Source organism: Dipteris shenzhenensis, chromosome 15, assembly GCF_047967505.1.
Source record: "Dipteris shenzhenensis isolate YYH24624 ecotype China chromosome 15, Dip_SZ_1.0, whole genome shotgun sequence".
Taxonomy (NCBI): Eukaryota; Viridiplantae; Streptophyta; class Polypodiopsida; order Gleicheniales; family Dipteridaceae; genus Dipteris; species Dipteris shenzhenensis.
The window spans coordinates 16748732-16820820 of record NC_141610.1 but is presented as its reverse complement, the minus strand read 5'-3'; the positions used below and the strand labels follow the sequence as shown (position 1 = coordinate 16820820).

Below are 72089 nucleotides of genomic sequence, written 5' to 3'. Positions count from 1 at the left end.
TTCTTTTCCTTGCTCGTGTTGGGGTTAGATGTGTTGGTAAAGTTGCTTCAATTTGGAAAGAAGTGGTTCTAAGTTAAAGCACAAACTATCAGATGCAAGTGTTGAAACTTTCTTGTGGTGCAACAAGCACATGGAGCTCAAAAAATGGTTGATTTAACGTTTTTGACCACCCTCATATTCTTCCTAGATTGAGATAAGACTTGATCAAGAAGAGGGGTCAAAATGGTGATGTGGCAATCGGGTACACATCTAGTGTGTGCTTATAAAGAGGTGAGCTTATGGAGCATTGTAGTGATGTGGTAGGTGTGTGTACATGTAGGATGCACTGTGGTGCTGTGAAGTGGTAAGTGTGCCTGTGAAGAGGTGGGTGTGACTAGCAAGGGATGTGCAATGTGGTAGAGAGGACATGGTGGTGTTGAGGTGGCAAGATGGCAAGGGATGCCACATGGTAGTGATGACATGGTAATGATGAAGTGGCAATGGATGTGTGCATAGAAAGGGATGTGTTCCACATGGTAGTGATGAGGTGGCAAGGTGATGTGGCTCATTACAATGGAAATGGTGACATGAGAGTACTGATGTGGCACTATGAGGTGGTAGATAAGGTGCCATCTGTCAAATCTATGACTACTATTTATTGTGGTTGGAAAAAATGTGGCATGTCAGAAGCTTGATTGTGGAGAGACTGGTGACATGGGAGATAAGTCTACCATGTGTCAATCTAAAAAACCAGAGAAAATTTTTGTCGGCGTACGTCTATAAATGAAGATTTCCATTGCTCTTTCTTTTGTTCTTCTTTCTTCTTTTCTGTGTCTTGTATCTATCCTTTTGTTGGCTAGTTCTATTGCTTCATTGTTTTTTGTTGTAGCTTACGTGATCCTGCATTTTTTGGCTTGCTAGGCTTGTACTACTTTACAAAGTGATGCTAGCAAACAAAGCAACGTTGGGCAACTAAGGTTTAGGAAGGAACAAACACAATCAAGCAGTGGATACTCAAGTAGCAATAGAGGTGTCAAGTTGTCCCAGTCTTTTTTGAAGATTCATTCATCATTGATTTGACCTTATCTAGTTTGTGTTGTTATCAAAGTGCACATAGTGTTGATAGTGGTTTTCTATTGCTAGTGGTTTGGTGTTGTTATCAAAGTCTGCTTGAGTGTTGCTTATGGTTTTTCTTGCCTGTTGATGCACTAACTTGTGGTATATGAGTTGTTGAATTGTGTTTTCTTTGTGTGATTTGTTGGAGCATTGTTCCATAGCTGCTCCATCTATTTGTTGCTTGCTGCTATCCTACACTACGCATCAAAGCTATTATTTTTTTTGCTTTTATAGGTTTGAGTCTTGCATTCCCTAACTATGTTGGTGCTATGCCTACTTAGTCATAGGAGTTTATTGACTAGCTTGAGTTTGTTGCCCATTTTAGCTCTGGTCATGGTTAGTCATTAAGATTGCATCTGTCAGCTGGTCCATTAGCTATAGTTATACAAGATAGATCTACCTATGCTCCTTTCCTATCATAGCTAACTATGATAGGAGGCTTGGTTGTTGAGTGCGATTGCTATCGGTTGAGAACTTGCTTGAAACTTTGCTTGAGAGTTGTTGTATGCAAGTTGACAAAGCTGTTATGTAGTAGAGAGCTATGTTTCTTCTCTTCTCACAATAGGATAGGTATCTCTTAGCCTCTCTACCTCTATCTTTAAATCTCTCATAGGATAATAGGATATTAAAGGAACACACACATTCTCACAAGGATTAATGAAAACTCAAAAGTAATGAAATGTAGGAGAAACTCTCTCATGTAGTAGGAGACTATGTCTCTACTCTTTCTCACTCAATAGAGGTAAACGAAAGAAAACCTTTCTCAAATGAATGGACAAAATTTTCTCTCACCGAGGAACAAAAGAAGAAACACTCAATCTCTCTCATGAAGGAATGAAACCTCACAAGAAGTCTCACTTTCTCAACAAGGATGTTGCCTCCTAGAAGGCAAACCATGCCCTGATGCCTTGAGCAAATATGAAGAGGGGGAGGAGAAGAGAGAAAGGGCACAACGAGATAGCACACCACAAAGGACTAACTATACACTATATTAGTTGAAAAGAATGTAATACATACCCTTTAGGAGTAGGGTTAGTATTTCTAACCTTGTGCCTTTTTAGCACTCTTTGTGTTAGTGTATGCACATTATGAACACAGGATCTTGAGATGAATCTCAATAGTTTATTCTATTCTTTTGTTCCCCCATATTTCCCCTCTACTCCCCTGATGCATTTTGCACGCATAAGGATTTTACCTATTTCTTTTCTTTTTCCCCTCTAGAGTCCATACCATAAGCTCCTTAGTGGAGAGTGAAATATTAAAGGTTAGGGGGAGAGAAGATGGGGAACTACCCTACATTGCCATCCCCTTCATCTTCAACTTCACCTAATACTTGGATACACATTTTCTCCTCATCACCTCGCCCCTCTTGAAACCCCCCCCCCTGTCACCTCACCCTCTCCTTACCTCCTTATTTTTGCCTTATTTGATGTTCCTTCCCTTGCCCCTTGAATCTCTCTCTCTCCCTGAACCCCTCCTCGTTAGCCTCTTGTCATCCTCCTTGTCTTCATGTGTGCCTCCACATCTTGCTATTTGTCTCCTTCCCTCTCTTTTACTCGGGTCTTTCTCCTCTCCCTTTCTAGTTAATATCAGGCTTGGGTGTAATACAAAACTAGCCATGTAATCCATCAAAGAGATGGACCTTGCTAAAAATGTTGGTCAAGTTAACCAAAGGATTGTATTATATACACACTAGAATTTGAGACATGTTTTCATACTTAATAATTTTGTACCAAAAAAAGTGATCATGCAATATAATCCATATTTTGGCCTCACAAGTCACTTCCAAATGCATCATAGCATGTGTAAAAAGTTGAAATTAAAACATATGTTCAAATTTAAAACTTGAAATGTAATATTCTTCATGAATTGAGATTAAATCCCCGATCATTTGGAATGGGGCTCCCATGATGGTGTGGCTACTCTATCCAATCATTGGATTGGGTGAGGTGGGAAACCACCATCATCATGGTGGCCTATTAAATGTTGATGTGTAGATATTTTAGCTATTCAGAGGTGTAGTTGTGGAGCCATTTCTTTGTCTTGTCTTTCGATAGTTTGTGGTATTGAATTAATTTAATTTGATGAATGCATGAATGTTTGAATTGATTTATTTTATTTTAATATAATTAGATCAAAACATGCATAAATTAAATATTTAATTTTTATGTTAAATGTTTGCATGTATATGATTGTGACATTCAGTGATGATTGATTGCAATTTGCTTCCATTCAAGTTGCATGGATGATGAATGATTAATGTTATATATTTTTTGTGTTCATGTTTCTTAGGTTTTAGGGTTTAGGTAAAACGTAGAAGTAGAAACATATAAACTTACATATGATCAAATCAATGTAAATGATCTTTCATGAATCAAATTGTTGCACTAAATATGTGATTAATGAGAAATTATGAAAGATAGTACATGCATGAATGATTTATGATAGGTGAACCTTGCATTTTGTGACAATCAATACGCCCCAGCTTAGACTTATGAAAGTTGAACCTTGCATTTTATGACAATCAATACGCTCAAACTTAGACCACCAAAATCTTGAGGTTAGAGCAGTCATATCATGGATATTTTGTTGCACCCAAGTCTTGATTCATGGTATGATAGGATATGCATAGTTTTCATGAATCATGAATAGAGTGACAGTTTGATAGAAAATAACCAATTATTAATTACATGAATTTGAATGAGTGTACACCCTAATTTAAAGGCTTCTATTGTGACATCATTGCTCTGATCGATCCTTGAATTTGATGGGGCAAGGGAGCATCAATATGGAAACACTATTGTGTTTCTGCTCTTTTTGGTTTTTGTACTTCAAACAAGAAGAAATATGTAGTTCATTGTGGGTATTCCTTTCCTTTCTATTAGGAGAAAGAGGAAGTCATAGGCCTGAGGATTCTATTGTAGCATTTATACTCTATCTAATCTTTGGATTGGGTGGGGTAAGGAAGGTGTCATGAGGCTATGGCAATACGGCTCTTGCTAGTCTTCAGAAGAGGTGTTGAATATTCATCATTGATGATCGATTTCCTCACATAGGATGAGAAATTACAACCTACGTCATGTATGAAATGAATTTAGAATGAATTTAGAATGGTTTAGTATGAAATGAACTTACATGTATGAAATGAATTTAGAATGGTTGACATGAATTTACAAATTAGTTCTTTGGCAATCACGTGCTATCCCTACTAGATCAACCAATTTAGACGAATTTTTGTCCCATGGATGATAGCATCATTAGGACATTAATTTAATGATTGTATCATTAGACATGCAATTTATTATAATTTATTAGGCAATTGTAGGATGAAAATCACTTTCCTCCATAATATTATATTTTCAAAAACATTCATCTGGCATGATTATTTGCATAATTTGATTGATTGCGTTACATACAATAGTTCTTGACATATGCTTTCTTGAAATGTAGGTAATACCTTTCATAATTTCACTTGCTTCAGCCTTCATCCTTCAAGCCTAGTCTTCAACCGGTAAGTTTGTCTTACCGATCGATAGGTGGCCAGATAGAACATTATTTGTAAGAATGGATCTTGTGGGAACCATAGCTGAGATAAAGAAGAAAAGGGTCAAGATTGAGGAACTTAATGAAAGAATATAGAGCTTTGTTGAACAAGGTGATTAGGGATTGCATGTCAATCTTCATAAGTGTTTTGTCTCATTGTGAGATGGAGAGGATCACACAAATTAGTGTGGTTATCTTTAAGTGCAAGCAAGATATGGCCTTTCAAATTCAAAAGAGGATAAATGACATGCAAAGTTGGGATCTTTAGGTAGCTTTAAGTTGGGATAGAGATGGACAAGAGAAATTAATTGACTACATTGGTGGGCTTCTAGATGTCTATAAGTATAATCTTCCACTGTCTTCCTGGCAACAAGTAGACTTGCCACAGTTACAATACTAAAATTATTTATGGCAAGAAAGAAGGATGTGAGTACATAGGACGCCTACTAGGGAGACCAAAATAGGCAAGGTAATGAATAAGGCCTACAGATCCTTTGCCCAAACTGCCCTAGTCACTATACATCCTGCACACCAATTTCTAAAGGAGTTGAGTTCAATGGTTGAGTAGGTTGTGCACATCATTGAAACTTGTCATATCCATTGGTTAACATATTTTGATAGGTTTAGTGACGATGAGCTGTTATAGATAGGTGAAAATTTTGCTAGTGGGGCAAATGGCACTACATTTAAGGTGGGGTTAAAAGGATTTCTAGGCTTGCATGAGCATTTGTGGTTCAAGGGTTAGCATTTTCACAGAGGGAATGATAAAGTAGGGCATGACATGCTTCAGGTTAGTGTAGTTGCATTTAAGCATCCAATGTTGGTGTGTGCAGGTAGGTGAAAAGATTGCTAGTGGGGCATATGGCACTACATTTAAGGTGGGGATAAAAGGAGTATAAAAGGATTTCCAGGCTTGCATGAGCATTTGTGGTTCAAGGGCGAGCATTTTCACAAAGGGGATGATAAAGTAGGGCATGACATGCTTCAGGTTAGTGTAGTTGCATTTAAGCATCCAGTGTTGGTGTGCATTCTGGCTGAAACCAATAGGAAACCCTATGAGGTTATCACACCATTTTTTACTAGTTTTACATTAGATACCTTTTTGAAGTAGCTTCCAAAGAGTAAGAGAGATATTCACTACACATGGACAAGTAGTTTGGAGGCTGAAAATGCAATTGGGCCATAAAGAAGGGGGTAGAGAAAATGGAGCCAATGGTTGATATGCTCGAAAAAATAGTTTTTTTCACCTACATTACTGTTGATGTGGATCATGCTTTTGTTTTGGGACTTATGTCAATGTATGAACATTGTTGGATTGATTGCAACTTGCATGCTTCTAGTGTTGTTTTGGATTGTGCTCCCAAAGGGCAACCAAGAAACAGGTAGAGTTAGAAGCTGACTACCAAGCTCATGTTGCAAAGAATAAAATTCACTTTTATCCTTTCAAGTAGCTCGCATCAGTACATGCCTTCTACTTATTCAATTTCCTTGGATTTATATGCACTTGGCTAGGTTTTCAAAGAGTTGGCATCTGGAGGATGCCCTTTTCAGCAGAGGATGCACTAGAAGTTCCAAGAATTGCATGGATAATTTCATATGGTAGAAGAGCCATGACAACACACCTAACCACCATGAGTGAACTTGTGATGTCAGAAAATCCTAATGAAATAAAAATAGCTTCTAACATGGCGGAATGCTTAAGTTGACTTGGGTGTAAGAGGAAGTTGCCATGAGTCCCATGGCTAAGATGGAGTTGAAAATTTTCATGTAAGAAGTAAACTATGATCCAACTCTTGTACCGAATATTTATTTTGAATGTATGTATTCTTCTATGTATATCTATAGATCATGTGAGTAAATATTGCCTTTTTATGTTACCAAAGCATCCTTGAATGCCTACAAATGTTATCGATGAGTGTATGGCGAGGAGTTTGGGTAGCATTGGAGGACGTAAGTGGGGTGAAGCTACAAGAAGGCTAGAGAACCATCCTTTCAACGAAGAGGAGTCTCATGAGAATTACAGAGTCACACAAGCATGTAGAGAGTATGAGGCTTTGCTAAACATATGCAAATCAACTGCGCAAAAGCTCCACATGATAGTATCGGAAGCTATAAAGTGGACTAGTAAGTGGGTAGAAACAAGTGGTTGAAATGGAAAGCTATGAGGTGAGCTAGGGTTATGTTGATCCTTTTATTTACCTTTTGAGTTGATAGGCATGGAAGGTGTATGACCCAATGCTATACTAATGGAAATATGCAGCATCATGCATAAATAATATTTTCACAAATGAATGGACGAATGCCATATCATAGTGATCTGCCTCTATTCTTTTGCCCAGAAAGAATTCTATATGCGATTTGTGAGGGGGGAAATAGTGGATTTTTCCTCGCATTGGTCAAATGTCACTGGAGCCAAAGTGCAAGAGAGGCAAGGAAATATTCTTAGAGGTTTTATAACCCATTATACATTATGAGAGGGTTGAATAGGTGCACGAATAGTAGCCAAGCACAAACATAGCTACAAGAGGAAATGCATGCATAGAAAATGATTTGAGCAAGGCTTGGGAGGATAGAGATGTTGCAAATGCTTTGCTCATTGGGTATTTGAGTCGAGTAACCAAGGTCATGATAATGCACTAGAAGGTAGATTGGTTGCCTTGGAAGTAGCTCATTGAATGCAAGATCAATTAGACTTTTGCCTAGTAAGGAGTCAAATGAAAGACCAAAACTAATATCTAGTGATGCACCGGGAGACTTAGAGAGTATTATTGTTAGGTGGCCAAGATTGATTTCAAATAGCATTGATGAATTTCCACCAAATGTTGCATTAGGTGGTCAATGTTAATTTGTGTGGTGCATCTCGACATGTCTATGAGAGCCTTTGTGACACCTTATGGTCATTGCTATCATTTGATTTGTCTTTTCAAGAGCCTTCCAATATGTTATCCCTATAAAGCATATTTAATTAGAAAAATACTCATAAATGATGCATATGTTATTCGCTATTCAAAATAGAATAGCTCTCAAATTATAGCATATCCACAATTCAATCTAGTTGCTCCTCAAAGTCATCCACAATCTTGGTCATAGGGGGTGGCAAGTAGGCTAGCCCTTAGTCATCATCATTGAAAACCTCCTCTTGACTTGCACACATGGAATAAGGACCACCGTATAAATATGCATCCTAGAATTATGTCCCTTGTATCTCTTCTTGCTCATTGCATGCTTGCATTGACTTCTCAAACTCCTCATCCTCAAGATTGTACAATAACCTATTTCAATGCAAATACACCAATTTCTCTACTCTACCTACCAACAATATGAACATATTTATACATGCTCACTGCTTGAATTGGTAGTAGTTGGAGCAAAAATGTTCATTGTAAGAGGCTGTAACTTCTTCAAACTAGACCCTTTTATATACCACCACTTGTATGCAACATGTTCCTTGGCCATTGTCCTCACATAATCAGAGTTGAACGATCCTTCTTTTTTTGCGATAATTACCGAAGTCTTGCATGAACTTACTGAAATCATGAGTACACTACGTCGTGAAAGTTTTCCATTACCTTTGATATTAAATGATTTTGCACATTTTACTCAAGTTCTAATAGCAAACCTATGCTATGTAGAGAAGTATGCACCCCTGTCCAATGATATCACTGATTTTGCACATTCTACCACTTAAGATCCAATAGCAACCCTATAAGATGTAGAGAAGTATGCACCCCCTACAAATGATTTCTCGGATAAGAATGCAATGTCATTCGTAAGATACGCTAAAGGGTGTATCAATTCTATCATGCCAATCAAAGATTAATCATAATGCCACCATATCATGTGAGCTTTTCCCAAAGTAGGCACCTTTGTGTCAAAATTTCTTAGTGCTTATATGACAGGTCAACTCACAACACTCGAACCTTCCACTCCTTTCTAGAATACTATTTTTGTAATTAGTGCATTCACATACCTTGCTCTCTTTCTCGTCTTGTGAGGTCAAAGCTCTTGTAGCTAGTGCCTTCAGATCTCTTGCTCTCTTTCTCTTGTTCTTTCCAAGCCAGACAACCTTGTGAGTAAATTGTCTCTATGATAGCATTTCAAGTATCTGAGACGGATTCCATTGAATAGAAATGAGTATAAAATCTTGTGTCAGGATGTCTCTTAAGAACTTTCTGGATTTTTGTCTATATATGCCAAGGACCCAGAACCCATTGATGTGTCATTACGAATATCACTCGGCTGAAATTGAGAGTAGCTCACCAAATAGCCATAAAATTGAAAGTGTGTGAGAGTCCCACGCTCTCCCACCATTTGTTGCGGTGGGGAACTCTTTTCTAACTTCTTTCGCCAAATATGAGAGTTGTTTGCACACATGATCTTTCCTCCACGAGATGCATTCCCAATAGAGGTAAACAAACTCTACTATAAGGTAATGTGCTTAAATACCAATCATTGACGTTTGTTATTGAAAGGCATGTATTATGAAAAGAAGGATTGTAGCTACACACCATTGAGAATGCCCAATTCTCAACATATGCATTAGTGTGTGTAAAATTTGTAGATTCCTCCTTCCTCCCACTAGATACAGTAGTGCCAGTCATTGCCATACCTGCATCCTTCTTCTTTTCCTTCTCAATCCATTTCTTGCACTTGAGGATGTAATATCCAAGATTCCTACACTAATTACACTTACATTTTTCTTTTTCTCACTGCCTTAGCACCCTTTCCAAAAGTACTAGCGAAAGCAGATTTGTCTCTATTACCCCCAAGGGGTTACCCTTTGCTTTTATGGCTTGTAGGAGCAAAAGCCAAATCTGTAGCCATCAACCACTATGGTTTTGCCTAGATTGCTCCTCTTGTAGGAGTAAATTGACAAGCTTGTCAAATGTAAGCATGCATCATGACTTCTAGCCATAAACACACGCATAATCGTGGCACAATCTTAATATGAATCCGGCACGGCATTATCACCAATAGAAGTTGTATTTACATCAACCCTTGCGTAAATACAACTTCTATCCCAATGCACCTGAATACCCACTCTTGTAATTATATAAAAGAGAAAAATATGAAACTATGCTCACAACCGCCATCATGAGACTCTAGGCATGCAAACAATATACACGTGAGTACAAAGTAGATGAAAGGTTCCAATCCATGATGGAGATCAAATAAGTAGGCTCTCACTCTAGGTAGCACCGATGTTAAAATGTTGCCATTTGGGACTTCTCCTAAGAAAATAAAGAGTAATCTTTATTAGAATCGACTCCAGTCGAAGAATGGTGAAGTTGGTTAACCAAGAATAAGTTTTATTGTTTTTACTTTTGCCTTGCATTGGTAAAAAGAGAACTGTGGGGAAGCCCACAAGGGACTAGAACTAGTCCAAGAACTAGAATGCATGCATTTGACTAACCTCTAATGGGTTAAAGTGTTGGTATTTGTTTTGGCAATGTGTAGGACCAAGAGGAGTGCAAAAAGGCCCAAGAATAAAAGGGGAAAGTGCAAAAAGAAAGTCCTACAAAGCAAAAAGCATCTAAAGAGGACCCCACAAGGCCCAAATCAGCCAACAAATCTAGGGCAATTTCCAAGAAAATCTTCCTAAAGCTGAATTTAGGAAAGCTCAGCTTTTTGAGAAAAGTATGCCTAATTTAGGCCGAGAAAAGCTAAAAAGCTAGCCCCAGCTTATTAGAAAGCTCTTGCTTTCGGGTTGGAGGCTAAGCCTATAAAAGAAGAGCCTTTGAGCTCTAGATCACACAGATTGTACTCAGTCCATGCTCTTGTGAGAGCAAGTTGTACAAAGCCTTATTTTATTGCAATGAACACCTTGGGGGGAGTCCAGCCCTGATTTCTGGGCCCTGGTGCTGCATATTGCTCCTCTCCCTCATCTCCCAATCCTTCTCCTTGTTGGCAAGTTAGTTTCTACATGCCCTGCATGATTCCCAAGGTTGTACAAAGTTTTAGCGCCAGTTTCTAGTGCTCTAGCAAATTGTGATTGGTTCTAAGAGTCTGCTAGAGGATTGTGATTTGATTGGGAAGGTGTTTTCTTGCTGCACTTGACCTTTCTAGCCATCCATAACAGCTCTAGTTGATTGTAAATCAGGGTTTGGAGGCTGTTTCGAGGTTTAATTCCAGTTTCAGAGCAGCAAGTAAGGACTAGAAGCAAGAGCATTCGCCACAACGAAGGATGCCACAACTTAATGACCATTTGCTCTCTCTTTTGCAAACCTGAGCGTTTGGGATGAGACATATCTTAAGCACCACTTCATCTCTTGTGGCCTTATGTTGCAGTTTCTGCTCTCAAATGGATTTAACACAACAACAATTCAAGGAGTTTACCCTCATGTGTCTGCTACTAATGCAGGGAAACCGATGATCGCCATGAAGTCAAGACCAATACCACAAACCATTGTAGCTCGCGCCTGCAGAAAGTTGCAGCCAGTTATAAGGAACTGAAAGCTGAGTTGGCAGATGCTCAGTATGCATGTACTGGAATATTAGAATACTAAATTCCAATGGTTTCAATGTCGCATATGGAAAAGGGAACCTTCGAGGTGGTAATCAACTGGCCTGGATGGATTTGAAGCTGTTCTTGAATTCGTAACACTTAGTTCCAACAGAAAGGCACAAAGCCATATATATAACAAGTCGGAGCCAATAGTTACCGGAGGTTTCTTTACATATTCTTGAACGATCTTCGGATGGGTGAACAAGCTCACACCATTACAGGTGATATTTTCCAATGGCGCTCCTTCTTGTATATCCCTTAAAGTATATATTTTTGTCCATCGAATCTAGCAAGCTGCTCCATGTTACTCTCACATAGAGCTAAAAGCCGTCATAACTGAACAATAATCGGACAACTTCCTACCATCCTGGACAGCTTTTTCATATGACTTGCAACCACCGGCTGCTTCCAAATTGATGTAAAGCTTTGACGAGAATGTTTATCGCCTGCTGAGTTTTGAGTTTCACTCCTGCAACGCCATCCTCGCATTTCCTGTGGTGGTACGTCCATGCCAAACATCATCACAAATTCGTCTTTCATCCTTATGTTATAGATTCGTCCTATTTCTTTAGGCATTTGAAGAAAAATAGCCAAAATGGTTTAAGTGATGTGACGATCCACATACAGAGAGTTAAGTCTCACCTCTCCCGTTCCCATGCCGCACCGAAGTAAACCGTCCGTCCATTGGGAAAGAAGATGGAGGGTAGCTCAAAAACATCACTGCTGGGTTGATGAATGGAGGCTATCACCGTCCATCCTTCATGCCTCAGTCAATTCATGCAGTAGCACTGTCGAGTACAGCGAACAACATATGGAAAAGAAATACTCCGCAGAGAAAGCGAAAAGCAAACAACAATAGAACGTTTGATTTGGACCAAAACACCTAATTTGGTCCAAACTTTCTATGGAAGGCTGCTCTAATTTTTGCTTTGAGCTTTTCCATGAAAAAAACTAAAGAAAAATAAGAACACACATGGAAAAAGAAAAGATCAAACGTCCATTAAAGCACTCCCTCCTACGGAAGCAATGCTAACAAACTTATGATGCTTCATGTCTGATAGGGTATCGGTATGTATGTTACCAGCTTCCAAGGGGGATGCCTAGATGGGCTTTTTTATGATGGCTGGCATCTTGGAGACTCTAACAACCTCGTGACAGGAAACAGTAGTGCCACTAGGACATGTTGAAGTGATGGTACCAGTGTTCTAGGCTGGTTCCAATTGTTAGAGAATCATACAGAGTAGGATCTTGAGGAATAAGAAATGCAAGAGTCTTTAACTAGCAACGATGCCTTTGCCATGTTCTAGAGAGTGCTCTTGCAGGAGCTGATAGAGCACTCATTTGATTGAGTTGATACTGGCCCGAAATGTCTCGTTGAGAGGGGGTGTCAAAATATTATGGGTATTGCTCCATTTGGGAGCCTCCAAAAGGTGATGCCACCTGTGCACAAAACATGGGTCTGTCACGTGCCATTGTTAGAAATGACCCAACACAGGGTACGCACAGCGGAAGACTGATAGAATAGCCTAGGAGCTCACTCAGTGTGGTGTGGGGTGTGGAATCACAAACTTCTTAAACTTATGTGCATAGAATAGATGTGCAGACTCATCAATAGACAATAAACCAGCCAGATAGAGAAACCACCAAAATAGTATATTTCCGTACAAAGCTATGGACACAATACAAAAGAGAGAGATCTGGAGTCCCACCAATGGTGTGGTCCTCTGATCTTACCACAAGATCCTTCTCCTATCTGCTGGTTATCTCTAGACTCGAGCTTGCATGCTCCACCTCGAGTGTAACTAGACTTTCCGGCCACATCCCTTCCACCTTGCTGTCTTTGCACCAGCCTAGGTGGGCAGCACTCTGAGCTAGGTCTGCAGCTCTACAGCCCACTTGAATCCTCTTGGATAGAGGCCCACAGGTGGCTGTTCTCCTGCTCTTTCTGCTCCCTGAACTGCTGCTCCAAGTGATCAGTAATGGAGGCCCAAGTGCCCCCTTTTATAGGCCCAAAGGGCCCTGAGAAATGGCCAACCCAGCAGGGGGATGAACCGACCCCCTCTGGCCAACTTGGTTGGCTGGCCCAACCCTAACCAGCCGACCTGCTGGTCGGCCTGATTGGCTGGCTCAACCAGCCCTATATAAGGGCCCTAGCCAGGCCCTTTTGGGCTGCTGCTAGGCTGCCCTTTGCTGCTGCTGGAGACCCTATTGCAGGCTGTACACCTGCCCACAGACCCCCGCCATGCTGCGCCATGTGCTCCTGCTGGATCTGCCCTCTGCCAGGCTCTCTCCAGCCACGTGTGCAGTGCCATACTGATCCGTACTGCTGCTGAGGTCAGCCGCCATGTGTCGCCATCATACAGCCACTCCTCGCCTCACCACTGATCCGCTCCTGGACCTTCTCTAGCCAGGCCCTTTTGGGCTGCTGCTAGGCTGCCCTTTGCTGCTGCTGGAGACCCTATTGCAGGCTGTACACCTGCCCACAGACCCCCGCCATGCTGCACCATGTGCTCCTGCTGGATCTGCCCTCTGCCAGGCTCTCTCCAGCCACGTGTGCAGTGCCATACTGATCCGTACTGCTGCTGAGGTCAGCCGCCATGTGTCGCCATCATACAGCCACTCCTCGCCTCACCACTGATCTGCTCCTGGACCTTCTCTAGATGTGCTGCCCACATGACAGCCACGATGCTGTCCATGTGGCAGCCCCTTTCTCTCTTTTTCTGTGGGGTACTGCCCTAGGTCTCCCTCCCCCATGCTCTCCTCATGTGGGGGCTTACAGATGGGGAGGTGACCCTTCCAACAGGCATGAGGGCAGATGAACTAGTATTGAAATCTGCTTACCCATTGAATGCTTACTTCAACAGGACATGCCATTGAGATGTGCCAATGAAAACATGGCACAACATACTTCTGTGGTCAAGATGCATTGTCCCATGTTCAAACACAACTTTGGCCTAAAAGCTTTTCACTAAAATGGGCAAGGTCCCCTAGAAGAGATTGTACTCTCACACTACCAATAAGCTTTGATAAAGATAAGTCACAAAAAAATATAGGACATTTGATGAGTGGATCCCCTATGAGACATTCCACCTGTACGATTGTCAAAAGGTTGAAAAGTGATGAGCTAGCGCCATAGAGCTTCTCTAGGGTTAGAGAAGAGAGCCACTTCTATTAGAACCCAGTACAACTAGCGTAAAAGACATAACTCCCCTATGAAAGCCTACTCTCTAAATATCTAAACCACTCAGAACCTCTGCCAGACTCAGACAGCGACCCAAATTCACACAGCAAGATCCTTAGCTGGGCTCTTAGTAGAAATCATTACAGGAACATGTTCCCTGCTTGAAGTGATGAATGCGGTATGCATCCCTTATGATGATATCACATTTTTCGATCTTTGATATGATCTTTGTGGCACTGTGGCAATCTGCACACACACGCAGATTTTTTGATACTCGGAGAGTGGTGCCAGGAGGTGTATTAAGGAGACCAAAAGCAATAGCTAGTTTCTCACAATGTCCACACAATGCATCCTCCTTCATCTTGTCGGTCATTTGATGACGGCCCACACGGCGACCATCTCCTTTGATTTGGGCCGTTAGTTTCTCTATCTTAGCAGTGAGCTCGTTTGTCGGTCGGCTTGTCTCACCCTCAACAACAAATGTCCCTGGGTTCTTCCAAACATCCAAACATTTCCTCAACTCTTGCACTTTCCTTGCCTCGTCCCTCAAGTTGATGTCAGTATAAATGTCTGACATGCGCATATCAGCAGGAGGACGCTCTCTTTTCAACGACAGGATTTGATCAAAACAGTCTCTTGTGAAAGCATCTGGTTTCTTGCCAGCCTCCTGCATCGAATTAAAGAGTTCCAGGGCCTCTTCACCCTGCCCATTTTGAGCATAACCTGCAATCATACTATTCCATGTTGCCACATCTTGCACAAACAAATTGTCGATCCAGAAGGCTTCCAAGCTTTACATACATGTCTATAAGGGCAGTCCCCAGTGTTACATCCGACTCAAAACCACCTTCAAGTATACGAGTCTGGATCAGCTTGCCCATATCAAGGGCTCCCATACTGGTGCATGCTTTAATAAACATAAGAAACGTAACAACATTTGGTTCCATGCCCTCCTGCTGCATCTGCTGCAAAAACTGAAGAGCTTCCAGATACTGACCCTGCTGAATATATCCCCATATCATTGTGTTCCAAGTTACTATGTTCTGCCTCGAAAGATTTAGAAACACCTTGCCAGCATCGACCAGGCTACCACATTTAGCATAGAAGTCCATGAGAGCACTCCCAACATAATCATCCGTGTCCAGACCTCTTTCTTTGATGTGGTTATGGACCATTTTACCATCTTCGTATGCAGCTACACTGGAAAGGGCATTCAGAAGGCTGGCAAATGTTAGATTATCAGCCTGCCTGCCCTCCTGCCGCATCTCCTCAAAAAACTTCAGAGCCTGTTGACCTTGTCCATGCTGGGCGTATCCTGCCATCATTGCACTCAATGGTACAGCACTCTGCTTGGGTAACTTCTCAAACACTCCGTGCATCGTCAAGTCTCCCAAACATAAGGGCACTTCCAACATCTACATCTGTCTCCAGGCTTCTTTCCCTGATCTGCTCATGGATCCGCATACCCTGATCTGGGTCAGCAAAAGTGGAGCATGCCTTAAGTATTTTCTGGAAAGCCATAGCATCTAGGTTCAGACCGTCCACCTGCATTTGCTGAAAAAGCAACATCGCCTCTCCACCTTTCCCGTGCTGGGTATACGCTGCAATCATTGCACCCCACGGCAAGAAGTCTTGCTTAGGTAGTTTGTCAAAAACAATGCGGGCGTCATCTAGACTCCCACATTCGGCATACATATCAATAAGGGCACTCCCAACGACAGGGTTATCGTACTGGTCCCAGTAATCACTGATCTTGTGGAATGACTTGCCCTCCTCCAGGTCATATTTGCTGGCGCATGCTTTCAGGAGGCCAACATATGATGGCCCATTGACTTCCATGGCTTTCTTTTGCATTTGCTCATAGACCTGAATAGCGTCATCCAGCCTCCCATAAAGAGCATATGCATGGATCATCGAATTCCATACTACTACTTCACGCTTTGCTGATTTCTCGTACACTCCAATGGCCTCCCCCAGGCTTTTGCATTGTGCATACATGTCAATAAGGTTGCTTTCAATCAACACATCTGACTCTAGATTGCACTTACTGATGTGACCATGAATAACCCTGCCCAGGTCAAGGGCACCGATTTGAGTACATGCTCTAAGAACACCCATAAATGCCACATGCCCGCCTGTTGCATTTGCTGATAGAGCCTGAAGGCCTCCTCAGGTTGCCCATGCTGGGCATACGCTGCAATAGCTGCACTCCAATTGATTGGATCCCGCTTGTAAGAGGTATCAAATTCTTTGCGCATATCCTCCATGGTCCCACATCTAGAGTACGTGTCCATAAGGGCAGTGGTGACCATCAAATCAGACTCATACTCAGTTTGAGTTATGTGGTGATGAATCACCTTTGCCTCTTCCAGGGCTCCTATATTGGCACACCCTTTCAGGGCTCCCTGAAACACAAATTCATCAGGAATCCCCTTTGATTCCAGCATCCGATAATAAAGTTTAATAGCCTCTTCACCCTGTCCGTGCTTGGCATTAGCTTGAATTATCGCATTCCATGTATAGACATTGGGTCTTGTTAGATGCATTTGCATCCTCTAAGCTGTTGAGCAAATTGAACATTCGAATGAGGTGGGTCCCGATAAATGCATTCGGATGAAAGTTGGTTTTCTTTACCAGCCCATACAGCTCTCTGGCTGCAGAAAGACTTTTCTTCTCGATGGTATGCTGTATAAGGACTTGATAGATGGTACTGTTCACACGCATTCCTTTCCTCTCCATGTCAGCCTGTGCTTCATGAGCTTCTTCCCAACGCTCCTCTTCAACTAGCTTTCGAAAATTCCCAAAAACGCCAGCATAGCCAATCTTATGTTCTGACTCAGAAAACCTGCACAATCCAAGCATAAAAGAATCAGATATAACTTCCAACTTCCACCAAAAATGCAAATACAGTTCTATGAGCTGCCCAGTACCTGGGGAGTGGAGTAGAAGCAGTAGTAGCGGGTACAATTTCTGAAGCGGCCTCACTGTCGCTGGCAGCTGCACTAGGAGCGGCACAGTTGACTCGAGAAACCCAGACGCCTGCTCTTCGATCCACGTAATCTCCACCTGGTTTGAGAGTTGCTAGCTCCACTGCTCCAGAAAATGAGCTCAGCCATTCCTCAAAGTAGGAGGCCACCCTTGTCGCACTGTGCACAAAATTGGGTACTTTGTAATTTCCCTGCAACAACCAACCACGTTGGCTGAGATGCACCATTTTAGAGAAACATCCGAGTCCTGCTACTCAAAATGAGGACTTCTCATGTGTCACCAACGAAAACATCACTAAGGGCATCCTAAGCCAACTCTTCGTACCCCATGAAAGCCATGTGCAACATGGCATGACACGATTGCACGAAGGGGGCTGAATAAACAACCTAAGATGGCTGAAATTCCAAACAGAAATGGTGAGATCGACGACAAAAGGATGCATAGCACTAAAAAGACTCACCGCTTCAAGACCATCCCACCAGCGCGGTATGTCAGAGAGAAGCCGCCGCCACGACTCTTCCAGTGCTGTTGCATTATCTGCAGGCAAATGTTTCAAAAATCAACCAAAATTAGAAAGGCCCAGACGCGTCTAGACAGAACCCATGTCAAAAAAGAACTCACCATCCTTTCCGCAGCTTGCAATCCCATCCTGTAAGCCACGGGAGGCAGTTGCACTAGCCTCAGAGCTCCTTGCGCCGGAGAAGAACGACGCCACAGAGCGCTGGAAATGCCACCCTCCTGCTGTCGGGGACAACAAAAAGGGTGGACGTTGGATGGCAGGAACAACCGCAGGGCTCTCCGATGTGCATGGAGCAGAGAGTCTTCTGGGCAAGGCCTGAGCCGTCCTGGCAATTGCAGCCACGGACCTTCCCATATCTACTGATTCCCGACAAGCAAAGCCGGATAGCAAGAGCAAGTGCAAGCTACCATTACCACGAAAGCCTACAACAGCATGCAAGCTCAATGGAGCTCGCTACCAAAGATGAGATCCTTCGTGCACAAATGTTTCCTGCAGCTCAAGTAATGCCTTAAGAATGTCTGTATGAACTTAGAAGAGAAATTTGCACTTACCTTCCCATAACTCGTGGGTTGGGCATTAAACCTCGCCTAGGTTTAAACCTTGTCTCCACCTCAACACATCTTTCTTACGAGAGACCAAAAATTTATTTCAAGGGGTTTCATTGACATTTTGCACTTCTCAGCACCTAGGTAACTACTCACTTCGAATTGAACTTGAATCCTAGCATCTTACACTTGAGAACTGCATCGGGCATGGGGTTCACATCACGGACCTCTCGTCCCTCGGTGTGCTGAGAGGCTGCACATTTTTTAAAGGAAAAAAACAAATGAGTAACAATATGGACATGAGACATGATACTGGGTCCTTTAGGACCCGATCCTCCCTGCAAATGTCAAGGGTGGTGATTTATTACTGACTTGGTGATGTCGAGTTTGAAGCCCTACAAATACATGAATAAGGTGATGCTAACAAGAGCTCATAATTGATCCTTGTTGGCAGTCGATAAATATTGTCGCATGGACTATAACCATATGCATAAAGGTGTCATCATCCTTTGATGTTGCATCCAGCTTGGATTTCTTTACTCCCCTGCATCGACAAGAACATTTATCAAAAGAGAGGAATGTTGTAAGAAATTAGGTTGAAAACAAGTAATTTCAATGAATGAGCAATTAAAAATATTTATGTACCTTGGAATGTTTCGCATGCAGAAAACCATTTCAAGCTCCTATTTTTCAGATAATGCTAGTCATGCTAAGGCTACTTTAGATGGTATTAACAAGAAGTCGCTCTGCCCCATGGATCTCTCGCATATGATCGAAAAAATAAGTCCACATATACTACACTTTGATAGATAGGAGATGAGGTTGGGTACTAGAAGGAGGAGGAGCTTTTTGCCACTTCTTATGCAATTAGCATTGGCTGAAGGAGGAGAACGAGGTAAACGAAGAGGCATGAATCCAAAGAGAAGAACAATTCCAAGTGAAAAGGATCTCACTTAGAGAGCACAAGATTTGGAGCTCGATAGTAAAATTTAGACGAAAGAAAGTGAAATCAGAAGACCCAAGATTTAGAGTGAGCAATTTGTTGAAATTGTCAAGCTCTTGTTTTGGAATCGCATATAGGATATTAGATGCTCCTTGCTCTACTATGAAAATGAAAATAGGAAAGCATACCAGTTATAAAACTTCTGACAAAAGTTGGCTCCAGAGTTGATTCGGCCCAAAATTTGTAGGCATACGGTTCAAGAGGAATTTGCTCGATTTCCTCATTCTTCAACCACTCCGATGCCAAACAATTGTGATCAAATCAACCCAGTCAGGGCGTCTTTGTCTATTGTACTATAGTTTTTCGCATAGCCAACATGCCTTCCGGGTTTCATGCTCACCTTCATTCCACCTCATGGCAGTTCGAAAATTTCATGTACTACTTATTTCAATTCCTTCAACAATACTTCGTCTACTCCGTGAGATCGACTACCTGTGCACATCAACCAAACAATGATTATATCAATGATGTTGCGTTCCTTGTGATGAAAGCCTAGGTGCATTCATAACACGCTTTCAAACAAAGATAGCTAGGTGCCTATTGACCTGAAAAAAGAAGCCCCAGCTTTGACAATTTGGGTGAGCATGTTGTTGTAACTAGGGTTGATGGCGGCGGAGCAAGAGAAAAGCAGACTGACATCAATAGTAGGAATTTGGAGAGTTGCATGGGAGCCTGGAAAGCTAGGACTATGGTGCAGGGCCTCTCCCCTGCAAGGATGATGACTTTGCGAAGATAATCACTTTCTAAGTGAGCCACTAAAATGGTTTCAAATCGAAGTGTTTGAACAATGAACGGTTCGAATTGTTTGTAGAAAGCTGCAAAATAATGGTGATTGAAGGAGAAAGCTACAAGTACGTATTCAGCTAGATTCGGTTTGGTGTTTCCCACACTTTGAGAAGTGCTACTACACACCAAGTAAGACAGCATGAAAGGTTAGGGGGAGAAAAGGTGAGGAGAAGAGCAAGAGGTCTCGCAAGCATCGTAGACAGTTAAGTTCTGAAGATACGAGAGAGATTAAGTTGCAGAGCATCAAAAAGAGCTTGTGTGGATGCCATTGCTGAGTGCGAATGAGATTCACAATTGAGTGTGCTGACAGCTCTTCTTATGATGAATTTGATGTATTCAGCAACATGGAAGTACTGGTTTGTTACTAATCAAGAAGTGCATTGATTTGCTAAAGTAGCTGACAGGAAAAGAGCAAGAACAGGAAACGATGATTTCAATTCAACCTGACACATTTCTTGGTCTTCTTACTGATTGAGCATCTATTGCAGTGAAAATTTGTTCTAGTACCTTAGTATTTTGATGCTTTCAATGTTTCGATCTCTGTCCCTTCAATCATTCCTTCCCTTCTATGTGTTTGTTACCGAGCAAAAAAATTCACAACGTAATCTCACCCAATTTCTGATTGTCATCATAGGATAAATCATTGCAGTCAGCTTCTGACAGCACAAAATTGTTTTCCTTTGCATCAATTACAAGGTAGATACCTCCAACATTTTAACAGTCCATCCAACCTCTCTTATTGGACTACACCTTGCTATAATGAACTGTCCTGCAATTGTGAAAGATTTGAGTGGGTTGATTTTGCACGTCATGTTCTTCTAGTAAATAGATGGACAAGTTTGCACTTTAGCACTGAGTTTCTTAGTACCTACTTAGAAGATCTATCACCTCAATCTTGAAGTTGTTAATGGCTTGGTCAAAAAGATGTACTGCTTCATTGTTTTGTGGTACTTTCTTCTCCACATGTGTTATAAGCTGTAAGGTTTTGAGGCCCTGATAACTTATGTTAGATAGATGTCTTGAAGCATCACCTTAATGTGTTTGTCTGCCATCAATAGTAGCGACAAATATTTTGGCCAAAGCTTCATGACAAATCTCCAACAATCCACCCTTATCACCTCTTCGAAGGTGTCTACAATAACAAATAAAGAAAAGGACCCTTGTGTTTCAAGGCAACATGAACCTCTAGAGGCACCGCAAGGTGAGGTTTTGATGTGGACTTGACTTCCCAACGATCACAAAAGCCTAAAAAGCATTTGTATGCTTTTGGGCAAAAAGCACTAGTATGTTTTTGGGTCAAATTTCGAAGGAGTATTCTAGGCCTTTAGATCCAATCGTAAATCAAGTGCTTAAAGTTGTGACACGTGGTTAAAGGAGGGTTCAAGAAACCAAAACTTGCTCCTAGGCTACCTACCATAAAATAACAACATGTACCATCTATAAGTTTTTTATTAAAATTTTGCAACTGCCTTGAATTTGCACATTTTAAAACCTTGTATTTTCAAATTTGAAGGTTAATTTCCAAAATTTCCCATTTGCCTCATAGTAATCCTCAGTTTTTCATAAATACTGGCATGACTTCCATAGTAGTTGTGTTTTAGTAGGGCAATGGTACCGCAATTCAATACTCAAACAATGGTATCGCAATTCAGTATTCAAACAATATGGTAAAGAAACCTATGCGCGTGTTTATTTAGCACTTCAAACAAGCATGCCTTGGCATGTATCGTGAAACTAGCCAAGTTAGATTGATGGTGATTTGGACTAGCAAACTATAGTGCGCCACCTAAAGGGTTGCAAGCAACCACCCTGCCAGCCTAGCCAAAGGAGCAGCCACAAACATGCACATAATGCACAATAGGAGTGTACTTGCATGCACACGCGCTTGCACCTTGCCCCCTTAGATTGGATGTCGATTAGTTGAGGAGTAGCACTGGACCTTTACCACTCTACAAATAGTCCGCCCATGTCTATGGTTCAACATACACACTCAAGCATTGTTACTCATTTTGTCTCGATGTCCATGAAAAGCAAGCACAATCAAGCGAGAATATTGGTGATCTATGGTTTAACAAGTCATCAACTATTGAACCTTGCTTTAAAGCTACCAGATCTAGCTTCTCTCTTGCTATTGCTTGCTATCGCCTCTTCCTTCCCTTCAACACCCCTCTTCCCTTGCCTCTCCTCCCCCCCCGATTCCCCTCCTCGCTCTACTCCTTTCCTCGCCGCCTTTGGTCCCTCTCCCCTCGTGGATCCTTTCTAGTACCTGGTGGTTCGAGGCATCTGGGAGGGTTCCAGCTTCCCCCCCGGCTCATTTCACGTGGCTCTATAGCAATCACTTCATAGGCAACCTGACGAAGCCCAGGCCTTCTTGGTGGTGGCGAGCTCTAGTCAAGAGCCTCTTTCTAACTTCCCCACTTTTCACCTTATGTGGAAAAACCCTTCAACAAGGCAGCTCCTCTCTTCTCAACTCGCCAACTTGGCAGTTGGCCATTTTTATGGCAACCAGTGGTGGCAGGTGCCTTTGCCATAGGTCCCTTCCTTGGGGAGCTTGTTGTAAAAGGCACCTCTTTTGGAGGTGTTTGAGGAGCTCAAAGGTGTTTTTGGACGTGTTCTCGATGCTATACTTACACTGGGAGTAGCCCCGCAGCTAGCTTTCTTTCTCAGATGGTTGTGGGTTTTTTTGGAGTTTTTGGCAGTAGTCTCTAAGGGCTTGAGCTTCCTTACCTTTGTTGAGAACTCTCTTTTTTTTCTAGTAATTTTCAGCCAGCCTCTAAGGGTTTGTTTGAGAGGGCCTCAGCCTTCTCTTAGCCTCCCTTTTTCCTTTTCTCTCTCCTTTTGGTAGCACAATGTCATCGTTTTCCTTCTGAAGAACGAATCTTGTTGGTGACCAATAGTCTAGCCATAGGGGTTCATATGGCAGCACCCGTGACTCCCCAAGCTGTTAAGGTTCTTTTATCTCCAGAAGACAAGCACCAAGTGAAGAAAGCAATCCAAACACTTCAGGACAGAGCAATGGTGGGTAGGTGAAGAAAAGAAGTCCAGTCTAGTTGGCCTCATGCCAACAAGGAGCTATGTGCAATCCAAGCTTAGCACTAGAGGGTCACCACATTCAAGGGGTTACTATTTATGGGAGAGGGGTCTTCCTTCTCCATTTGAGCTCCCCTGACACCACCAATCACTTGTAGAGTAGAGCCCCCTTCTCCTAGGCTTGCATCTCGTCTATCTCATTCCTTGATACCACGATTTCACAATTGGCGACATAGATTTGACAGACCAAGTGCCTTGTTTCTCGGTGACTCTTCGCTTTTTGGGGATCTCAAAGGAGTATCAACCCATCCTTCACTCCATTGAGGGAGCCTTTGGCATGATGCTCGAGTTGCCACCTCAGACAGCAACGATGGCGGTAGTAAACGACAGTCCCTTGACTCAGGCTAGTGTCCAGAGACTCTTCTAGAGGTGATCTTTCTAGATACCCTTGGTCGTGGTGAGTTCAAGAAGTGCATTAAGATCTCGACACTACTAGGCCAATGCTTACGGTGCATGCAGATGGAACATTTGGCTTGTGACATTGCCAAAGATAACATTGGTCGCTTATTCTTCCTCCTCCCATCTCCCCTCTAATCCCATCCCTAACCCAAAGCACTCTGGCAAGGGCATGGCGGAGTCTCCCACTCCCCCTTAGGCTATGGCTTCTTGGTCTCACAACCACACTCCTCCCCTCTCATCTTCAAGACTCCACCTTCTGGCAGAAGTCATCCTCAGGCGGATTGTTTCCCAACTTCCAAATCCAAAGCCCTACCCTAGGCAACCCTTGCTGAGAGAATTTTGGAGGATTGAACCATGGAACTACCTGGAGATATCAGATGACTATCCCCTCACCTTGGAGATGACAATCATGATTCTATAGCCCCACAAAGGGGCTCAAATGGAGTGGGTAGTCTCGCACTCGCCCTTTCTAGGGTTTCAACTTTGCTTCCACGGGAGAGGAGAAGCGGAGCCCCACTTTATTCAACTGTATGAAGGAGAAGATGTTTCGTATGGTGGTGGAGTGGATGGACCCTCAGGGGATTGATATTTGGCTCAACCATGGTTACTTTACCACTTTCCAACTCCGTTTCTTCACAGAGAGTCTAGGCATAGGCTTCAGAATGGGTGTATTCTGCTTGGGACCAAAGGTGCAGTTCTTATGCATTGGTCACTCCACCACTATGCAATCAAGTTGGGGGTAGAGGTCTCTTTCATGATGTAATGGGCCCTCAAGGTAGGTGTGGAACTTGTCATGCCCTTAGTACAATGACGCACAGATGCGAACTACTCCCCTTCCAAGCCCCCTTCAAAAGCATAGAAGTCTAACGTGGGGGTGTAGGTTTCTACTCATAATTGAGCCCTATTCTCCCAAGCCTCCTCCCCATGAGCCGAACCATAGTGAGTGGGAATGTGCATCTGCTCCATGACTGGGGGCATGTCGGAAGCCTCAATACCTTATACTCCTCCAAGAGTTGTAGAGAGCAATGGTAGGATGGGCAGTGGATTTCTTTGAGCAATTTATTTTTACGATTTGTTGCAAAGATCCCTAGTGCGAGACAAATTTTCTAGACTCCTAGGTAGACGTTGGGGATTGGACAATGCACCGAGGAGGAGCTATTGGCATTCTGGTATGCAACACAATGTCCGACCATTCCCCAATCATTTTGTGCCTAGAGCATCCCCATCATGGGATTTCCCCGAGAGGGATATGCAATCCTAATTCCTTGCTATTGCATTACGAGGTACAGGAGGTGGTCATAGAGATGTGGCATCAAGTAAATGTCATTTCAAAGGGCCTTGTGGGCAACAAATATGAGTGAGGATCTGAGTCCCAAGCTTTGTTCCACCGCCACCTCTTCCATGTGTGCAAACTTTGAGACAGTACAGAGGGTAGTCATAGAAATATGGCATCAGTTGGATGTCAGCCCAGCCTTGTGGGCAACATATTTGATCTAGAAGAGTAGTGAGGATCTACAGTCCGAGGCTTTGTGGCACTGCCACCTCCTTTAGGCACATAAGAGAGCTCTCAGGGAGCACTACTCAAGTTTGTAAAAGCTTGTAGACAGACACAAGTGTACATTGCTTGACCTCCAATATATAGAAATCCATCGTGCAGAGTACTCTTACCATTCATCTAGAGCTCGATGGGTATAGCAAGGTGATAGGTAGTTCTTTCAGGCCATGGGATCCAAGTCAGTGGGGGGAGGCAGCCGAGCAAATACTGAGAGATGCAGGAAGCCATATGCACTCGAACCCTTGAGAGATTCTTAAGATGATCACAGATTTCTACAAGAGTTTTTTTTAGGATGAATAGGAGTCCCCCCTTGTGCTTGCAGCTAAGGAGGCTGTTTGGGCCCACATCCTAGCAATGGTGGCCCAAAGCATGAGTAGACAATTAGAGATGCCTTTCATGGATGAGGAGCTCGTGGAGGCCCTGAAGGTCCTCCCCTCACAATAGTGCTTGGATTGTTTGAGTCGAGTATGGATATGCTTGATCTCAAAAGGGGAGACGATGCTGATGTATGGCAGTGGAGGTCAATCACTTTGTTGGTCAATCACAAGGTCTTGAGTTTTTGGCTGCAGCCCCATCTAGTGGACATCATTTATGACACACATAGGGTTCGTTTAGGAACATAGTATCCTAGACAACATCTTTGCCTTTTGGGAGGCTCTAGATTGGGCCTAGAGAAGCCTTAGCCTCTTGCTATCCTTCTCTTGAATTTTGAGGGTTTGCAAATGACACATCGCTTTACATGGAGGGTTTTGCAATGGTCAGGGAGGCTCTAGCCACTTATCGCACAACAATTGGGGCCAAGATCAATTACTATGTTTTCTTATAGCAAAACTGAGGAGGTCCAAGAGTTCGTGGGATTGGAGCACATCCTAGGTTTTAGATGGATTCCGTGAAGGTAGAATGAGATACCTTGGATGCCCAGACACAAGTGTGCATCGCTTGACCTCCAATATATAGAAATCCATCGTGCAGAGTACTCTTACCATTCATCTAGAGCTCGATGGGTATAGCAGGGTGATAGGCAGTTCTTTCAGGCCATGGGAACCAAGTCAGTGGGGAGGTAGCTGAGCAAATACTGCGAGATGCAGGAAGCCATATGCACTTGAACCCTTAAGAAATTCTTGAGATGATCACAGATTTCTATAAGAGTTTTTTTCAAGATGAATAGGAGCCCCCCCTTGTGCTTGCAGCCAAGGAGGCTGTTTGGGCCCACATCCCAGCAATAGTGGCCCAAAGCATGAGCAGATAATTAGAGATGCCTTTCATGGATGAGGAGCTCTTGGAGGCCCCCTCCCCTCACAATAGTGCCTAGATTGTTTGAGTCGAGTATGGATATGCTTGATCTCAAAATGGGAGATGGGGTTGATTTATGGCAGTGGAGGTCGATCACTTTGTTGGACACCATGTATAAGATCTTGGCCAAGGTCTTGAGTTTTTGGTTGCAGCCCCATCTGGTGGACATCATTTATGACACACACATAGGGTACGTTTAGGAACATAGTATCCTAGACAACATCTTTGCCTTTTGGGAGGCTCAAGATTGGGCCTAGGAGAAGCCTTAGCCTCTCGATATCCTTCTCTTGGATTTTGAGAAGGCTTATCATAGGGTGGAGTGGTCTTTCATGCATCTCAACCTTGTATGCAGCGTGTTCTAGTTAGATGCTTATTGGTGGACATACGAGTGAGGAATTCTCTATTTCTCACTCAGTTTGATAGTGTTTCCCGCTCACCCCCTTTCTCTTTCTTTTTGTAGTAGAGGCATTTGGCTATTTTTTGCCCTCTCAAACCAGGGCCCTTATAGGGATGAGGCTCCCAATCCGGTAGGAGGAGGAGTTGTTGACTTAGAGTTTACAAATGACACAATGCTTTACATGGAGGGTTTTGCAATGGTCATGGAGGTTCTAGCCACTTATCGCACAGCATCTAGGGCCAAGATCAACTAGACTAAATTACTATGTTTTCTTATAGCAACCGAGGAGGTCTAGGAGGTCGTGGGATTGGGGGACAGCCTAGGTTTTAGATGGATTCCATGAAGGTAGAATGAGATACCTTGGATGCTAGGTGGGCATGGACATATTACTAGAGTAGCAAATTGCCCCGCTACTAGAGAGTGTGTGGCATAAGCTTTTATATTGGAGCTTGGCCAAACTCTCTTTAGTAGGAAGGGCCCTAGTGGTGGCCAACAAGGTCCTTGCAATAGCCTCGTATATAGCCTCATGTTGGTGCTTTCACACGGGTTGCAAGGGATAGCTCAGGTGCTTGGTGTGCAACTTCCTATGGGCAGGATTGGATGGCAATTGGAAGATAGAGGCAAGGTGGCATGGCAGACAGTGATTATACCATAAGCCCGCAAGGTGCCTTGGCATCAGTAGAGCCCTCTTGGGCAAGTTGGTGGTACGTGGTCTTGATCCAGGCCTCCAAGCCCTAGAAGCTCTTGGTATAGTGAGGTCTTCTCAAGAAAACACCTCGCACAGCTAGATAATGGCAGTAGTTCCATAGGTGGACCTTCTCGAAGGTCCCCCCTCATAGGGAAGGGATCCCAACCTAATGAGAAGCCTTTTCAAACTTCCAAAGCACATGTTTGTAGGACTTACTAAGTCTGCATGCCGTGAGGAAATCAAGCGGCAACCAATCATTTGGCACCTCAAGGTACGGGATTAGAAGGGGGATATGCTCAAACAAGACCCATATAGGCTGGGCACTATGGGATAGTGGCCCAGCAACAAGGTCTTTCAAGATTTGGAGACTACTCCCTTTAGACGAGGATACAGAGCAGGCACTTTCATATATAAGGGGGCAGGCACACGAATGCTAGAGATCGGTGCAGGGATTCCTGACTTTTGGTGGGAGAGATTAAGCACCACCTAGACCCCACATCATTGCTCCAGTCAGGTCTCAAGGTTGGAGTGCCTCTTAGGGTGCATTTCCTTTAACAGTCATGGGGGTTCTATCAGAGTAGATACTATAGGGTGGGGATGGGGGACCTCTTGTTGGCAGAGAAAGAGAGGCCATTGGGTTTTGGATGGTGGGCTTGTAGATACTATAGAGTGAGGATGGGGGGCCTCTTGTTGGCCAAGATAGAGGGAGACCATTGGGTTTTGGAAGGGCTTATCTGGGAGAGGATCAAGATCCTGGGTCGCTAGGGCAAGGCTTGGACTATTGACCCACATATAGTCCTTTTAGATAGGGAGGGAGCACAATGGCAACTTTGGTTGTGGAGGGTTGAACTCTCCAAGACATTTAGTGGGATCAAGAGTGGTCACTTGAGTAGGGCACACAAACCAAGTGGAGGAGGTGTGATGGAATTAAAATCCTTATTAAATGGAGTTAAAACATTAAAACATTTTTCAAACATTAATACACAAACTCGTTATTGTATTCACTTCAAAGAAAGGACCACATTGACTCTACAATTTGCAAGATGTCTTTCCTAAGGAAATTGCGGCGAGGGCAATGACTCTCCACATTAGTGCTAATAGAATCCTGACCTTCTCAAGCAACAACCACATCAATGGGCACTAATATATGTTCCATATGACATGTCCTAGTCCAAGATTAGCCATTCTACTTGCAAAAAACACCATTTCCTATATTTGAATCAAATGCACAATGTTTGTCTTGTAATAAAGTACTTGTCATTAGATACAAACAAGATGAAACATAAGTACAATGAAGTAGTTATATAAACTAGGGCATGGGGGAGGAAGAAAGTGTGCACAAAGAGGAGGGGAAAAGGTTGAAATGTTCAATGGAGGAGAGGAGATGGCAAAGAAGGCGATGGGGGACGATGGCGAAGATGGTCGAGTAGAGGAGAGGTGGCGAGAGGGGAAGTCATAGTGGAAAGGTGATGTTGGTGTGATGGGGGAGACGGTCGATGGAGGAGAGCTGGTGGCCACAAGGAAGAGGTGATGTCCATGGCAAAGATGGGGAGAGGTGGATGCGAAGAGCACGGGAGAGTGATGTTTAAAACAAAGATAGGGAGAGGCAATGGCTGGGGGAGACATGATGTCTACAGTGAGGTAAATGGTAGTGAGCATTCACATGGTGATTGGGGTTGGGGTTGGGGAGGAGCCAAGGAGTGGCGATGGGCGAGGTTGGTGTTGGGTTTGGGATTGACATTGGGTTTGAGGTTGGGGTTGGGGTTGGAACAGTGGAGAGGCAAGGAGTGGCTTCAAGTGAGGTTTGGGTGTAGGGAACAATGGAAGAGGTTAAGGTTGGGGTTGAGGTTGATGTTGGATTGGGGTTTGAAGGGAGTGTTGGCAATAGGAGAGGATGAGGTTGATGTTGTCTTGGGGTTTGAAAGGGAGTGTTGATAGTAGGAGAGGTTGGGGTTGTGATTGGGATTGGAGTTGGTAGGAGTGGAGAGGCAAGGAGTGGTGGGGGAGAGGTTGGGATTGGGGTTGAGATGAGGGTTTGAAAAAGTGGAGGCAGGGAGTTTCTAGAAAGGTTGGGGTTGGGGGGGAGGATTAGAGAGAGATGGTTAGAGAGAAGTGCAATGTGTAAATGAGAGATGCAAAGAAGGTGCAAAGACAGAGGATAAAGATGGGGAGACTAAGGATGTAGGCTGAGGTACCAGGTAGAGATATTTTAGGATTGTATTGGGTTGAGCGTCTAGGGTATAGAATGAGTCAATTATCCCCACCATAGTAGAGGCTCAATCCTTTTATACATAATCATCCACCAACTATGTCCATCCTACTCTTTCCACCCAATTGATAGGGTGTTTACAACCCCTCTCCACAAGTGTGGGGTAACCCCTTGGTAGGTGGAGAGGTGGCCTTTTCTTCCTTGATTTTCGAGGTCTTATCAGAGTTGGTGGTTCCTATGGTGCATCCACCTAGTCTATGCTTACCTCAAGTGGCTAGGGGAGGCCACATCCACCTAGTCTCTAGTTACAGGTCACGTCCATCATGGTAATCGAAGCGATTTCTAGTCGGCTCAACATACACAATCAATCCAAGTAGTCCAAGCCAATCCAAATGGCCCAAATTAGTGTAGTCAACAATCCAAGTTGTACCAACCAATCCAAGATTGCCTTGCCAATAGTGAGTGTAGTTGAGAAAATATGAGCTTGGGCCAACCAATCAAAGGTGGCTAGGATGGCCCAAGGGTTTGGCATTGTATCTAGTTTTGTTCCTTTAAGGCCTTCTCCACTTCCTTCTCCCTTGGAAAGGTCTCCTTTTGGGGTTTGATGCACTGGCCACTGACTTTCCTTTTCCTTCCACTGCAACACTTTTAGTTGCTTTCTTGTTGATGCCTTCCTTATCAATGGTTTTTTTTAATCTTTCATCCATTTGCCTCTTTGTGTGTTGATCCAAATATGCGCTCTCTAATGTAGAGCTACCATCCTTAGATTCTCCAAATGTAGAGCTACCATCCTTATATTCATAATATATTAAGTTATCGATGAATTTTTCAATCAAATCCATGTTTCTATATTCTAAGGCCTCTCATAGCAATGACTTTTTCACTTATGTCCATATTTGTATGTTTAAAGGCCTCTCCTATTCATCCTCTCCAATTGCATCTTCTCTACTTTGTATTTGCACCTTTTCAACACCATGCATGATAAAATCTTCAAATTTAGGTATGCAACTAAAGTATATATCAAAGTGGAATCACACCAATGTTGACATCCTATGTCCCCTCTAGTAGCCATGTTTGTCTTTGTATCAAGCCTTTGATAATTGTGAATGACTTTTTCTACTCATACTTCTAGCTCAATTACATGTGCCTGCATAGGTATTGGTTTCCCTTTCAGATGTCGGCTTCTTGGCTGGAAGGTTGTAATGGGGCATCATCTCCTAATTAGCCTATAATTTGTTGTAAAATATATGCTAAAGGGTATATTGTAGTGCACAGTAGATGAGTGCAAGAGAGTGTTGTAGAGGAGAAAATTAATGATTGGATGAGAGTAAGGAGAATGGAAGGTGATGGGATGAAGAAGATAAAGCAAATGTGACAATGACATGTGGATTGAGTTGAGGAAGGGTGAGATATGATAAGGTGGACAAGTGTCATCCTAAGAATAGTCCTCTCTCTCTCTCTCTCTCTCTCTCTCTCTCTCTCTCTCTCTCTCTCATATGGAGTTTCTCATACATTTTGAGACTCTATAGATTATACTAGGCTTAGTGGTAGCCGTTTCTAGTTTTTCATCATGGTATCTCAGCATATGTGTGCTTCTTTTATCTATGGTATCTAAGCATGTGTGTGCTTCTTTTATCATGCTTCATGTGTAGAAGAAAAATATGGCACACTCATCAGCATTTGATTAGGGATAGTTCTTCATGAGGTGTGAGGATTGAAGGCCTGAAGACACTGCCCATCATGTAAGAAAGAAAGTGCAGATTGTGGACTATTGCTATGAGGAGAGATTGCTAAAAATGGATTGCTACCACCCTTGGAAGCAAGCATTTGAGTGCCTCAATGAGAGGTAGGTTTGGAAATGTAACCAGGAGCCTTGCAAGCTCCTGATCGAAGAGTGTAGCCTGAAGAAGGAGGCTTTGATTTCCATAGTATTGTGAGGAGGCATTTGTAACTGTGTGTTTGCACCGACATTGTATATGGTAGTTCTATGTTCTCTTGGAAGTATGTGGTGAGGCCCAACCCTTTGGATGTCGCAACATGTTTTAGTCATGGTAATGTTATATCAGTTGATTGGCTCGCATGTGTTTCTTGTAGGAACAAGACCATTGCATTCATCAAGGATGTACAGTGTAAAATATCTTGTTTATGACAACTAAAGGATCTTGTGTTTAGGCCGAGTAGCATGAACTCTGATGAGTGTCTTCAAAATGCCATGGAGATTTTCTTTGTAGACATTGGATTTCTTGCAAAACTTTAGGGTCAACTTTAATGTTTTCTTGTTGTAGTCCAAAAAGAAGGTAGAGGTTTACTGGGTCACGTACTCTTGATAGAACCATGTAAACAAGTCCATGTGTCCTTAACATTTGTGGGGTCAAAAGCAAGCGATTCCATGGTTAAGTCTTGGGAGCGATGTATGGTTCTTGTAGATGTTGGCTGTATCAAAATTGTGTTCTTGTAGCATAGTTTAGGTGGTTGTTACCGATTTGGAACTCCCTCGTGATTTGTAGTATCAGTGTGTGGTGCTTGGTTGATGTGTTGTTCTTATTCTCACCGCGTGTCTTTTTCCCTGTTGTGTGTCAGTAAGTTCAACCCAAACTATTGGGGGTTTGCTGTTTGTGTCGGATCCTCTGAACACTCCGTCTGTGCTATTCACAATACCATCACTGATATCTAAATTTCTTAATCAAATTTTAGTAATCATTCCTGGCTTCGGTCTTATTTCCTTGTGTAGGCCAGTGGTTTTTTTGGCATCTTTTGGGATTATAATTTTTTTGCTACATGTCTTGTGTTTGTGGTCAATCACCTTCAAAATGTGTGGGTCTCCTTTTAGTATTTCAAAGATGAAATTGTTGTGTTTATCTTTGGCCATGTTTGTGTAAAATAGATGTGGCATTTCATGTTTGGTTGGTACAATCCGTACGTATAAATTGTTGAACACTAGAATGTCATGAACTGTTTGTGCCCCGATGCGGATTTTGTTTAGCAGTTCAAGGAATGGCCCGCTTTTGTGTAGAATCCATGACTAGCAAACTACATAGATTTGGATTTATGTTTGCTCATGGAGACATGCACTAAGGATCTTATCTAGGATATCTAGAACCAGCCATTACATATCCTTGTTGCTTTTGTGCTCACACCACCATGGTGATGACTAGGGTGTCAATAGGGAGTGGGTCTATGTTAGTGAATCTGACATATCAAACATCCACTAGGAGCAAAGTGTTTCAAATCCAAGAGGCTCATTGTCCAACCAATAAGGGCCTTCACCAACTCATACTTCCCCTATCCACTAGCAATCTCCATTAGCTTGGGAATATGAAGGATGTGAAGTCTCCACTTGAGATTAAACTATGCCATACCCTAGTGCTTCTTAGCCCCAACCACAAGTTTCCCAAGCAAATCGCATCAAGTATAAAAAAGTGAATGTTGGAATTCAAAATACTTGGGAATGTAAAACTGATTATTTTTGAAGCTATGAAATTCATTTCATAGCTCACAATAGTCTAATGCATGATCATTTCAGAAGTGAAGTTGTTAATCATGGATCTTCTCCCCGTACATCATGCTTTCTTTGTTTATTTGTAATTTTCATTGCTTTGAACCACTCCTTTGATTGTAACTTCCACTACTATCTTTCTAAACAGAATGTGCAAAGGGCAGCTCCAAAGAATCAATTTGCAAGCACAAACCGCACTTGTCGATACAAACATAGAACAGCTCCTACAATCTAGACTAGGTTATAGAGACTTCATACGCTTGCGCACATCGACAGACTATAAACAAAGATTGAAACACAATGTGATTGTGATGCTCAGGCAATTAGGCCCTCCCACCTTCTTTGTGACTTTCTCAGCTGCTAAGAAAAGGTGGGAACCATTGTTGTCTTGCTTGTGCAAACTCGGTGATACCACAGGCAATAACAACAACATAACTACAATTAATATCCAACACATTGTCAGGTCACATCCTGTTACGATAGCACAATATTACGCACACAAGTTTCAATCCATGAAAACATTGTTGCGACAAGATGACAGCATATTGGGTCCCATAAAAGATTTTTTTTCATCACTAAGTTCCAAAACAAGGGTAGCCAAGACAATCATGGCTTGCTATGGACAGAGAATGCACCAATTTATGGGCAATGTGACACTACTTAGACAGCCACATTATGATAGATGCCTCAAAGTTGCCATTGCGTTTGAGAGACATACAAACACACAGGCACAAGAAAACGTGCACAAAGACAAACAAGAAATGTCGATTCAGTTTCCTGCGCCTCCCCATCAAAGAGACAGGTGTCTTGGTCCCTCTATAGAGTGAATCTCACAAAAGCAGCCACAAATTTTTTTAGGAAGGTTTTGACTATGCTACTAGACCACGAGACAATGACGATCAACTTCGACACATACCAATGGCTGAGGACAAGTACATCCTCACCTTCGGAGCAGCATTTCTAAACCCAGGCTGTTCTTGCAAAGACACCAAAAAGATTTATAAACATAAACAACTTCAACACCACAATTTTGGTATTATGGGAAGCAAACACAGACATTCAATTCGTTATGAACTCTCATGCAGCAGCCTCATACAGTACATCTTATGTAATGAAGATCGACAAAGAGACGAATGATGTTGTCAAAGCAACAATCACATACAGTATCCAAAACAAGATACCTCCCAATGAACAAATTCAAAAAGTGGGCAATGCCACAATCAACACTCAACATATCAGTGCACAACAAGCTGTCTATCTTAGACTTTCATTGCTCTACTGACCAGTGCAATAAGGGAGTTCATGTACATAAACACAAGCGCTAGTGAGGAACGCACACTCCTACCGAAAAGACGGTCAGAACTTGAAAAGTTGGACCCCAACAGCACAAACATCCTCTTTGATGACATCATCTGCAAATACCTTAAGTGTGCACAGACCTTAAAAGACATATGTTTGGCGACATTCGCTAGAGAATTTACTGTGAAAAATGATGTGGCACGACAAAGAAAACATTTCAAGGTAATTCAGTTTAACAACCACAACGAAAACACAAAAGTGGAGGAACACCCAGCTTTAAGATAGTTTTTGCTGGACCAACACTTTCATGGTCTTGAAGAACAAGTTCTCGATACAGAACGCAAATCGTTGGTCTTTGTGTCTTAGTTCCCACTTGATAATGTCTTGGTATGTTTTCTTTGTCGACTTATCCTAAGCTCTTTTTTGTCCATAAAACAGTGTTGGAAATCCTAGCTCTTCACAGTGCTTGTCGTAAAAAAGCCCTAGGGGCAAAAACCCTTCGGATGGAGCAACCATTATTGACTTGTCTTCAAAATCTACTACTTGTTGCATCGTGTAGATTCCATGCACCAATGTGTATGTCCCTTCAATGTGTTGTGTTTGCTTGTTGCTCATCTCAAGTGGTGTTATCACTGTGTTTTTGTCAATGTCCTGCAAGTTCTTAATATGCTGCCTCCACATTGTATTGCTCATTGCTCGTCTTAGGTGGTGTTATCACTATGTTTCTGTAAATGTCCTGTAGGTTCTTGATATGTTGCGTCCACATTGTGTTGCTCATTGCTCATCTCAGGTGGTGTTATCCTGTCAATGTCCTGCAAGTTCTTGATATGCTACGTCCACATTGTGTTGACTCGAACATTGTTTTCCTATAGAGGGGGCTACTTGCACATTTGGGCGCACAAACCCACTAGCGTAGTTGTGGTTATATTGTAGTCAGTACTTTATTGCAACTAGAACTATAGTGCTATCGTCAATGAAGCAAGGCAATAAATTTTGGGCTCTCTCAACATCAAGAAACACATTGACAACACTACCATGTAGTCCGAGTTGGCCTTCAGATGTTAGTTTGTGGATTTGCGCAAAAGGTATTCTTATGGAGATAAGTTGTTCCTCTACCTTGTTCAAAGTAGATGTGTAATTTGTCTTTGCATGAAATTTCATAGTGTGACAACAGAACTTTGGCACTGCCTTGTTCTTGATGTGGTCATGGTAGAGGGAGCAAAAGTACTGCTTTGTTCCTGATGTGGTCATGGTAGAGGGAGCAACAATATTGCTCCTCCATTGTTGTGGATTGCTCCCACAGGTTGTTGTTATTCATATAGTCTTTGTGCTCATCCTTTGCAATTTTTAAACGCAAGGCAGCTGCTGCAGCTTCAGCAAGCAAAACTTGGTGTGTCTTTGATCTTGTTGTAGTATCTTGCCTACACTTTGCTAGTCCTTGGCTCTTTTTTTGTACGCTTTCTTTTGGCATTGGGAAAGGTGGGGAGCGCAGGCTCGAGAGTTGTGTTTGGTGGAGCCATTGTGTGGCTTTGTGGTTAGGATGCATGGTTGCAGGCCGCGCTTGACCAAGTCCTGTGAATTTTGCTGCAAATGCTTTTTGTGTTGTACTTTCTATGGCCCTTTTGTTGTTTGAAACCTGCAGCAATGGTCCTTGCGGGCTCGCCAGGATATGTTCTCATCATCTCGAGCAGGATCTATTTATCCTCTGCTGTCCATGTGTTGTAGAAACACTTTTTCCCGCTTGGAAGCAATGGGACAACTGTCATTGGCAAGGTTGTTTCAATCACCATTACGGAGTGCACATTGCCTTTTGTTGGCTGTCCAATTTTTATGTGGTCAAGACTTTGCACGCCAGTGAATACTAGTCATCTGGAAGAGTCACCAAGCTTCTCGTGGAAAGTTTTTAAGCAATCAACCACCATTGGACGCGAGCATGAACAGGTTTGAAAGAGCTTTGCCATGGCTCTTCTTTGTTATGTAAAGTCAATATCCTCCTCGGCAAGTTGTCAAGGCCATGCGAGCTTGTTGCAAGGCTGAGCTTGCCACGGTATTTGTGGTCTCACACCGTGGCTAATAACGCACTGCATTCATTTGCTGGGTAAAATGTGAGCAAGCACGCAAGAACGTCCGTGTTGCCAGGCCTTGCAGCCATGAAGTCATTGTTGAGCTGACATTGTATGGGCTAAGGCCAGGTAGAAGTTCCATACTGCTGTTTTATTTATTCTTCCTCTGTTGTTCTTGACAATTTCTTGAAGCGACTCTGGATTGTGGCTTTTGCCCGATATTGTTCCAAGGATGTGAAGGCATTCTGGAGTACTGATTGAAACCAGTACATTTACAGGCACTCCTTGGAAGGTAGTGGTCGGCAGACCGGTTGCGGTTTTCAACCACTGTCGGAGCTTGGAAACTTTTGGTTTCTTGCAAGGTGACAAGGGCCAAAAAACTAAAGCGTGCAAGTATCAGATGGCTTCGTACGTCAAGTAAATTTACAAAAAACAAAAGAACTCGACCAGTTTATTTATTGTCGTTGTTATGTATGATGGAAAATTTGTATCTTGCAAGTATGGGAAAGATCCTCAAGTAGGGCACTCGAAGCAACAAACTATGCCAACCAACACTCAAAGCAAAAACTATGTACAATGGAAAGAGCTACACGAGCACTGTCACACACTTAGTGTGAACGCAGTCCCAAAGCCGGAGTTGTTCACAGTGAACTCTCTTTTCAAAGAGCATGTTCCTGGTGGGCAATGACACCGTGAATGTGAAACTCTATGAAAGGGCAATGAAGTTTCAACATGTTGTCAATTGGGCTTCCACAGATTTGTATAGCCACTTGTGAACTGTCACGGTTCACAACACAACCTTTCAAGGATGGCACGCGCAAAATGGTTTGTACACTATTGCAGGTATAGCAAAATGGACGGTCTAGATCTCTGCTCACTCGCGGGCCGCCACAATTCCACATTGGAATTCGGCGAGCGGGTTGTTGAGACTGATAAAGTGTGGTACTCCCATGACCAGCACAATGGTAGAACATGTTGTAAGCATGGTTATTTCTTCACACGAATTCAATGTAAATAAGCTATTTTACCTTCTTGCCGTAGCCCTATTGAGACACCTGGCTTATGAAAGTTTCATGTAGCGCCACTCGAAGGTTCCCTTCTGAGATTGCCATGAGGATGGTGAAGTCAAAAACTCCTAGGGCATGCCAGGCATGCATAAAAGATATATTCTTGGCAATGTACATGATGATGCCCTCATCTATGAACTCCTGGACTAGCCGCGTGAGTGTGCCTCCTCTCCGCTATGCAAATGTTAGTTGTATCACAACATCCTGTGCTTAGAGAGTTTCATGTGTGCAATCAGTTGACAATGTTGTTGCTACTTCACTTTGCACTTATCATGGCATGATCTTCAGCATTTGGCCTGTCCGCAACAATGATCTAATCTAATGGTGGCTCATCCAGGTCTACCTTTACGATAACAAATGCTATGGTATCCATCAATAATGATGCAAATGAAGCCTTGGTTTTTTCTACCTGGTTCGCTGCCCATGGTGCATATATTCTTATTGGTTTGTTGGGAACAAATGATATAACACCACCAAATGATTCACCCTTAATAATTGTCATTGTTGCATCAACTCATAATGACAAGAATGAAGTACCAGCCTCTCTTGGGCCTTTTTTGGTAATGGTTGGACCCTCTATCCTGAAGAAGCTATCAACCTGTAATACATCTTTTGATTGCAACACGTATGCGTGTGGAACATGGAGGCTGATTGTCTCACAGCATTCTATGTCCGTCAGGTCGACTTGCATGAAGATAGGGTAAGACACGTCTCACGCTTTGAAGGTGCCATATTTTGCCAAGACTTTTCTTTCAAAAGAAAAATGATATGGCACATACTTTGACAAGGAATTTATGGGTAAAATTGGGAGAGTATTTGAGTAAGCTAATCCCAACTCTGCAGCGGGGACTACTACTTTAGCTTCTCGTGCTTCAGTGTTTACATTGTTTGGTATGTCAAACTGCTAATTTCCCTTACTTTTGTTGACCTTATATGAAAAGGTTGAGCTTGCTGAGAATATCAAATGTTTAACTGTATGAGCAAACTTTCCTTTGTGCAACATTGCTACAACTATGTTCTTTTGTTGACATTATGTGAAAAGGTTGAGCTTTATGAAAATGTCAAATATTTAACAGTATGAGTAGACTTTGCTTTGTGCAACGCTGCTAGAATTATGATCTCTTGCAACTATCTCACTTTACTATTAGCATTAATGATAGCATTCTTTCTTAAAACTGTGCGCTCCATCATATGTTGTAAAGTCTTGGCCGAACAAATTATAAACACAACACTCCCCTACTTGTGTCAAACCTCAAATGAAAGAATTTAACTTGACAACCTCGCTAGGTGCTATGTTTGCAAATATTAATCTAAGCTAGAAAAGGTTAATTCATTTGGCAATTTGCTAGTGAGGAAACACTAGTCATTGGTGATCTTAGATTCACTATCCTCCTCCACAAACAGGAGCTCAATGTCCAACTCTATCCTACACCGCATCTTCAGAAGGCAACCTTGCTTGTGTACCTCTTTCTTGACTGGACAAGAAAGACTATGCAAGCTCATCCCACACAATGCTAACTGTTTAAAGCTCATCCCACACAATGCTAACTGTTTAAAGAAAAGACAAATGCATGCATGAACATTCACCTTCAACGTACTAAAGAACACCCAACTAAGCAGAGCCGAAACACGAATAGTAGTCTGTGAGACAGGGCATCGCAAGACAACAACAAAATTGACGTTGATGAGAACACCGAATCGAGATAGGGGAAAGAGATAATCTAAAAGAACGTGGACAAAAACGATATCATAAGGCTACAAAAAGTGGCCGTGAATTGGATAGGAGACAAGCACGTGCAACAAATAACCCGACACTGTTAATGTCTACGAGATATTGAGCGCATCTGTCATAGACAAAGCACCTTCATTGTTTCTTTCCTCTGCTTTGTCTGAACCATGTATAATCTTCTTCTTTTCCTTTGTAGTAGCCTCCCTTCCTTTGTCATTCATAGAGTTTCCCACCACGACCTCTACAAGAGATTCCACAACGAACATGAAACAATAGATTATCACGATGAATTTAGACAAGATGAATAACAAGATGAGGACAATAATGACAATCATAGTGGCAACGCAACGTTGCCTCTTCAACACATCTTGGGCGAGGTTCTGCCATGCTCATCATGTCTACGCAAAAAAAAAGAATCGAAGGTCAAAAACAACGAATACCAAAATAGGGACAGAAGCAAAATTATGAGATAACATATACCTTTCTCGAATTGGCCACTGCTGGTGTCCATAGAGTCACTAGATACATGTTGCGCGTCATTGAAGCTACCCATGGCAACGACAATGCAATTTCACAATAGTCCCAGCGTGCAAAGAGAATGCCTCGACTCGTGTGCCTCATGACTTTTTGTAGCTAAAGATAAACATAGCATGTGGCCACATACACATTGCCCAAGAGCAAAATAGCACTTCCGGAAGCTCCTGCCCATGCCCATACCAAATTGCACAAAGCTGAACACTTAAACGTGCAAAGGAAGGAGAGCATGGGAGAAGAAAGACCTCCATGCAAAGCAAGAAACGGCGAGAGTGCAATGCGCGAAGCAAGGAGAGCATGGGAGAAGAAGGACCTCCATGCAAAGGCGGGAGTGGAATGCGCGAAGGAAGGAGAGCATGGGAGAAGAAGGACCTCCATGTAAAGGCAGGAGTGGAATGCGCAAAGGAAGGAGAGCATGGGAAAAGAAGGACCTCCATGCAAAGCAAGCGCGGTCCCGACAAGTGGCTGCGCAGGACTAGGTCATGCACAATTAGGATAAGTTGACGGTGGCATGCTCCCCGAACGCACATGTGCGCCCCACACTGGCCACACAAAACTAAAACTAAAATAATAACGAAAAACATCCAATTTTCACTTCTTAGTTGCGACCCCCACTAAGACCTGCTCACCTACGTCAGGCCAAAAACTATAACCTCTCATGCTAAGGGCAACATTAAACACTAAATGAATCTCAAGTACAATTAAGAACTTTTAATAGGGTCAGCTTAGCGAACTACTCATAAAAAAGGCTATGGGCCCTGAAGCATGAATCCATAGTCCCTTAGGGGACCAAAAACCAATAATCTCCCCATTCTCTTACAGCTTGATTCATGTGACAAGCCAAGTTCTCATGATTGCAGAATTCGTTTGCTAACCCACGTCCAAACTTTTTAATAACAATTACTTTTAGGTTTGCCAACAATTGCCTGGCAGACCCCTACATTGAAGGAGGGATTTGGAAGGAAACCAAGCATCATGATTAGAACTACCTACTAGCCCTTTGCATTTGCATCTCTGCAAGTTAGAGAATCAACCAATCATCTCCCTAGCATGAAATCCATAGTCCCTTAGAGGACCAAAACCAATCATCTTCCTAGTCGCTTACAGCTTGATTTTTGCAACATGCCAATTCGCATGATTGCAAAATCTATTTGCTAACCCACGTCCGAAATTTTTCATAACGATTACTTTTTTGTTTGCCCCCAGACCCCTACATAAAAGGAGGGGTTCGGGAGCATCATGATTAGAACTACCTACTAGCCTGTTGCATTTTCATCTCTGCAAGGTGGTGAATCAACCTAAATGTCCACAGCCAGCCACCTGTGCAGGTAGACGAGTGTTTCGACCCGGAAAGGCCCACGGTACAATGTACACACGACCTTGAAAGTGGGTTTGCCACCGCCCCACAAGCAACTCCAAGGTTTGCAACGCGTGAACAGGCTCTTAGCAGGCATCTCACCAAACACTTGGCCAAAGCCTCGCTCGGCACCCTTTGAAAGTTTTGGTAACCAGAACAGTATACTTTTGCATCACACATAACTTTGCCTCAGAACGACGAGAGATGATACCGTCTTTCTGAAGAATTTAAGCATAGCACAGGTTTCCTTGGGTGGGGAGCTACTCTGCAGATTGATCAGTAGCTGAGAAGCTGGCGCAGGAACACTAAAAACCAGAGCAAACGCTCTCACTCAACCCACCAAGCTGGCAGAATCGGTCTTGAGGCAAGCTCACATTCTGCTTTCCCCATCACTGGTGATCTGCCTGCTCTCAGTTTATTTATGTCGTCCGCCTTCCTGCAGTTTCTACTCGGCCGCAGCAAGGATGGCGGACTCCAACACGAAAGTGGAGACCACAGCCCGCCTTGCCCAGTGGAAGATCGAAAACATGACCACCTGGTCGTATCGTCGATCCGATCCCTTCAGAATTGGGCTGTGGAATTGGTACGTTCGTTGCGAATTGCAGTGACAATTGGCACTGTAACTCATTTCGACCAGTGGCTTTTGGGATGTTGAAGCTTCTTAGTGGTCAGAGCCATTCTCAACTACTTTTACACTATACGAACGTTTTCTAGGTTCAGATAAACTAACAAGGGATTAAAGACAAGCGCATGAGTCAAAGCCAGGACAACCTTTCTACATTAATACGAAATTGTGCAAGCGCAGATAAGAAGAGGGGAGAACCGTTCCAAATAACAAGAGTGAGTTATCGACCGAGTAATCTGGCATTTTACTGGAAACCTTTCCAATGGTCAAAAGGATCAAAACTTTGTTTATCAATTAGGAAGCTTAGAGATAGAATCATAGCTGACTGCTATCAATGTGTGGTCCACCCATTGAGGATTCATCAATCAGAAGCTAAGAAACAGAACCATAGGTTAGAGGGATGAGTGCTACCGTATGCAGTCCACTAGAAGATGCACCCATTGAGGGTTTCTGCTTGGCTCTAAGCTTCCTTGCCCTTGTGTTGGAAGTGAAAGCAGTCTCACGGTCGTCTCGGTGGCAAAATCAGTTGACAACATTGTGACCGGGTGAGACAATGGACATGCATCGCTAATGGCAAAATCAGTTGACAACATTGTGACCGGGTGAGACAATGGACATGCATCGCTAATCGTGAACAGGCTTCCACTCAGCTTCAAGTGTTTTGCCACGTTCATCTCAACAAAAGAAAGAAGCATGCCGCTTAATTTTTTTGGAAATGAAGTACCACTTGATCCAAAGAAGTTTAGAGAGAAGAGAAGCAGAGGGTCGGAAGATTCACTATTTTATGGGGTTTGTGGTCTCTTAATTATATTTCATGACAGGCCTAACCTCCCTTTATAAGCTCTTCTAGCATCTGAAACAAAAGTGTGTGTTCCTGTCATGATCACGGGTGCAAGGTATCTGCAGCATCCTCTTCTCACCCTTCAATCTCGTTTGAAGACCACTCCACCTTGTCATAGGCCTTCTCAAAATCCAAGAGAAGGATGGCCAAAGGCTGTGACTCCTCCTTGGCCCAATCCACTGCCTCCCAGAATGTGAAAATGTTGTCCAGGATGATGCGCTCCTGTACAAAGCTAGTTTGTGTATCATGGATGATGTCGGTGAGATGAGGCCACAACCGCAAACTCAAGACCTTAGCTAGGATCTTGTATGTGGTGTCCAGCAGGGTGATCGGTCTCCATTGCTGAGATGTCAGACCTATCTGCCCCTTTCAGGATCAAACAAATCCACCCCCTGCTCAGGGACTGGGGAAGGGAACCCGTGTCAAAAATCTCCTGACAGGCTGAACGGAAAGGGCTGGCAATGATCTCCCAAAAGTCACGAAAGGAGGTCGAAGTCAAACCATCTTTGCCAAGACACTTCTGGGCTGGAAGGGCCTTGAGGGCTTCCCAAAGCTCCTCATCCGTGAAAGGCTCCTCCAATCTCCTGCACAACTCCCTTGAGACTACTGTTGGAACATGGTCCCAAACTAACTCACGGGCCACAAGGCAAGCTGGAGTTACCCTCTCCGCTTGAGAGAGCTGGCTGTAGAAATCCGTGGTTAGCTCTAAAATGTCTTGTGGATCAATGTGCAAGATACCTTGCGGATCTTGTAATCGCTGTAGCTGAGTGCCTGCCGACCGAGGCTCAGTGGTTTGAAAAAACTGCTTCGTCATCCTATTCCCCTATTGAATGTAGTGGGCTCGGGTGGAGTGGTAGGAAAACTCAGCCCGCCAAACGTCCATGTCCTAGAGCTCAAGGCGCGCACTCTCAAATCTATCACTGAGCCACTAAGATCCTGGGTCCTGCTCCTTGAGCCTCTCTATGGAGGCGAGGTCTCGTCGCAGTGCATGCTCGTGCTCTTGAAGAGCCTTCCTCTGTCTAAGGGCGTGAGACTGTAACTCCTCGTTGCTCCTCTGAATCGCATCTGCCACCCACGAAGCCCAACCCTCGCAGGATACTGACTTTGGCTGTTGCCAAATCTCCGCAATAACTAGTCGAACCTCCTCGTCCTGTAGGAGGTCCTCTGGAATGCGGACCCCCTTTTGGGGAAGACCACGGCGAGGCTATTCTAGGTGTAATACTGCTGGAGAGTGGTCTGACATCGTGGTGCTGCTAGAATCCTTGTAGAGCCATCTTAGTGGAGTGCCAGTCCCCGACGTAGAAGCGATCTAGCCTCTCAAGCAATCTATCATGTCGACTCTGGCTGAATGAGAAGAGAAGGTTGCAAGGGATCCTGCTGAACTCTGGCTCTCTCCACGAGTCTCTGCCACTGATCGTGAAGATGAACTGCTCCCACATGCTCCGCTTTGCTGCTAGCATCTCGGAAAAGGAGGCACCCCCTGCTTGTCCTCCCCAAACTCCAGGTTGTTGAAGTCTCCTCCAACGATCCAGGATTCAACATTTAGCACACTCTGTCAGCCTTCTCAAAAAGGCCCGACGGTGGTGTTTGCACACCGGGGCATACACATTTAGGATCCCAATCGTGGACTCTCCCATCTTGACTCCCATCCAAACTGCCTGCCCTAGGATAAGGTCACCTTGATCGTAGACCTCTAGGGCCACCGCCTAGGAGACCGAGATGCAGACCCTCCGCTCTGTCCTATGGCAGGAGACTACACCTCCGTGCCTCTCCCAGGAAGAATGTGATGATGCCGTCGGATGTCTGCTGATGCTAAGAACATGTCCTCCTGTATCAAAAGGAAGTCCACTGCTCGCCCTACCACTGCCCTCTGCAACTCCTGTCGAAGGATCAAGTACTACGGTTGACTACGTGCATGGTCGTGGAGCCCGTGCACGTTCCAACTCACTATGGTCCAACTCATGAGGACAGGGAAGCAAGAAACAAGGCTTGCCTATGGGTGGTGCCTGGTCCAGAAAAACTACCTTTTGGAACTTGAGGGGGGTTTGGAGAGCGAGTAGTTCGCGTCCATGCGACGACTTACCAGGGTGGACACTGGCTCTATGCCAATCTTCTGTGCCCACTGCAACATGAAGGAGACGTCCACTGTGAACATCTCAGCACACTTCTGGAGTGGTCAGTAGTGTGCCGAATCAATCCTTGCCTTAGGTAGCAATTTGGTAACCCCTAGTGTCAAACCATAACTTGGCTTCTCCCACGTGAAGCTCAACTGGAAGCTCACTTCAGCACGATGGGGGTGCCAAAGATCTAGTCCTAGTGGACCCATCCAATCGTCCATCATGCGTGAGATTTGATCCCCCATCATAGCATCAAGTATCTCTGGGGTCCACTTCTCCAACCTTATGGAGGCGAACTGGAATCGCCAAACTAGATGTGTCTAGGAGCCCACTACGCTAATCGAACCCCTTTTCTTGGGGTGCAAGATCATGAGCATCACCTCCAGTGGTAGAGGGTGAGAGTCTGGGATCTCCAAGTAATTCCAAGGCCCCAATCTCTAAAAGTCTCTCGGGAGAGGGCGCCCTAGGCTGAAAATTGGGAGTTGCTGATCGAGAGGATGAGCCCCTTCCCTCTGAATCCCCCTCGGAATGGGAGGGATGAGAAGCGAGGGGGACAGGCTACTGAGACGAGGAAGCAGAGGGGGATGCGATCGTGCCCTTGCCTACTAGCAAGGGAACCAGTGCAGGTCTGATAGGGGGGTGGGAGGTTGAAGAAGCTGCTATGGAGGGGGAGGCTGGGGCAGAGGGAGAGGGGGGAGGGGGGCATGTGGTGAGGATGACCATAGCAGGAGTGGCGAGGGGTGGAGGAGGGGGAGTGCGTGGAGAGGGAGAGGTGTCCGGAGGGGGAGGGGGGTGGGAGGGAATACGGGCAGTCAGAGGCTTGCCCTGCTGATCAGGCACACCTGGGCTCTGAATTCCCATCTCCTCAACCGCTGCCAGGCTACTCTCCATAGCTTCTGCCATCGCAACGACAGGAGCTCCTGAGGCACATTGTTGACGCGAGGGTGACTATGGTTGCTGTACCTCCACTAATGGAGGATCACCTGGCTGAACCATGGCCCCTGCCACTAGGGGAGAAGGGTCTCCAACCAAAGGCTCTCTCTGCGGGTGCCTCTCAACCCTCTCTCTCTCTCTCTCTCTCTCTCTCTCTGTGCGTCTAGCCCGTTGCCTGCTGCGCTTTCAAGCCAATTTACAATGTTTATTTTTCTTTTTTCCCACTTGTGTCCACTCTCCCTTTGAAGGTGTCACCCAGGGGGTCTGGGACTCCTGTTGCTCCTGTCTGAGGGGTGCTAGGCTCTAGCCTACTGACTCTGCCTGTCCTGTGGGGGTGGGGGGGGGGGGGAGTCTGTCCCTGACCACAAGGGCAGTTACGGGCTAGATGGCCTATCTGCCTGCAACGAAGACATTGGCCTGGTAAACCCGGAGATCTCCACTCTCTGACGAAGTGTACCCCCTCGAGGGTCTTGAGGAGGATCAACTCGGGGAGGGACTCTGGGCTCCACCTCCATCGCCACCAATGTATAGATCAGTAGGAAGGAGGGCCATGCCTTCAATATTTACAGGGAGAGACCAAAATCCTTCTAGAAGTAAACCCGTCATGATCTCTAAGTTAATCACCAAGTTCTTAGGGGAAGGAGACCCAATCTCCCATGTTGAGTGTTTTGAGCAGATCTACGAGACGTTTGATGATATTGGGGATCTAGACAAGGTCATTGCTTTTGGCTTAAGCCTTGATGGCAAAGTTGGACAATGGTTTAGATCATTGAGATCTGATCCTGGGTTCCTCGTCGTCTGCTACCACTGAAGCTGTCGAATTTAGCGGGGACTCCAGCACTGTGTCAAACGCTCTGCCAATGGAGGGAAGGATGGCTTTGTATTCCTTTGGAAGCCTCGGGAAGCAGAGTGTCACCGAGAAACGAGGAAAATGGTGTGTCGTGTCCATGTCCTTCACTGTGAAGCCATGGTACCAAGGGAAAAGGTACACCAGATGCGGGCCAAGGAGGATGGGGCTGTGCTCCACAAGTGTCAAGGCAGTAGCAAGAGAGCTCAGTTGGATGAGGAAAATGCCTCTTCCATAGATGGTGACCTCCTCGATGTGGTCCTCTTCTAGTGCTAGACTCGCCTGAATCTAGTTTCTCACCTGTCTCCTGGTGGGTGTGAGGCCAACTAATCTGCCCATGACTGCCTTGTCCTGAAGTGACTGAACTGCATGCTTCACCTATTGCTTGTCGGCTGGGAAAAGAAGAATCTTAACGGTTGTGGGATTCGAGGGTGCTGCCATAGAGCCCCTCTGGCTAGACCAAGGGTCACCACCAAGAAATTATTTCTCCCAGACAAACAAAACGCTCACCACTGCCCGGAGGAAAGGAAAGAAAACCCAAGCGCCAGCTGTGGGGGAGCAGCCAACCTGCTACACACCCCTACAGTTGGCTGCCAATGGAGAAGGAGAGCCCTCACAAAGGAGGAAGGCGAAGTGGAGGCTAAGAGGGGGCGGTCAGGAGGCGGGGTGGAGGCAGAGGGTTTGAGGTGGGGCGGGGATGGAGGAAGAGAGGAGGCGAGGTGAAGGCGGAGGGGGGAAGGCGGATGGAGGCGGGTTGGAGGAGGCAAAAGGCGGGAGGAGGCAGGTGGCGGGGGGTGCGGAAGGGAGGCGAGGAGGAGGCGGGATGGAGCAGGTTGCAGGTGGGAGGAGGTGGGGAGGGCAGAGGAAGGAGGCACGGTGGAGGCAAATGAAGGCGGGAGGAGGCAGGGTGAAGAGGAGGAAGGAGGCCGGGAGGAGGCAGGGTGGAGAGGAGGCGGAAGGAGGAGGGAGGCGGTGAGGAGGCGAGAGGGTGGAGGCTGAGGTGGAAGGAGGCGGGAGGGGGTTGAGGCGGGAGCTTAGGAGCAGCTTGCAGTTTTCAATAAGTATTGTAACATTTGTGCTGCACAACCAAGATTGTTGGTTCGACAAGCACAAACAAATGGAAGGGGCACCCATTTGGGCTCACTCGCATTTTTGCAAAGTTACAAGGTAGCATTGACCATGCCTAATAGTAAAATTAGGCTTTAATATTGATCATACTTACAGTGGATGCGTGCATAAATAGTTGTGATGGGATCAAAGTGAATGGCTTGATTCTATTGACCCATGTGAAGAACCACACTTTTCGAAAATGCAAATGTGTGCAATGCATGCAGAATTTGAATGCCTATTGGCCCTCCAATGGGGAAGAGCGCCCCCGTGAGAGTACTTGTTTCTTTTTCGACCTTCATGCAAGGTGGGAGAGAGATGACGGATGAATGCAATGTGGTAGAGAGAATGCAACGTGAGATTCACAATGAAAGGGTGATACCCTTTCATTAATGTCCCTTGAGATCACTCAAGTTCGATCTTCCCATTTACACCTACCCTTAGCCTATGATCCATGCATCTACCATTCAATGCACCGTTTCCCTTTCCTATTGCCCCTACTTTATTACTAATCATTGGCCAATGTTACATAGTTTTGGCGGTACTATTTACACCTCTTGATCGATCATAAATACAAACATATAACCGCACCATCAACTTGGTGCCTAACAATAATAAGGTTCTAATGACTATTAATTAACTAAATAATCATTTCTCTTGTCATGACACTCCCTAATGCTTGAATGAGCAGAAGTCCTCTTCTGGATTATTGCTTGTCTCTTCCTCTTACATGCACTTTCTCTTGTTACTTCTGCCATTGCATCGCCTCTTTGTAATCTACGAGTATCTGTGGAAAATTTGTAAAGAACTCTTCTTCCATCCATTGTGCATCACTAGCTGGCTGGTTTTTAAACTTCAGTAAATACATTTATCTCTTCTTTCCACGAGTACTCTTCTCTTTATGGTACACGATTTGTTCCGGAGTAAGAACTTCAGTCCCATCTTCAAGTTCAGGTTCTTCTTGATGCTGAGTATCCAAAAACGCAGAAGTATCGCCATGGTATCTATCTCTTCAAATTGCTCACATGAAAGATGTTCTTCATACGCCAATGGGCTGGTAACTTCAAACGTGATTAACTTGGGGCCATCTACTCAAAGCATCAGCTACTAAATTCTCCTTTCCTGGTTGATATTCGAGATTTGGTTGCCCAAAAGATTGAATATATTCAGCCCATTTGATTTGCCTTGAAGAGACAATGGGTTGAGAAAACAAGTGCTTGATACTTTGATGGTCAGTCTTAATTTTGAAAGTAGAACCATATAAATAATGCTTCCATAACTTTAGAGCATGAATGACTGCCAATAACTCCTTCTCATACGTGATATATTTCAATTCAGCCCCTTGAAGTTTTCTACTCTCATAAGCAATGGGATGCCCTCCTTGCATCAACACTGCCCCAATCGAGGTACCACTCGCATCCAACAAAGAACTCTTTGTCCATGTCTGGAAGTGTTAACACTGGTGCAGTCACTAATGTTCTCTTAAGCTCCTCAAAAGCTACTTGGTGAACCTCTCCCCACTCATACAAGGAATGCTTCTTCAACAAATCTGTTAGTGGGGAAGCAAGACGTGCAAAATTCTTAATGAATCTGCGATAATAACTACACATCCCTAGGAAGGATCTCAGCTCATGTATGTTTTTGGGTATTGGCCATTCAATTATGGCCTTGACCTTTTCAGGATCAACCCGAATTCCCTCAGCAGACACAATGTGTCCCAAATACTCTATTTCTGTCTTGAAGAACTCACTCTTCTTGGTATTTGAGAACAATCGATCTTAGGAGCTCCATCACCTTAGCAAGGTGATCTTTATGCTCTTCCTCATTCTGGCTGAAAACTAAAATGTCGTAAAAAAAGACTATGACAAATTTTCCCAAGTAGGGTCGCAAAACCCTTCTCATCAGCCTACTAAAAGTGGCTGGAGCATTAGTTAGGCCAAAAGGCATGACCAAAAACTCATAATGTCCAGTGAGAGTGCGAAAAGCAGTCTTATGTTCATCCCCAGCTTTCATACGAAGTTGATGATAACCAGATTTCAAATCCAATTTGCTAAAAACTCTAGCACCTTTAAGCATATCCAATAAATCATCCACTCTTGGAATCGGATACCGGTTCTTAATCATAAGTTTATTCGAAGCATGGTAATCTATACACATACGATATGATTCATCCTTCTTCTTAACCAATAATACAGGTGCTCCAAATGGAGAACTGCTTGGTCGAATCATGCCTTTTTGCAACAGATCTTCAATTTGTTTTTCTACTTCCTCCATTTCTATCTTGTTCATCCTGTACGGGGCTCTACATGGAGGAGAAGCTCTTGGCTAAGTCTATGGCATGATCATCTTCTCTCTCCATAGGCAATTCGAATGAGTCATCTCTTGAAAATTGATCCTCATAAGCTCTAAGAAACTCATTTCTCTTCCGATCTTCTTTTGAGATATGAAGATCTCGTGAATCCCGTATATACACAAGATTACAATCTACCCCTCTTTTTACCAATCTTTTCGCTTGGGTAGGAGTAATCAATGGAATTGTATACATGTCCCGATCCCCTACGATTCTTATGTTTTCATCCTTATGTACAAAGCAACAATGATGAGTATGAGGATGAATAGCAGGGTTAAAATCATACCACCATGGTTTACCTAGAATCATGTCAACGTCTTGTAAAGGGGCTACTAGAAAATCCCTTTGATCTCTATATTTTTGTATACGAATAGGAATATTCCGTACTATGGATGTGTCTTCTTCATTGTGTCTCCTAAAAGCTCCTGAAAGCGACATGTTTTTTATAGGTTCTGGTTTAAGATGGAGTAATTTTGCCAATCTATCACTTACTAAGTCATAATTACATCCATCGTCTAGGAGAACCACTATTCTCTGTCCATTCACGAATCCATACACCTTAAAAAGATCACGAGGCCCAAAGGTATTGGCTGAATGGACAGCATTCACTATTGGCTCAATAGTCACAGTAGATTTCGAGGGTGACAAGGTAGAAGCCTCACCCTCCTGCTTGGATGCCTTGGCTTTCCCTTTTACTGAATTCGTCTTGGCAATCTTAGCCAAGAGAAGGGAACACTTATGCCATACGTGCCCTGGCTTATGTTTCTTACACCTGAAACATTTTCCTTCCTTAATCAACTTCCTCTTCTCTTCGTCAGTCATAGAAGGAAATGGCACCCATCCAGGACGTGATTGCTTGTTCACATTCCTTACAAGAGCTTTACCCTTCCCTTTATTATTCTTAAACCGGTTTGGTTTCCTAAAAGTGGGTATATTGTTGGTCTTAGATGATGACCCATCCTCGTTATTGAAGGGTTTACGAGGATTCAATTTTCTCTTGGCTATTTCAGCCAGCTTAGTGAGGTCCTTAAGCGTGGTCGGGTTAAACATTTCAACCTCGTACCTTACTTTTGGGCTTAAAGCTGCTAAATACTTCTTTCTCCTATCTTCCTCACTCTTTTCAGGTAACTCTAGAGAGAGTTTCCAAAATCTGGTTGTAAAATCTGCATTACTTTCATTATCGAACTGCCTAAACCTCTCCCAACGAAAGGTTAGGTTCTCTTTATGCCTCGGTGGCATGAAAGTGGCTTTCAGTTGCTCCATGAATTTAGCCCATTCATGAATAGGCTCTTTTCCTGTTTGTGACAAGGACCATCACATTAGAGCATTCTTTTGCAGATGCAATGTGGCAAGAGCAAGCTTCTCTTGCTCGGTCTTGTCTTGATGGGCAAAGTATAGCTCAAAATGGCAAATCCAATTGAGGATTTTATCAGCCTCCCTTGCCCCATCATATTTGGGGAACTCAATTCTCTCTCGTGGTTGGAATTTGGACCTCTTAGAAGGGGTACTCAACTCTTCATCCCCGAAGTTTAAAGTCCTCTTAGTCCCTAATCTTGTCATAATGGACTGCTCAATCATATTGCTAAGCTGGAAAATTAGCTTATCAACAGGAGTCTCCTCTCTTCCTCTTGCACTTGGATTATAATCCATGTGTACTGGGTTTTGAGTTGTAGGCGTGAACTCATCACCTTGTTCTTGGCTGGTCTCATTTCTTCTTTCATTATGAAAGGAGAACTCCCTATCAAGAGGTTCTTGAAGGAGAGACTGCTGTAAATCTATTTGTGGGTTATCATACTCAAGATGTGTATAACTCTCACCTAATCCATCCTCTTCAAGAGGGGGTGAAGGTGTTCTTTCTCTCTCTCCTTGGGGTAATGGAGGAAAAGGAATAAGTTCATTGTTATATGTCCCTTCCCCTTCCATTCTTTCCTTTTAGAAATACAAGAGAGAAAATGTCTTGCTGTAATTAAAAAAAAAAGAGGTTTATTTTACAGCAAAAGTCAAGTGTTGTAGAGTTGGTGGTACTTATCCGACTCCCACTTCGTTTGTGTTGAGAAGACACTTAAAATGACCTCCTTTCCCTTCTCTTTCAAGCTTTTCTTCTTGTAGTTCTGCTGAAACTAGTACGCTCCGTTTGGGCTACTTGTTTTGAGCGGATTGGAGCTCTAGATACCGTTATAGGGGGTACTTGATGGGTGGATCACCCCCCTTAAAATCTTATTCCGATCCGACTTTCCGTTGGGGAGAACGGGGGATCCCTTTTCCTCACGGTTTAAGGATTTTAAGGGTACATTCACACGGGGGGGGCGCGCGCCAATTCACCTCGTGAGGACACCCCGTTCACCGTCCAAGACCAGAAATTTCAGAAAAATCCCTTGTCTCAGAACCTCGGAGATCAGTCGGTCGTGATCCTCTTCCGCAACTTCTCTTGCGACTTCCGTCGTCCGCAACTGTCGCCCTCTTCTCGTCCCGCTCGTGGATTGTCACCGCTCTGATACCAAATGTGAAGAACCACACTTTTCGAAAATGCAAATGTGTGCAATGCATGCATAATTTGAATGCTGATTGGCCCTCCAATGGGGAAGAGCGCCCTCGTGAGAGTACTTGTTTCTTTTTCGACCTACATGCAAGGTGGGAGAGAGATGACGGATGAATGCAGTGTGGTAGAGAGAATGCAACGTGAGATTCACAATGAAAGGGTGATACCCTTTCATTAATGTCCCTTGAGATCACTCAAGATAATCATTTCTCTTGTCATGACAACCCAAACTTTTGTACGAGCCTAAGGTTTGCCTTTCAGAACACCACCTTTTGTAATTGTTGTGAGCTCAATCGATCGTGAATCTTTGTTAGTAAGCACACCTTTTTCACAAAGTAAGGTATAATTGTACAAGCTAAGAATAAGAATCAAGAGGCAAGCCTCTAAGCTTAACTCATGCTACATGGTAATGTCACATGTGCTCAAACTTCGATGGCAAATGCCAAACACTCACCTTGGAACAGATGTGAGTGCAATGGCCTGGATCATCTGAGCAAGAAGCAGAACGTGTAGTCTCTCTATATGGGACCAGTCTGCTTCCGATAGATCTGTCCCCAGAAGGGACTTCCGTGCATCCGCGCTGGCGGACAAGCGAGTCAAAGAGAAGAGATTTGGTTTTGCAATCTTAAAATGTTAGTGAAAGCATTGACTCTCGAGTTTGGCTAGTGTGGCATGCCCTTTGCTCAAACGGGCCTGCATAGCTGGTCACATTGTGAAGATCGGGCCCCAAAAGAGGATCCCAACAATCTTGAGTGGAGCATCGTCAAAAGTAAAGTGCTCTCAGTGCGTTGTGATCATGACCTTGGTTTTACCCTGGTTGGCCTTCGAATCATGGGTCTCCCAGAAAGATTGGAGTGTATCCAAATGCTGCTGGAGGCCCTTAGCTGAGGAGGAAAGTAGGACCACATCAAACCGCTCATATAGTGTCCAAAATGCGCAGGCTCATGGTACAGTGCCAAAGGCTTTAGGGAAATCCACAAAGCGAGCATGCCAAGCAAGAGCCTAGCAAATCCGCGCCGGTGCTGCCTAGATGTGGACCCTTGTGGCTCCAAAATTGTTCTCCTACTTCCTTGTGGCACCTTCAGAACATTGTCAGCCATGTGTCTCCATATCATCCACTGTGAAACCGTGTTACCAAGGGATGAAGAAAACCAAATGAAATCCGAGGTTAACTGGGCTCTAGTCCACCAGGGGCTTGAGTGATATCCAAGGAGATGAATTGGAGTAGAGAAACCCCCTCTCCCATAGATGGTCACATTGTGGGATGCAGTCACTTTCCAGGGCTGAACTCGCCTGGACCCAATCTCAAACCTATCGTCGTGGGGGTAACGTTACCAGCACCGCACTCCCCCATAGCTCTTTCCTTAAGGGAGAGAAGAGCTTTCTGTACTTGGTGTTTGCCCTTTGGGGAGAGGAAGATCTGGATGGCTGAGGGTAGTGCTGCTGCCAAGTGAGTCTCTCTTGGCTACCTTGTGAATCCCCTACCCCTTTGTCAAACAAAACGGCCCTGCTAGCAAGAGGAAGAAGAGGTAAAAGGTAAAAGGAAGGCACCCCCCCTCCCCCCCCCACCACCACCAATTTTTTAAAAAAAAGGGAGAAAGAAAAGTGTGTTTTTTTTTTGGTGGATTTGCCGGCTTGCGGAAGCTGTTTGCATGTTGAGCGGGCATGGCGGAATGAAGAAAATGGGAGGTGAAGGGCCCTAAAAAGGGTGAAAATAGGGGGCTGGTGGCAGCCCTAAAAAGGGTGTCGAATGCCCTTGTCTGCCTGCCAGAAACCCGGGGCTGGGGGCAGCAAGGCCAGCTGTAGGTGGAAGGTGACAAGGGCCCTTATGAGAAGGTGGGGCGGTGCAGGAAGAAGACCAGCCCAAAAATGGGCTGGCTAAGGCCCAAAAGCGGGCTGAGAACCAGCCCAGGGTGGGCTGGGGGGGAGGGGGAAGCAAGAGGAAAGGGGACCAGCAGGAAGAGAGGGGAGCTGGAGGGGAAGAGAGGCCGGAAGAGGTGGAGCAGGCAGCCTGCAAACCAAATACCATATACCTGCTTTTATATCATTGTTACACCAGATGCAAAGAAACCCATCTTTTATTGTGCACGAATGTTCGTCTGCTTTGTATATGCATTGTGATGTTGCTTGTCAACTGATGTCTACAGGGTATTTTAAGATTTTCGTTTTCCTGGATCTTGAATGGAAACTTGTACTGTCCATGAACTGTTCTTCCATGAACTGTTCTTCAATGTACCTTGTTATCCAGGGCATAAGGAAGATAATGATATGTTGCAGCAGATTGGTCACCTCCCCACCTGTGAGCCCATATGAGGAGGGCAGGGGGGACAGGACATACACCATAGGATGGGATGAAGGGGGATGGATTAGGGCTGCTATGTGGGCAACATACTGGCTGCCACATGGGCAGCAGATGGACATCCTTCTTAGATTAGTTGTAGGGCAGCCACAAGGGCCACTTTGGACAGCACATATGACTGACATTAGGCCCTGATTTAGGGCTGTTTATAGCCCAGTGTATTGGCAGAAGGGCTGGAAGAATCCCCTGCAAAGGGCCTATGTATAGGCTGATACAAGAGGCAGACCTGGCTTCTGGTTAAGGCTTACAAAGGTGCTGGTCGGCAGCAGCAGCAGCAGCCAAGGTGGACTGCAGCAGCAGGTTGGGGCAGAACATAGGCCCAGACCAGTGGCAGTAGGATAGATTCCATCCCCCCTATAAATAGACCCCATTCGGAGCACTCCAAGTAGTTCATTCTGCACTCCAGGCAGTACAGTCTGCAGCAGTTTATAGCCTCCCAGGTGCCTACACTAAAGGCATAAGAAGAGCCAGAACTGGAGCGTAGGGGAGGAGCAGGACCAGCCCTTATAGCTACTGGAGCCTACATTGACGGCACATGGTGAATAGGAAGAATCTATCTCAGTAGAGACAGTATACGGAGCGATATGGTACTCTACCTCAGCAACGATATGCTGTTGGTGATGGTACATGTTTTGCAGATTTTGTACTTGGTTCTTGACATTAAGACACATTGTTTTAGCTGTACGTCTGAGTGTTCTCTTTGCAGTTCTGAAGTGTACTTTCTATACATGCATGCACATTGGAGTGAGTTGGTTCCTGGAGTGCCGTGTGACAACAATATTCTCTGACAAAGGAGTGGGTCTTAATTGGTTTTCAGGCACCTTTCCATTGAAAAAAACAGGCATCTACACATACGTCTTTTTCCAGAAGGAACACGTGTTTCTCGAGAGCAGCCACCAATTGCTACATTCATTATTCGAGTATTTAATATGAATGGAAACCGTCGGCCCACAACACATCCAGGTTCTTCAACAGTTACTCATATTTCTAGAAGCTGTTTTTGTATGCGAAGCCGAGAAAAAAGAACAAATGCAAAGTGAGCATTAGTACAAAGAGGGTAGAAGTAGAGCCTTACGGTGACCGTGGTCTGTGCTGTTATGCACAGATTAGCTGCTGTGAATTCCAGATACGATACTTATTGAGACAACAAGTAATGCATGAATAGTTATAACATGTACATTTGCACTGCATTGGTGGTTGATCAATCACACTGTTTAAGATCAAATGAACCTTTGCCTTTTGAGGACACTATCAAGAGTTCCAGATTCATAAAAAAGACAATGGTCACAATTGTGCTTGGAAGACACAACTTAATAATACTGCCGTGAGCTCCCTTACATACTACCACGGTTGCAGACTCACCAAGAGCACCTATACTAGTTAACGATAGGGAGTTGCGTGGGAAAGGCAACGTATGCGCAGTAGAATAGCAATGAAGTGTGTTTTTGTTTTGTTTGAGACCTTATGATCTCTCAGACCAGCCAGTAGATTTGAATGCAATCTGCAGTATGATGGCTGGACGTGGCTCACACTTCTGCATGTGTGAAGCTGGCATGCCATTGGTTAACCATGGTTGGCCGACATGCAGGCTGGCGGGGTGACGTTGTACACCTTGCGGCCATCCAAGGGCTTGGGAATCACACTCCCTGGCAAGTCGGCCAGATATATTGTGCTGTTAGTGCATGCCTTGGCTAATTTGAGTGGCTCCTTGTCGGGCCTTCAAGTGGACAACGTGGGGTAGGTTGACCATCAAAGAGTGATAGCTCTTGTTTGATTGCTCTGGGCGCCATGGTTTTTTCACCTTGGATTCTAGGCTTTTTTCCAAGTTGAGGTTCCTTGACTCGGTCATCCACTCACCGTGGTGGGCTTGATTGAGCTCAACTGTGACTTTGAATAGATTGATCACTCCTGGGGTCATTTCATGTCCATTAGATGGGCTTCCACGTTTTGAGATTGCTTGTCGACCAACCCCTGGGGTCGATAGCCACTGGGAACTCAAATTGGGTTGGTAAGGATTTTTACCTCGGTATCCTCTGTCCAATCAGACCAAGCTGTGTAGTGTATCCCTCCTATAGTCATTTCTATGTTTGAGTGTTAGAAAAGAAAATCCCACCAAAGGGTATCCTGGAGCGGAAGACTGATAGATGAGCCCAGGAATTACATGCTGAAGTGTTTCATTACGGAATCATACTTCTTAACTCGTGTGTACTTCACAACCATAGATGTGTGTGCAAGCCAGTAAATAGACAGTGCATCCAAGACAAATATAGAAGCAACAATGATATATTTCCGTCCGTCCACAAACTGGACACAATAAAAAAGAGATGTGGAGTCCCACCAAACCGTGGTCCATCGATCTTACCAAAAGAAGTCCTACTATCTGCCTGGCACCTCTAGATCTCTGATCCCGCATGCTCCTCTGAGCTTATGTAGACTCTGTCCAGTGATCCCTTCCACCTTACTGCCTGGGTAGTCAGCCTAGGTGGGCAGCCTCTCTTGAGCTAGGTCTGCAGCCCTCTAGATACCTCCTTCACCTCCTGGATGTGGGCTTAAGCAAGACCCTCTGCTGCTCCTTCCTGCTCCTTGATTGGCTGCTCCAAGTGATGCCTATGGGCCAAATGGCCCCCTTTTAGAGGGCAAAGTCCCCCTCAAAATAGCCAACCAAACTGGCCGACTTTGGAGTCTGTTTGGGCTGACCCTGGTCTGTGGGAATGGCTGCTGTAGGCAGCCCTTTTTAGGGCCCTTGAGGACCCTGCCTGGCCACATGGCATTCAGCCACTGGTCCAGGCTATGCAGCCGTACATCCTGACCTGCTGTAGTCCTATTTTGCTGCCTAAAACCTGCCCATTCCATGCGACTCTTTTTCCTGCTGGCTCCGCCTCTGTTCAGCCCTAGTTTCAGGTCCGTATGGCATGTAGAACTCCTCCATACAATCCAAACACATGCTGACATTAGTGCCCTGTCCAGCAGTCATCAGGTGTGTGACATGATATTAATTCCACCGTCTACGATCACTTCTAGATCTTCATCATGATGACGGGCATTGCCTTGTCCATCACCGCTAAACTGTCCACCATCTCATAGCTAGCATAGCTGCTCCTATAGACTGATGAGCGAAGAATTCCCTAAGAAAGGGGCCAAGTGAAGTGACTACTCACTTCAATACTCGGAACATTTCCCAAGCTTGAGTGACTTCCATCTTCCCATTTACACCTACCCTTAGCCTATGACCCATGCATCTACCATTCAATGCACCTTAATGCACCCTTTCCCTTTCCTATTGCCCCTAGGACCTAGACACGTGTGTGCACATCTTTATTACTAATCATTGGCCAATGTTACATAGTTTTGGCGGTACTATTTACACCACTTGATCGATCATAAATACAAACATATAACCGCACCATCAAATTGGCGCCTAACAATAATAAGGTTCTAATGACTATTAATTGGCCTCTGCTTGGGCTTGGCTCTTCATCTCAGCTTGGCTCTTTGGCCTTTTTGCACATTTGGACTTGAGTCTAGGTTTGGTGTTTCTTTGCCTCACTTGGTCCTTGAGTTTTGGTCTTCAAGCCATATCGGATCTTCAGTAGTGCTAGCCTTTCGATTAGCCTTCTCCTTTAGTGCTAGACTTTGTCATGGCTGAGTCTGCCCTTCACCTCCGGAGTGCCGATAGGAACTCAGTACGAAGACTTTGTATAAATGGATGCTCAAGTATGTGTGGGTGTGTGGATTTGTATGTGTGAGAGCATATGTTTATACTATGGTCTACACCCACCGTTGGGCGCTAACGACGTCAGGTGGGGATGTCATAATAGCTAGTCCCTGCTATGCGTTATGGAGTTTATGCTTTTCAACCTTATGAGTGACTATCATGAGATTGAAACTGCACTATGTTGTGTTTTTAGAGGATGAATTTGGGCATGTTCTTGGACTCATCTAGGTATATACATACTCGGTCTTCAGTAGTGTCATCCTAACTTGGTGTGTTTGATGCTTGTGGCATTCTGATGCTTGTGGCATTCTGATGCTTGTGGCATTCTTGGTGGATTGGAGTTGGGGACTAATGGCTCTGCAACGTTCTCGGATCTAGAGTCATGTCTTGCATGTCGGCTTGGTTCTTGGTGTGGTCATCTTGGCTTGGCTCATCCCTCGGCTACTTCTTGTCTACTCGGTGATGGGGCTGGGTTGGAGACTCTTTGCTTGGGCCATAATTAGACTGCCTATCCTTGCTTGGGTACTCCTAGCATTGCTTTTGGAATCTCCGAAGGCATCTCAATGGCTAGAGCCTTGCCCTTCAACTTCTTGGCAATTTGTGCCAATACCTAGATCTGTTCTTTCTGGTCAATATCCCGGGCCTAGGGTTGCACCCTCTATTGCTCAAGAATCAACCCTTGTGAGTCAGTCGCCACATTGACTTGTGTTGAGGGTGTCTCTGCTACTCCACATCGGGATCTACCTCATACCTTTCACAATTGTAACGAAGACAAAGAAGCTTGACATGCTCTTGCCATAGCTTACACTCCCTCTTCATGTGCCCTTCCTCTTTGTAGAAGAAGCACGTGACTTTGGCCTTTCCTTGGTCTTGGAAGTCTCGTCGAGGTGATCAATCTCGATAAACATGGTCTCAAGGCTGGTTTCGACCTCGGCCTCGGCCTTGCTTTGATGTGGTGGCTGCTCTTGCATCCTCGGTCAGCCTTGCTCTTGTGACACTTGATTGATTTCGATGGTTTGTTTGTTGCCTTACTAGCACTTGACACAGATTTCGCAGTATTTGGTGCAATGCTACGATTCCGTGTGTCTGCCTCGAGAGCATTTATTACACTACTTTTCATTAGCTCTCCGGGTCTGCCCACGGATGCCTAGCTCGTATAGAGCTTTTGTCAGCTGGGCCGTCGAGGCCTAATTCTTGGGTTCTGGGGATGACCTGGCTGCTACTTCTTTATCACTCTCCTCAATCTTCATCTTGGCCTTTGGCTTGGCCAGGCCATGGTGCTATTCTAGAGGGTGATTGCGCAGTTGAGCAACTCATCATAGGTCCTTGTTGGGTTCAGAAGCTGATTCACCAGGGTTCTCTTCCACAACATGAAATCTTGGATGTATTCATTTTTCTTTAGCTTTTGGCTGTTCAGCTTGGTCTTGACATCCTCTTTGTTTACCTCCTGGTAGAAAAGCATGTTCCCAATCTTGAAAAATGCACTATTGCGTAGCATATACTGAAAGTGGCTCAGAGTGCAAGGAAAATAGTTCATAAAGTCATCCTCAGTTGTGCACCCATTGATGGTGCATATTTAGAGGAAACTTTGAGCTGGTTGTAAGGATCTTCATTCTCAGCACCTCTAAAGTCCCGGAACTTCACTTTGACGTGGAGTGGCAACGCCATCCTCTGGCACCTATGGCTCCTCAAGTCTGAGGTCATTGGCTTTGTTCTCGCACGGCCTGACGTAGCTCCCTCGGAGTGCTCTTCTCCTTGCAGCTCCCCCAAGGCCTCTCGCAGTCTATGCCAGGGCTTCTTGGTTTGCCTTGGATTTGAGATGACTGGAATGGGTTTGCTTCAGGTTTCCACAAGCTAGTTAGATGCTATGCCTCCTATCGGAGTCCGGCCCAAACCTCCTTGTGCCTCATGGTACACTCGGGTTTGTGGTATAGTCAAATCTGGTCGTGCTGGGCCTCTGCTCTCTAATCCCAAGTTTCACGTCACTTCTAACCTATCTTGCTGTTCTTGATTGTTCCAATCCATCCTTACATACCTCTTGTGTTCTGCGTGGGCTGCGTATGTTTGGCATCGTTCATTCCTACTGTCTGGCATCTACTTGTGCGATCGCTAATGTGCCCAGCTGCACGTTTGCAGTCCTCATTCCATAGGTCGGTGATGTCATAGTTCTGAAAAAACCTCATGACAGCCGCCGTCGCCCAATTGTATGAATCGACGGAAGCAGGACATAAATCCCAACAATTAGTATAGTTTGTGCTTTGACAGCATGGCTAATTTGTGTACCCAACTCATGATTGCATGATGGTCTTCTAGTGCACTAACGTAACTGACTCACCGTTCTTTTTGTAGGGGTCCCACCGTGATTGCCAAATATTGGCGTAATTTTGTCCTCACGATCTCTCAGCATGCCTATTCCTACATGCAATCCCAAGACAACAATCCCAAGACAATGTGTGCTACTCACGTATGAGCAATGTGCGCTCATAAAGAGAAGCAAGACTCAACTTAGATTACTGGTTCATGTTGCAATATGGTGCAAAAGTGTGTGAAGGCACGTATGGTTGATGGCACATGCGAGTGTTTTACAGTGGACAAAGAACATTTACACAATGGACGAAATGCTTTAGTTTGGACATCGTGGCCCGTAGTAGCTTTACAAGTAGATAGAGTTTGCATGCATTCAGATGATTTGTGTGCGATCACGAGACAAATACTTCTCCGGTAGACTTATGTCAAGCCCAAACTATATATGTGTGTGTGTGTGTGTGTGTGTGTGTGTTGATTTATGTGCGAGCACGAGACAAATATTCCTCTGCTAGGCTTCCATTAACCCTAAACTCCGTGTGTGTGTGTGTGTGTGTGTGTGTGTGTACATCGGAGTAGGCTCTTTCCAACACCTCTTGCTATGGTAGAGCCCTGAAAGGCATATTTTCTTGCATGCAAAGGTGTCAAATACGTGCAATATGAGATTCAAGATGATGGTACTTGCATGTCTTTTCCTGTAACCAAGAGGCACCATGCTTTGGGCATGCTTTCCAGGCTTGTTTGTCACAAGCTACGAGAGCTACTTCAATCACTCCTCCCGATTCCTCGTCTTTAGGAGGATTGGAAATTTGCAAGACCAAAAACTGGTTGCTAGAACCTTCCCATGATGAAACTGACCGTCGCAAGAGCTTATCGGCTCATCACCCCGCCATGGGTACATCATCATGCGAATGAGCTTTGGTGGTTGAACAAACCTCTCAAATGATGGAAAATATGCCTGCGTAACATATGAAAGAATGGACTTCCTCTGAATCAAAAGGTCTTCATGTGGCAATGTTTGCGGGGGGGTTTACTAGTGGGGACCACACTGGCCAGGCATCGTATTGGACCTGCACATTGTTTGAGCTGCTCCTGTCCTAGAGAGACAACTCTACATATGCCCAAGCCCACTACGTATCCCTTGTTTACTGCACATGTCCTTTGAGTCTAAAAGTGTTTTCTTAGCTTGTTCCCTCTCACCAACTCTCTTCGGGCTCTATCTCGATGAGATTACATCTTTTGTAGATCGTATAGGTGGAGAGGGTTCAATTCTAGCTGACCTGATGGTGCAAATATTGCTGTACGCAGACGACATAGCCCTCTTATCATTCTCAGGAAAGGGATTGTAGAAACATCTCGAGGCTATGGAAATTTTTTGCAGAGAGAGGGACTTGACAATTAACCTTGGACAGACCAAGGTTATGATCTTCAACACCTCGCGAGCAGTGTCTGTGGACAAAGTTTCACATATCGAGATGAGCCAGTGGAGATAGTGCAAGCCCCACACTGGACCAATTTTCACCATGACCCATGCAGCTATAGCACGACTCACACAAGGGTGGGGTGCTCTGGTCTGCGACTAGAGAGGCAGTGCTTCTAGGCACACTTCCAAGACCCTCCGACCAAGGGTTGGCTTTTTGACACCTTGGTGAGACCGACTGCCATGTATGTAGCACCTTTCTGGGGGAGTGACATTTCAGTGACAGAGTGGAAGAGATTTGAGAGGCTACAGGGGATTATGGGATCTAGGATGATTTGGAGTAAGCTCTCGGTTCCCCATCAATTATACAAGTAGAGTTCGCCATGACCCCTCTCCAGGTTGATGCCATCTTTCAGACAGTGACATTCCTCCACCGAGTTTGGGCCTTATCCCAGTGGAGATTACCGAGGCTAGCACTAGAGTGTTCCAGGCGACTGGCAGAGAGCGGTGTTGATACAACATGCTACGCACGGCTATCCACATGGTTTTGTAGTCACGGCATTCAAATGGATAGACTTCCCTCCTTTCAGTACAGCATCGATGCACCACCCGAGATGATTCCACGATATGAGATCAACCGTATCATAGGGTTGGACACACGTCTCGGGTTTCGGGGCACGAGACCAGGAGTTCCCCACCAAGATCCAGTTCTACCATGACCACTTCCTGAGGGTCTTGAAGTATGGTCTCGTTATCAGACCCAGTATCTCGAAGATAGGAGAGTCTCACATGCATTGAGGATCCCCATTAGACAGTTGCGAGTCTCAAGGATTGAGGCAAGGAGAGTTGCAGGCATACTCAGAGAGCAGAGGATCTACAAACTATGCTTGATGGGAGAGGTAGAGACAAAGGAGCACGTTCTACAAACTATGCTTGATGGGAGAGGTGGCCACTCTACTATGAGATCCAGGGGCGATATCAATGCCTCTTTTGAGAGGGGCATGGCTTTGGTTTGCTTACACGGCAGATCCATTTTCTCGACAAGGTTTGCATTGGGCTAAATCTGATTGAGATGCGGCGACACAAAGATATACTGATGCGTCAGGGGAGAGAGCAGCAGGAGGCGATGCCACAAGTCACTGAGATCGACCAAGCACAGACATGTGTCACAGACTTCTATGCATTTGAGATGGCTCTCGGGGAGGCTGAGGGAGAGGAGCTCAATGAGATGAGAGCATTATGGATTAGCAGTGAGAGTCACCACCACGATGCTACCAGATGAGAGGTGCACAGTCCACATGTGGCACGGAGAGTGACCAGAGCACGCACGGTGGAGGTCCAGTTTATTTCAGCCCTCTTGAGAGGAGACCGCCAAAGACGAAGCGTCACCCTTGGCGTAGCCCATCGGATACAGAGATCGAGGAGACCATGCCCTCCGCCACCTGGAGAGACAGCTCGATAGATATAGATACGAGAGCTCCTCATCCAATCAGAGAGCCACCAGGGTGTCTGGACATATGGAGCCTGAGCGTGTACTCGGAGCATTAGCTCTGAGCACCTGATACTATTGTGCTATTTTCCACTTTGCTATTTTGCCTCACTAGTTTAGCACTTAGCTTTCAGCAAGGGCCTTAGTGATCCCTTTGCTTCAGCCCTTAGTGGCTTGTATGAGCTACTTTTGGTTTTGTACTTTGTCTCATAGGCCCGCGAGGCCTCTTGCAGACGTTAATATATCTTTCTTTTTCTTCACTGAGGGCTGGCTCGAATGAGTCCACCTACCAAATGCCGCCACACCCTATGCAAGATCCTTAAAATGTGATCCCTTCTTTGTGAGGGGAGCCTATGAGAAGATCCACCTATGAGATGGCTGTGAGTCTCCCTTGTGCACTATAAGCTTGCCCAGCAAGGCTCTACTCAGCACCTCTAGATCGATGATGCCAAGTCCTCCGTCTTCCTAGGGAAAAATCACTATTTGCGACGCGAGCCTGGCTCTAATGTTTCGGGTGCCGTAAGTCAAATGGAAGAAGATGAGATTGCAAGGAAAATTAAATGATATTTGAGGATGGGTCATATCAAACCAAGTAAATCCTCATGGGGTAATGCCCACAAGAAGCTGCACGCCAAGTGCCCAATTTGCCCAATGCTCCCTCATGAAAACACTAACATGAGACTATATACTAGGTTGTGGTTAGGAGGACTTGGTTGACCATAAGGGCCCACCGTACTAAAGAGAGTTTGGCCGAGCTCCAATAAAGTAGCTTACGTTGTGCTAAAGAGAGTTTGACTAAGCTCCAATAAAGTATCTTACGCTGCACACCCTCTAGCACGTTCCAACTTACCATGGTCCAGCTCATGGGGACTGGGGATGAGGTTGGAAGCCCGTGTGACAGTCGTGGATTTTTGGGTCTTTTGTTGGTGTTTGGATGGAGAGTAGTTTGTGTTCGTGCGACGACACACCAAAGGCATGACTTGCTCAATACACACCTTTAGGGCCTACAATATCAAGTCAGAGGTCTCCACTTTTAGCCTACTAGCTTACTGGTTTAGCGGCCAGTGTGTAACGTGTCAAAGTTGCTCATCGACCCAAAGCGGATCACAGTGACTACTAAACCCAAGCCTCTTCTATTTCAGCTGAGAAGTGGCAGTATGACCATGGGTGACCAAAGCTTGGCTCAATCACTCCTCCATCATGTGGAACATTTGATCACACATCATAAAATCGAAGAGACGTGGACTTCACATAGATGAGCTGGCTTCTTTTGTGGACACACTTGGAAGTTGAGGAGGATCGATCCTAACACAGTTAGTCATACCCATCTTGCTGTATGCAGATGATGTGGTGTTGATATCAGACACAGCACAAGGGTTAAATGCATCTCACAGTTTTGTACGAGAGGCCTTCACATGTGAAAAGGACCTGCTGGAGGTAGTTAGACTCTACATATACTTAGGGTTCATTTTCATGGGCTCCAAGTTTATCACGAAACTGGCAGTATAGGCACGATTGACCAGAGGACATGCCTCCTCGTCGAGAGTGTTTCCAGGCACATTTCCAGCATGTGAACACGGAGTCACTCCTCTTTAACTCTCTAGTTCTACTAACAGCTTTACATGCAGGCACTTTCTGGCCGGTACATCTCTTGGAGGATGAGTGGCTGGATTCTTCCTCGTGATATTCTAGATAGGGGATGCTGGGGCCAACAACGAGGCATACCCTTTGCTCAAGTGAGCCTGCATTAGCGGTCTCATGGTGAAAATAGGTTCGAAAGAGGTAACCCCCAAGTATGTGTAACACCCTCCGACATCTATTTCATTGTCCCCCCCCCCCCCCCAATCCTCCCCCGAAATCATTTGACATTTCTTCTAGTGATAATGATCACACTCAAAGATGTAGTGTCCTTCACGCAAAAGTCAATCTTATTATTTGTTATGTTTAATAAGAGGAATATGGAGTTTTTAAGATTTTCCATGGGGCTATAATCTCTCTCTAGAAATTTCTCAACTTTCTTCCTATTGTCTAGGGGAATTCCTCATGCAGCTCTTGAACATGGTAATTGCTGGACCTACATGCCCAAGAATTGAGGCTCTTTGATTCCAATCAATGATTCAATCCTACACATGAGGCTTAAACGTCTGTTTCCTTACAACATTACTGATTTTTTAACGTCTAAGTGCCATTCTGTTGTTACAAAATTCGTATTTATGTGTGAAAGATGACAATCCTTTTCAATTGCAATATGCGTGTTGATGCTTTTAATGATGTAGGTTAAAGTTTAAATTGTTTTAGAAGTCACATTATTATTACACACAACAAGAAAGGAAATAAAATGCAATGAAACAATCTTTTGCTATGATTTAGCTGATCAAGAATTCTTACTACTTTACTGGAAATGCGTTTTCATGACAGTTGTAGAGCGGTCAATGAGGGAGGGGGGTGATAACAGGAAACAGAGCTGGCTAGTGTGCCTTATTTTCTAGTCTTTTGATATTCTAATTTTCTATAATTGTTTAGTGGTGTTTCTTGAAGAAATTGTGTTATCATGCTGCACATCAGGTCAATAAATGATGCAATCTGGTACTTGCTTGCAGAGGTCATTGACAAACTTCTACGCACAAGTGATGATTTTGTGTGGCAAGTAGATATGCCATTTTATTCAAAACTTATCATTGATGTCGAGTTTCTCGACTTGAAAACCGTATCTACGAATGTGAGAGTTTCTTCCATTTTTAGACTTTCACGCAATACCTTAATATTTGACTTATGCATGGTTAACATGAAAGCAACACTCTGTATCAGTTATGGTTTAAAACTGTTCTTGGGGATGAAAATGCTGCCTGATTATGCTGATTGAAGTCTTTCTAGAGGGAATTACAACGGTTCTGGTGCTCGATCATGTCCCCTTGTACTTGATTTGTTGGGCTTGCTTTATTTTGTTTGCCTGTACTGCTAAAGAGAATGCATTTATGAAAGACGCTGTGTTCTAGCATTGGGAAAGCTTTAACAAATCAGAATTTCCTCATGGTCGTAAATATTCGGTTGTTTTTTCTTAGTTTTTTTCCTTGGTGGCACAGCGAGGATACGAATCCATTTGGTCTTCTAAAATACTGCCTGATTACTGGATTTTTCAAATAATGTGCAGTGGCAATAAGTTGATTGAAGCCTTTTTAGAGAGGATTTACACCTACCCCTTCTACTTTCCCTTGTGCTCCATCGTGTCATGTTGTACATGATTGTAGGACTTGCTTTATTACTGGAGAAGCTTCAACAAATAGCAATTTCCGAATACAATGTTTGGGGTACAGGGTGTCTCTAAATAGAGGTGGAGAGGGAAATTTGGGGGCAGCTAGTTTGAGCAAGCAGGGCCAACTGCAGGGAGACTTGCCAAGTGTTTGAAGACGAAGGTAGGTGGGAAAAGTGAAGCATTAGGTGGTAGGTGAGAACCAGTGGGTGTGTTTGAGTTTGCCTATATCCATTAGCCCACACCCATGGCTCATTCTGGATGCATCCTATAATCTAGAGCTGGTATACAATGTGTGTGCATAGTTGGCTCACTAAGAGACTCAAATTGGTTGTGTTCTTCCTCAATAAGGGTTCTATCATGTAAGTTTTCCCCCCTAAAGGTATTCTTAATGATGCAATAGAGTACAAAGCTGGGTGTCAAGGCATGCCTGAGAGAGACAAAGGACTTGATAGCACCCATTGAAGTGACTTAAAATAAATAAGAAATTCACATAACTAGCATATAGTTATTTCTAATTCTTCAACTTCAGATTCTAAAATCCATAAACAACATTAGCAAGAGGAGTTATGGGGCGATCCTAATGCCCTTATTTGTTTTTCCAGAGAAGATCCTAATGCTCTTATACACAAGTAGGCCTCATAAGAGCAAGCATAAAACTAACATATATGCCCAAACTATTTCTTCCTAAAAGAAAAACCATGCACTGCCTAATTTTACAAGAACAAATGAATTTGGTATTCTAGACGATCTCGAAAGATGATTTCCATATGAAGAATGGAAAATCAGATTCTACCAAGGGTAGAAACTGTTCCCACATTTACTGTTGATCATGTATTTTGTCCGTTTGTAATGTAGAAAACCTCAAATAACTCTGAACTTCTCAAATAAAGCTTGCTAGATGTTACTAGCAAGCTTATTGTCTCTATAAGTCACAGTGAGCTTGTAAAAACCTTGATGTGCAAAAATATTCTAAATGAGATAGATGGAGAGTTTGCAAACCTTGATGTGCAAATGAGATAGATGAACCTTCCCCTCTTCCTGTTGCTCCGACAAATGGCTCTTTTGTTTTCTCAGCTTCAGCCCAATGTGACACTTGGTAGAGTGATCTTCTCGGATTCAAGATTGTTGCATTCTTCTTCTTCCACACACATGCCACCCATGTAAAGTTACACATTGTTGAATATTCTTTGGCATTGGTTCCTACACGCATACACATCAGCCTTGTATAGCCTCTCGGCTAGTCTCGACACCTAGTGTCATCGCTTTACTACAAGCTTGATCCTTGGCACACACATGTTCTCACATGACTTGGTTTTGATAGTTTTAGTGTAAGTCACCAATGGTAGCTCGAGCATAAGACCCCAGTGGAAGCTCTCATACAGTGTTCTCATGGGTAGACACTCTCGCTGGTACACGGGTAAGCCTCTTGCACAGAGCACCAGATTCTGCTCCTCCTGCACGTGTCTTCTTTCGGCGGAAGCGTGGTGCTTTGCCTCACTTCACTTTGGTTAAATCGGCAAAGCTGGATATTGTGGATGGTCCTTCGTCTTCCCTCCAACTAGACCTTCTTCGCCAGATCTGTTTTGCTTCCATTACAGATGTTCCTTCATCGGGTTCACCGCTTGTTTGTTCTTTGGATTCTGCCCTTCTGGTTTCCGGTCTTCGACAAGCGTAGCAGTTTGGGGTCTATCTCTACTTTATGGGCAGAGTATGCTCATTGCTCTTCGACTGATGTGGTGGAGCGGACTTGTCAATCGTGCGGGTATTCATGGGGCTGGTTTCTTTGCTTATGTGATGCCTTGGGATCCGCTTTTTGATCTGTCTGCCTCTCTTCTAACTCACTGTCCGGTCTGGATTACCCTCAAAGCGTTGCCTCTGCCTCTTCTTCAGCATCTTCCTACTCTTGCAACTTTTTTGGGGAGGCCTCTACATACTCCAAGATAGGAGTTTTTCCAGGCTACTTGGGATGTTCGCCTTTGTATTTAATGGGATATGATGCAACCCGTGCCCTCTACTCTGGATGTTGATTTGGGATTTGCTCATCAATGCGCATCAGGTTGCATTTTGCCTCTTTTCCTACAGCATGTTATCGGTGCCGGCAGGTTGGTCATTTTGCACGTGCTTGCCCTTCGGCTTCCATGACCACTCCTCCTGTTCCTTCTTCAACTGTAAACTTTACTCTTCCTTCTCCTCCGGTTTCTGCTAAAGCTTTACTAGATAAGCTTTCTTTTACTGCTTTGAAGCATTACTGGAGGAAGGTAGAAAAATCACAATTGCTAAAGAAGTTTAGGATCCGACTTCCGTTGAGCATCATCAGCCTCCTTCTCCTCTAGATATGGATGTGCCCCTTGCAGAGGGGATCATACAAGATGCTGCACATGCTCTTTCTCAGGTTGATCCTCGAAGTGAAGCTGAAATGCTGAGTCCTGCTTTATCAGATGCAGCTCTTTCGTCGGAGGATACAGATTTTGATCTAGCTCCTTTGCCTCTGATGCCTGTGCCAGAGTCTCCTTCTCTTCGGGATACAGAAGTGCCTTTTTTACTGGAATCTTTTCATCCCATGTTACAACAGATTTTTGACCCTGTGATTCAGAAATTTCGAGTACCAGCCTATATCAAGAAGAATCACAAGGGCAAAAAACAGCTGGTTTTTATTGATGGTGTGGTTTCATCACTACATCAGTTTTTAGAGAGCAATAATTTGAAGCTGGAGGATGCTGTGTTTGATCCTCCTCTAGCTTGATATGTAACTTTTTACTTGGCTGCCTCATGACTTTTGCTCTGAGGCTTTACTTGTAAAATTTTTTCTTGTACTTATTGGTGGGTTTTTACCTCTTTTGAGGTTTCCCACACAGAAATATAAGATTTCACTAAAAAAAATGTGTGTGTGTGTGTGTGTGAGAGAGAGAGAGAGAGAGAGAGAGAGAGAGAGATGATTTATTTATATACTCCTGTGCACATGTGTGCATATGCACAATATTCTTACTATACGAGACAGAATGGTTTTATGTTGGGCATTGATGGTTTGGCTTTGTAGAACAAGCAGAGATGTGGGATGCTATTATATTTTTTAATTGGGATGTTCTCCTAAAGGATTCATTGGAGCTTCGAACTTACAGAGTGAGCTTACTTTTCAGGGAGGCGATCCCAGTTCTATCTGGTCAAGTGAAGGAGGCATCAAGAACCAAGCTTATCAGGGGGTTCTGAAATGTCTGAACCGCATGTTTGATGATGGACTACATTGCGATGTAACAATAAATGCAATTAATGGTAGCATAGGTGCTCACAGAGCTATTCTCTCAGCCAGATCCCCGGTTTTTGAGAGTATGTTTATTCATGATCTCAGAGAGAAGGAATCTTCTATAATTAACATTGATGATATGACCCTTGAGGCTTGCAAAGCTCTTTTGAGCTACATCTATGGACAAATAGATTATGATGAGTTTCAAAAACATAGGATTTCCCTTCTCCGAGCCTCAGACAAGTATGACATACGTGATCTGAAGGAAGCTTGTGAAGAAAGCCTGTTAGAGGATATCGATACCAAGAACGTCCTCGAAAGGCTGCAGCATGCCTGGATCTATCACCTACCTTGTTTGAAACGAGGATGTTTGAAGTATCTCTTGGACTTTGGCAAAGTTTTTGATGTACGTGAAGATTTGAATGTGTTCCTGCAATATGCAGACCGTGACCTGATAATGGAGATGTTTCAGGAGCTGCTGAATCTGTGGAGAGGCGGGTGACAGATTTCTATGCTTGGATGAACATTGAATAATGGCTCTGAAGTGTGTATATGATGGATGTATCATAGCTTGTGAGACAACAACAGATGACTTCAAATTCTCATATCTTGGATGCTGCAGCCTGGGTACTGTGCTGACAAGTAGAGCATTTACAAATAGCTCGTTTGTTGCCCTGCATTTATCTCAGATGTCATGTCGTACGTGGGACCTTGTTTTGATGATGGCTGATAATCTTCAGGGAAATCTCTTCCTTTTTCTAACCATAATTTCTTTTGTGGATTTTAAGATTAGGTGCAAGTAGGAGCATTGTTCATGACCTAGATTTTGAGAGATAGAAGGTGTGCCACTTAGGACATGTCGATAAGGAAGCTTTGTTGAATTCGACTTTTCAAGCTTGCTTGTCCTAGGTTGGCTTCACATTTCTATTTAGTGCTTTCTCATTGGAGGGAAGTGCTTTAGCAAGGTCTCAACTAGCTTAATGTCATATTCCAAGTCCGTTTTCTCTTTTTCTAGAAAATCTTCGTTAGCTATGGCTATATGGTCCTTTGGCTAAGTTACTAACTGCTTTTCTCTTTTATCCCCCTCCCTCTTATTGATTTGAATGGCTGGACTCTCTCTCTCTCTCTCTCTCTCTCTCTCTCTCTCTCTTTATATATATATATAATCATGTTCATAAGAAAGAACTTACATATGCCTCAAGGCGGTCTCATTCCAGCGGTCAACTGATCCCATTTCTCAAATAGTTAGATAAGAAGTGCATATTCATATGCCGTGGCATCAAATTGTATTTCCATTTCTAAGACATTTCCAAAACATAGTGATGCAATTGGCAACTATCTTGTCCAGTGATCTCCAAAAGTGAAAAAAAAATGTGCCTTGCCCTCACACATATCGTTGCCTAAAAACTTTGATGAAAATGCAACCATGAAAACATGCTCCAAGCCTTTGAGAGTATACATTGCAAAAAAATGCGTACGCATGCAATGATGCTGCAAAAACAATGTCTCTTTATCAAAGATGATGTGTTTTGAAATTTATTTTCAAGATCATGTTCTCCAATGGATCTTGTTGCTAAAATAAGTTGTCGAAAAGCTTCTTTCAACCT

General features: G+C 44.2%; 1 protein-coding gene and 1 pseudogene across 2 annotated transcripts; one reads left to right on the top strand and one right to left on the bottom strand.

Moving 5' to 3' along the window:
* Window positions 1-13595: 13595 nt before the first annotated feature.
* On the bottom strand, window positions 13596-18315 carry LOC147893456 (pentatricopeptide repeat-containing protein At3g24000, mitochondrial-like; annotated as a pseudogene). The gene is made up of 5 exons (XR_015542251.1): window positions 17934-18315; window positions 17773-17849; window positions 17255-17502; window positions 15089-17169; window positions 13596-15057 (listed from the first exon to the last, which is right to left on the bottom strand). The product of XR_015542251.1 is annotated as a pentatricopeptide repeat-containing protein At3g24000, mitochondrial-like (transcript).
* Window positions 18316-41448: 23133 nt separating this feature from the next.
* On the top strand, window positions 41449-71205 carry LOC147893455 (BTB/POZ domain-containing protein At1g55760-like). The gene is made up of 5 exons (XM_087386005.1): window positions 41449-41706; window positions 41785-41925; window positions 55878-56023; window positions 66589-66707; window positions 70379-71205. The coding sequence occupies exons 2-5, from the start codon at window positions 41807-41809 to the stop codon at window positions 70982-70984; spliced, it is 990 nt and encodes a 329-aa protein (XP_087242131.1). The 5' UTR covers window positions 41449-41706; window positions 41785-41806; the 3' UTR covers window positions 70985-71205.
* Window positions 71206-72089: the final 884 nt, after the last annotated feature.

Coding starts and splice junctions, on each gene's coding strand:
- LOC147893455 (XM_087386005.1), top strand. CDS start 41,807: ATGGCGGACTCCAACACGAAAGTGGAGACCACAGCCCGCCTTGCCCAG. Junction 41,926..55,877: donor AGAATTGGGCTGTGGAATTG/GTACGTTCGTTG, acceptor ATTGGTTTTCAG/GCACCTTTCCATTGAAAAAA. Junction 66,708..70,378: donor TGAAAACCGTATCTACGAAT/GTGAGAGTTTCT, acceptor CTTACTTTTCAG/GGAGGCGATCCCAGTTCTAT.